The sequence below is a fragment of the Kogia breviceps genome, chromosome 15 (assembly GCF_026419965.1).
Source record: "Kogia breviceps isolate mKogBre1 chromosome 15, mKogBre1 haplotype 1, whole genome shotgun sequence".
Classification (NCBI taxonomy): domain Eukaryota; kingdom Metazoa; phylum Chordata; class Mammalia; order Artiodactyla; family Physeteridae; genus Kogia; species Kogia breviceps.
In genome coordinates this window covers 19,247,652-19,319,740 of record NC_081324.1, presented here as the reverse complement: position 1 = coordinate 19,319,740, position 72,089 = coordinate 19,247,652, and the positions used below count along the sequence as shown (strand labels likewise).

The window sequence follows — 72,089 nt, the reverse complement described above, 5'->3', positions numbered from 1 at the left end:
TGGTGGAGCTGCCAGAAAGCAGCAGGTGAGCCCCGTCAGGGTGTATTTATGGAGCTGAGAGACTATAAATTGATGTCCGGCATGGAAACTTGTCAGGTTCTAGAAGGGTTTTGGTGGGAGAAAACATAATAAGGGAAATATAAAAAATGCTTCACCTGTCCAACTCTGACCTCCCTGTTTTGCGATATACTGTGTAGCCTGTCCAAACCAAGAACCTGGGATAAAGGTAAAATAGCAAAAATGTCAGGTCATTTGGAAAACAGGCCCAGTGAGAAACCTTGGGCCAATATTTTCAAAATCTAATGAATTTGATAATTTTGTAAAAGAAAACAGATCTGAGCTAGAAATCTGGGACTGTTATAAATATTCTGGAATTATATGAATGAAGATCAATATCAGGGGAGTGGATTGCATTCCTTCAATTGTTTTTCATCAAGGTGCCACATAACTTTCATTTGAGTGTTTTTAGAAATTGAGCATTTCCTGCAATTGGAATGCTTTGTTTTGTCGTGCATTGCTTCAATTAAGCCATGATTTTTTTCTGTTTCTTCCACATATTACTCTTAATTTTGCTTTTCAAGACAATCTCACATGCACATTTTGGTCTTCCTAATACTGAAACCAACAAAAATAATGCTACTTCCATCTTCAGGCTGTTTTCTAGTTTCTAAATTATTTTTTTGGACAAAGTTTTATGTTCATTATTGTCTCACTTATTTTTGAATGCTGTCTAGCTTTCCCTGTGTTGTTTAAATGTCTATCTTGTACAAATGATCCAGAGCCCTACTTAACAGCAAAACTCTAGAGTACGCACTTTATTTTTCATAGTGATATATGATTGACATATATTAGTTTCAGGTGTACAACGTAATGATTCGATATTTGTATAATTTGATATTTGTATATGTGTAGTTAACATCCATCCACTGTATTTTTTCGTATTGCCACCCATAGCTAATTTTTTTCCAGCTTTGTTGAGGTATAATTGACAAAATTGTAAGGTATTTAAAGTGTACGTCATGATGACTTGATACACACACACTGTGAAAAGATTCCTCCGTGTTGATAATACATTCATCACCTCATATTTATCTCTCTTTTTTGGTGAGTTGTTTTCGTTTTTTTATATTTTATTTTAATTTTTTTTTGCGGTACGCGGGCCTCTCACTGTTGTGGCCTCTCCCGTTGCGGAGCACAGGCTCCGGACGCGCAGGCCCAGCGGCCACGGCCCACGGGCCCAGCCGCTCCGCGGCACGCGGGACCCTCCCAGACCGGGGAACGAACCCGCGTCCCCTGCATCGGCAGGCGGACCCCCAACCACTGCGCCACCAGGGAAGCCCTGTTTTCGTTTTTTAAGAAATGTGGCATCAGATGTCCAAGATGCATAGAGTAGATCATAAAGGATCTACATACTGGTTTTTGATAATTTATTATTCCATTCAGCATTCATTTAGTTGGCTCTGTGTGGCGGTGGAAGGAGGAGAGAGGAGTGTAAGGGGGGGGAGCGATGATGACACAGTGTGGCTGTCATGAGGAACTGGGTGGAAATATATAAATGGATACAGTTACACTATCCCAGGTAAGTATTGTTTCAGAGAAATGAAGATGGAGCAACTGCTATTAAGGCACAGGCGATGGAGCAGCCAAGTGGCCGGAAGAATCAGGAATGAGTTCGCCCAGGAGGGAATGCTTGAGCTGATCTCCAGAATGAACAAATTTGCCATCAAAGAAATGGGATGGAAGGGTGTTTGCTCTAGGCAGAGAGTAAGACGTGCGAAGACTTGAGTCATTAAAGAGGTCTGGTACAAAATTACTGACTTGGAAGGGTATGTTGTGTGTTGCAGTGGAAGAAACCAGTGCTTTGATATGGGCAGATTTGTTTTATGATTCCACCATTTATTAGCTCTTTGTTGTAAACAAGCTCCTTGATCTTGCCTGAGGCTTTATTTAAATTTTCCCTTCCATTTGTAGTAGGTACTTGGCAGTTTTGTTTCAAGAATTAAATGGAAATGCCTCACACAGGTGATTTCAGTAAACACTAGCTGCTAATAATGGTAATACACCTAGGTGGGGGGAGGCGCTAGGAATAAGACAGAAGGCTGAAATTACCCTTGTGGTTCCCCATTCTACACTGTACATTGTAGCAAGAATTATCCTTGAAAAACATGTCTGTTGACAGCATTTCCTCCCATCTGGTCAGACTTTGCGCAAACACCCCATGATTCTCTCCCTCCCTTCAGGTGTCTGCTCCAACGCCACTTTACCAAGCAGGCCTACCCTGACCCTCCCCCCCCAGGCCCCATGCTGGTGTGCTTTTCCCATTTACTCCTACCTTATTTTTCTTCGCTGAATGTTGAGGGCAGAAGCTTTGCATTATTCACTGTTTACCGCTCAACAACTAGAATAGTGCCTAAGGGTAATTAAAGTGCTACATAAATAGTTCTTCTCTGAATGAATGAGGCTGAGAAAGTGGTTTGGGGGGGCCCTCTGAGGATGGCCCCCAAGAATTTTGGCTTTTATTCTGTAGGCAGAAGGAATGGGGCCAGTGTTTTTGATGCAGCTTCAAGTGAATGTTAATTTTTGCTACTGTTGCTGTTAGTCCCTACATTGATTTGTGGCTGCAGTAAAATTGAGCTTTTTTCCAAATACAATTTTCCTTCTTTCCAGTAGTTAGTCTTTAAAACCTGATACCATGACATAAATGCATTATGTTAGTGATTTCTGCAGGCAATAAAGCTAGGAAGTAGGCCTTATTTAGTTTTTGTTCACAAATACAGTTTTACTGAGGTTCCTATGATATTGTAAAATAAGTCCCTAGAATATGGGTTTTATTTTTTTATAATAATATTTAGACAGCTATTTATTTGTCTTAGTTTGCAGTACTAGATGTTATTTGATTTACTGGATGATATATGTTAACTTTTGGACATGAGTATAAGAAAACAGCAGAAACAAGCATAAAGAAGTCTCTTGGAGTGGGATTCAGAAGCCCTGATGACAGGAGCTCTGGAAGGACCTCAAATCATTTCGGTCTTCTTTTTTTATTATTTTATTTTTTTGGACCTGGGGGAAATATGAAAAATTTTATTCAGAAAGAGATTTACTTATTTCATTATTCCCAGTTAAAGCAGAATCAGTATTCTATTAAAAACGAACAAAGTTTAGTAAACGTTTCCCAACTTTGTGCTGTAGTTCTCATTCTTTGTGTTTTTCTGAGTCAGATTTCCTAGGAGGGTTTAAAATTTAAGTGTCAGATTTTCCCCCCTTGTTAGTTGGGGTGCCTTGGGCGAGTTACAGCTGTTAAGATTCAATTTATAAAGCAGAGCTAATTGGGCTGCCTCACACACTTGTAAGGATTAAGTGAGATAATGCCTGTGAAGTGTTTGCTTAGCACAGTGCCTCACTATAGAAAGTGTCCAGTGTTAGATGTTATTGATAAATGCAATTATGTCAGTACTTGTTTTCAGAGTTTCAGCTTGTTATAATGGTTGCCATTTAGCTGCCTGTGTGTGGATATTTTGTAGAAATAGATGCCGGTCAGTGTTAGTAAGGACTGTTTAAAATGTTTCCCACTAGAGGGCACTATTTTGGCAGCAACAAGATAAATTGTGTGATTGGCCTGCTACCCATTAATCTGGCTTTGAGCTCAGCCCCCTGACATTCATTCACCAGTTAAAACTCTTGAAAACTGTGCTGGAATATGTTGAGAAATGCTTTTATCTCCCTCTCCTTTCCCACACCAAGGTATAACTATTTTGTTTTGAGGAGAAAGAAACCTCTCTCTCCATTCTGTAGACCAGGTACATTCTTTAGACTGTAAGCGTTATGATTAGGATCCCAAGTCTCTTCTTCCTCTTCAGGATGCTTCAGCCCAGGGTTCCTGTTAGACCACTGATGTCCTTTGTGCTCTGTCTCTCCTAGTTACCATCCCCACTCTCACATAGGAAGAGTGTTTGAGCCTAGGCAATGCTTTTGCCATTGTAAAGAGGTGGCCCTTGAAAGAATACTTCGCTTTGGGTCTTCAGCAAGGTATAGGCTTGACATCATGAGTTGGGAGTGGAGGTTTAAGGGAAGTACACTTGTTACTTATCCTTTAGACCTCTTCACCGTACATATGATTAAAGCAAGTTTAGCTGGCAGACTAAGCCAGTGGCCATAGCCTCCCCAACACTCTCACTTCAAGTCGGAGAAAAGAGATGATGTGAGGTGGGGAACGAGTAAAAACAGAAAGGGACAACGAGGTGAAATACGAACTTTGATAGCATCACTATTTTGAACTAACAGACCCTGCTTCGGTTAGTTTTTTCATGGATTAGTAGAAGTTTCAGATTCCCAGCTGGTGACCATGCCTACAAAGTAACTTTACAGGGGATGTTATGACATCTGTATCCTGGTTTGCATGTGACTTGTTTTCTGTGTACAGTAGAATGTCAGATTTGAGGGGCTCAGTTTCAATGTCAGGTCTCTACTTAGCCATGGTCAGAAAGAGGAGCCCCCACATATGAAAGGCTGAGTAAGGTATAGACGTAAGGGATGCGGAGTAGAGGAGAGGTACTGCCAGGTTGATTGGAAGGCTAGGAATCCTCTATTGTCTAGTAGGGATAGAAGGGGGACTCCCCTTTGAGTCATCTTTGTAGAGTTCTGAATTGTAAAACTAGGAGCTGATGTCTCTATCCCAGTTCTAGGATCTAGAAATGTCTAGATTTTATAGCACAGAGTTTTTATAGCATTTTCTGTGACCCACAGTCTCAGGTTCAAGTGGAAAAGTCCAAACTCTTAGCATTACCTGTGTAGCAGGGGCCTTTCTGGCTGTTGGAAGGCCTCACTTGGCAAGAATGACACAAATGAGGGCTTTGGTTCAGTACTTTGAATAGTATCTTGTCCAAGAATTACATATTCTGTGCTTCCGTGGTGGCACAGTGGTTAAGAATGAATCCCTTACCAATGCAGGGGACACAGGTTCGAGCCCTGGTCTGGGAAGATCCCACATGCCATGGAGCAACGAAGCCTGTGCGCCACAGCTACTGAGGCTGTGCTCTAGAGCCTGCAAGCCATAACTACTGAAGCCCATGCGCCTAGAGCCCGTGCTCCGCAACAAGAGAAGCCACTGCAATGAGAAGCCCGTGCACTGCAACAAAGAATAGCCCCCCTCACCGCAACTAGAGAAAGCCTTCATGCAGAAATGAAGACCCAACACAGCCAAAAATAAATAAGTAAATAAAATTCTAAAAAACCCACATTTTCTGACCTCGAATAAAAAGAGGGCAAGTTAGGAATGCTTTTAATGTTGGCAGAGTTGAGATAAGGGGTGAAATTAGAGATGACTAATTTCACTACTGACTTTAAAAGTGAGCAACCAGGGCAGGACAGGAATAAAGATGCAGACATAGAGAATGGACTTGAGGACACGGGGAGGGGGAAGAGTAAGCTAGGGCGAAGTGAGAGAGTGGCACGGACATACATACACTAGCAAATGTAAAATAGATAGCTAGTGGGAAGCAGCTGCATAGCACAGGGAGATCAGCTTGGTTCTTTGTGACCACCAGAGGGGTGGGATGGGGGGGTGGGGGGGAGATGCAAGATGGAGGAGATATGGGGATATATGTATATGTATAACTGATTCACTTTGTTATACAGCAGAAACTAACACACCATTGTAAAACAATTATAATCCAATAAAGATGTTTAAAAAAAAAAGTGAGCAACCACTGGTTGTATAGGAACTAGTTTATAAACAGTCTAGTAGAAGTAGTCATCCTTTTAATAAAGTAGGATCCACCCTACCTGGAAGAGAAGCTAATAAATGATGATTAACTGATTCTTTTTTTATATAATTTAAAAAATATTTTATTTTTGACTGCATTGTGTCTTCGTTGCTGTACGCAGGTTTTCTCTAGTTGCGGCGAGCGGGGGCTATTTGTTGCGATGTGTGAGCTCATTGCAGTGGCTTCTTGTTGCGGAGCACGAGCTCTAGGTGCGCGAGCTTCAGTAGTTGTGGTGCACAGCCTCAGTAGTTGTGGCTCGCGGGCTCTAGAGCGCAGGCTCAGTAGTTGTGGCGCACGGGCTTAGTTGCTCCACGGCATGTGGGATCTTCCCAGACCGGGGCTCGAACCCGTGTCCCCTGCATTGGCAAGCGGATTCTTAACCACTGTGCCACCAGAGAAGTCCCAGATTAATGTATTTTAAGATGGCAACTGTCAAGAGAAGAATCTAATAGAATTCTCTACATGCTTTCCAAGTGATGAATATGCTCAACTAAAATAATATGCTTGTGGACTGGTATCAGTATTTGTCAGTAACTATCTGTGTGAAAAGACATGTTCAGAGATGAAATATATAACATCTCACATAGTGTTAACAAATGAACATTTGTAATTGGTTTTGCTGATAAGGAGAAATAACTGAATCTCAATGAAGCAAAATGTTGTCTCCCCAAAAAGAATTCAGTTTTTCTCATTAGACTTGTATTATGAAAAATTGTAGTCATTATTATATTTTGAGTTTTATCAAACATTTGTGGAAATTTATTTTCTCTCTTGGTATATAAGTACCAATGTAATATCTTTGGTTTTGCTTCTTAGATCTCAAGGACTAAAATACTTAACTATCTGGCTGTTTTCAAGAAGATTTTGTTGATTCCAGCTCTAGAGGAATATTTTTGGAATATAGGATTGAGGAATAATTCTCTTAAGTATACAGAAGAACTATATATTGAATATCTATAGCCCTGTGGGGATTCAATTGCAATGTAAGACCTGAAGCTTTCCACATATTTTAAATTCTTATTGATAGATCCTTTGTCCCAGAGACTTCTTAACATAGGAACACCACCAATAATAAATGCTTAATTTGTAAATATATGCAATTTTAAAACCTAACTTTTCCAAGTATTATAATGATTGCAAATTGACTAATTAAATTCCTTGAAGTAATTTAAAGAATTGAATTGCAGTAATTACTGTAATTCAAAATAGTATATCTGATTTTTTTGGCCACTTTAAATAACAGATAGAAAATACATAAATACAATGATTTAAAAAATATTTCTAGCATTATGGTTAAACCTAAACATTAACATCATGACTTTAATTCATTATTTCTGTGTTAGAGCCTATTATTTTCCAAGGATTATTGTTATACTTTTTTTTTAACATTTAAAAAATATTATTTATTTATTTTTGGCTGCATTGGGTCTTTGTTGCTGTGCGTGGATTTCTCTTCTCATTGCGGTGGCTTCTCTTGTGGCAGAGCATGGGCTCTAGGTGCCCGGGCTTCGGTAGTTGTGGTGCACGGGCTTAGCTGCTCCGCAGCATGTGGGATCTTCCCGGACCAGGGCTCGAACCCATGTCCCCCGCATTGGCAGGCGGATTGTTAACCACGGCGCCACCAGGGAAGCCCTGTTATACTTCTTTTGCTAGCTTGATTAATTGTTGAACCTTCTTCCTTCCAGTTATATGTGACTATGTCTCAGTCCTTCCTGATTTGGGTTCAGTATCTGCTTTCCCTGGATTACTCTCATCATACTCATTGTTCTCTTCCCTAGTTTACTGCAGTATCTATGTAGAAATAATATACCTGTAATTTATAAACATATATCATTTAAATTAGTTTTAATTAATTCAGTTTTCTTTATTATAAGCTGCTACTGAAGTATGTGATGAAGTTTTTTTAACACGAGTCTTGCATGAGAGAAATGTGGCAAAAATCTTTGAATATACATTTTATTTAAAAATCTTTTGGAGCCACAAGCAAGATTTGGGTGGAGTCATATGTAGTGTTGCTTATGAGTAAAGATATGAGTATGTATAGTGTGGAATTCTCAAGGTGGGTATATCAGGATTAGCTGGGTGGTATTTCTTCCTCAACTCCATCACTGGGTTGTGATGAGGGATAATGTGTTGCAAGTGTCAGTGTCTGGAGACAAAAAAGTTGACAGCCTCTGTTATATTGTATGTTTTCCTCCTTACATGCTGACCAAGATATCTTCATAGTTACATATATTTCAGAAAACAAAGGTTGTGTGTGACAAGAAATGTTGGGTGTTTCTTTGTTTCCAAGGGCTAAGTGGGGACTCTGGAGTCAGACCTGTCTGTGTTCGAGGCTCTACCACATGCTAGCTCTATGACCCTGGTTTAGTTAACTTCTCTACACTTTGCCTTTCTCATTTGTAAAGTGGGGCTAGTGATAGTACCTACATCAGAGGATTGTCATGAGCATTTAATGGGACAGTAAAATAGATCATAAAGGAAGCCTCGATAAGTGTTAACTATTACATTATTACAATTGTTATTAGTCACTAGGTATAATGTTTCTATGTTTCTTTTGCATTGGAGCAATAGTGTTGCTCATCCTTAACTAACTTAAGATCATTGTTATCTCTCATGATTTATCTGTTGTCTGCTTCTTGGAGAAGTTAACTGGGCCCTTCTAAACAGATATATCACTGATAATAAACCATTACAGCCAATATTTGTTGACTGAATGCACATGAGCCGTAACAGAAGTTTTCTGGAGTTGGACTCGGCTGATTTTGTTGTTCATATCACCACTCAATAGCCTTCTATTCTAAAATGCTGTAGGATTGGCACTAAAAATTACATATGAAGCACTTATATTGGGGAATAAACAAAAGCTGGAATGTTGAAATATCTTGAATTATTATGTCAATGAAATCTTGAAAAAAATGGAAGTGTTGGGAATCCAGCAGTGTTATTTCCCCAAATAATTATATCTCTAATTCAAGTGGGTGGAGCTAGACAGTCCTAAGGGTTATTTCATCTAGCCTTAATTTTATACACATGAGGAAAACTGACTTAACAAGGTTAAGGAACTTGTCCAAGATCAGACTGTCATGTAGAGCTGCGTGAATAGAATATTTTCATTTTCTTCACAAGTTCAGAGCTCCTTCCCAGCTCTTTCCCTTCCCTGACACTTATTTTAGGAGCCCATACCCACATAACACCTGTTAGTGTTAGAGTTCTTCCTGAGAACATTCTGCAGTGGGTAATGGTGGACTATGGGAACAGTAGGAACATGTATTAAGTCTTTTCCCACAAATGTCTGAAAATTAAATGTATGAGAACATGTATTAAGTCTTTTCCCACAAATGTCTGAAAATTAAATGTATGACATTGATTTTGAGGTGACAAAATATTTAAAATAAATTAAGTTTTATCTGTGGGACCAGTAAGGGGATTTCCTCATCTTATTACCATTGCCATTACTATAAAACATAGTTTTTTTCTTGTTTAATTTTCCTTGTGTATTTGTTACTGGTGTGAATCATTACATTGTTGTCTTTGAGGCAAGGGTCTATATCTTCTCTGATGCTGGTAACTGTCTCCAGTGTCTGGTCATCTGAAAGCTGGCAATAGATAAGAAACATTTGCATAATAAGAGTGTTGATCAGTCTTGTTACTGGTAGATGTTTCAAAGGAAATAATCAAATAATTGCCAACTTTATCTTATCAGCTTTTTCCACCTGAATCATAGAAGGCAGATAACTTGGAGATGGGGGCCCGCTGGGGAAATGTTCTTATTGAAACAAAGAAGCACTGCCTTTTCTTCTCTGCCAACATGGCATAAAGGAAGAATCCAGTTGGCTCAGGTTTTCTAACAGAAACAGTATGCATATATTCTGTTTTCAGCTCAACCTTTCAACCAGTAATTTTAGCAGCCACCAAGGGATCTTGCTTGTAGCAATTATTATTATGATAATCTAATGGTGATTTTGTTTCTTTCATTAAAAAATATATTTTTGGTGGATATCTGATGAATATCTTACATAGATATTAAGGACTCCTGCCTTCCCACCAGCACTGCCTATTTTGGAGACTAAAGTGACCATGGTTTAAATGATGTTAAATGGTGAAAGGGGGGGTTAGAAGAAGATGAAGGGGTTAAAAGATAAGAAGTATATTGCTAGTAGTACTTAGGTATGGTCGAGATAGGAAGTTCACTATAATGGCAATAAGAAAACCTGGCTTTTAGTTACAATTCTGTTAATATAAGCAGGTCTTTTATTCTGATTTTCTAATTTGCAAAATAAGGACAATTCTATAAATGATTCAAGGTAACGGGTGAGGATGTAGTAATTTGACTTACTAGGAGGGATAATAGGTGGTTTATGAATTCAGATGTCCTTCTACCATATTAAAATTAGGGTGTTATTAAAGTAGTGAGTCTACTTGTGCTTATTTAAAAGGAAGAGCCTACATTCATTGCGCATTTACTATGTATGGGCGCTGTGCTAAGTGCTTTACTTATATTAACTAGTTCAGTCCTCTCGCGCCTTTATGAGGGCAACGTTGTAAAGATAAAGAACTTGAGGCACAGGGAGGTTAAATACCTTGCCCCAGGTGACACAGCTAATAAGTGGCAGAATTAGGATTCAAACCTTGGTGGTCTGGCGCTAGAATTTTCACTCTTAATCACACGCTATAAACTTCTGCCCTGGCTATAGCCCCTGGCAGGACTGATATTCATCTAGTATATACTGATGTGATCACACCACCTATATTCCCATTGAGTCTTAGAGACCACTCATCGTAAAGCACATCCCATTTTTAGAGATGTTAACATGTAGGATTCATTCTAACAAATGCACAAGGGAAATTTAATAGGAAAAATATGTTTTATGGTACTCTGATAGCATGATGAGAAAATCACCTTGCTGGCTCCACAGATAAATTATTTTGGATATTTTATTACCTAAAAAATCAATGCCATACATTTAAATTTCCAGGTCTTTGTGAGAAAACGCTAAATTGATATGAGTCACTGATGCATCTTAGATTTGATGAGATATGGTAGGAAAGCCACAAAGTCACTCCCCATCACTTGAGCATAGATTAACCTTCAGCCTTGTCAGAGCTTGAGCTGCCTGACCCAGATAGAATCTATATTTTTACCACATGGTCTGCTACTAAACTACTTACAGACAAGTCAGAAATATGAAATAGAATGTAACTGACTAAGTGTGTCTACCAAGTGAAACAGTGTTGGGACTTGAAGACTTAGCTCAAAATTATGGTTTCAGAGAGGCCTTACCTTTTCTTCCTTATCTCAAACACAATTATTCTTTCCGTCCTTGCAAGATCTTGTACATACTTCTAACAGAACACAGCACATTTTGGGGGGAAATTATTTGCTTGCTTTCTTTTTCCATTTCTCCTACTAGATTATAAGGTAATAAAAGGCTCCGTAATGTGCAGAGTGTTATACAGCCTGGAATAGAGTAGGCATTCAACCATGTTTATGGAAGGAATAAAGGTAGAAAGATAGAAAGGAAAGGAGGATGGGTGACTGTTTTGTGGATTACAGTAGTAGTTTTTAGCTTACTCAGGCCACAGCTCATCACCAGGAAAGCTGATGCAAAATGAATTTTAAATGAAGATTTAACTTTCAGGTAACAAAATTATCCAATAAGTAAACCACATAGAAAAATCAGTCACATTATCTAGAGGCAGGACTGATTTGGATGATAAAATGTTGTGCTAGACCGAGCACCCACCATCAAACTCTGCAGAGAACCAATGCCATGGAAGAATCTTTTGATAAAGGGTGCTTTGCTTCTACACTAAAACTAGTTGTGTGATTTCGGGCAGGTATCGCACCTCTTCGTGCCTCAGCTTCCTAATTTACAAAATGGGAATAATCATCATAGTACCTGACAGGATTGCTGTAAGAATTAAATCCCATGATGTATGGAAAGCACTTAGTACTGTGCCTGGTACTTTGTTGAAGGGAGAAAATAAATGTTAGTTAGCTATCGTTGTCATTATCTGTGTATGTGCCATCAGTGAGCAAAGAGTTGGGGACCAAAAGAAGTGTTTTGTTGGGCTTCCCTGGTGGCGCAGTGGTTGAGAATCCGCCTGCCGATGCAGGAGACACGGGTTCGTGCCCTGGTCCGGGAGGATCCCACATGCCGCGGAGCGGCTGGGCCCGTGAGCCATGGCCGCTGAGCCTGTGCGTCCGGAGCCTGTGCTCCGCAACGGGAGAGGCCACAGCAGTGAGAGGCCCGCATACCGCAAAAAAAAAAAAAAAGAAGTGTTTTGTTTTGGTCTCTAATTTGGCAATGCTTTCTACGGTTTGTTTCTTTTTTTTTCAACTGAGATTATTGTTTAAGAAACAACATCCTTGTTTCATTTCCTTAACTTTCAGCTCTCTATAAGCATTTCCTTCCTTAAGAATTATCATTCTTCTCCTCTCAGGGATCTCTCCATTTGCTAAAGCCACATCCCTCCCCTGTTTTTCTTTTTCAGTGAATTGCTTGCCCATCTATGCCAATGGACAACTTAGCATTTGAAATGCATGAAGATGCAAAGCAGAACGTTGTGTCTGTGGGGAAGATGAATACCATATCCAGAATGGTAAGAATGTAAGTGGGGACTTAAATCTTGAGATTAGCTCCCCCCATAACCTTTATGCAGAGCTCAGGAAACAGTCCCTCTTTAGACCAGCTCTCTGCAAGTGACCTTCTTCAGAAAGGTAGCATCTCCTGCTCTGAATATCTCCTGACTTGCCATCTCTCATAAACTCTTAACTCCTTTAGCTATTTAATGGCCCAGCTTTCTATGAATTGTTGTTCATGGCATTAATGAGTTGTTTATTGTTCAATATATTACCCTTATACAATGTTAAATTGAATATGTTGGTAAATGATTATGCTATACAAAATATACCATTTAAGAATTGATAATTTTTAAAATTTTTATACAGTTTTTAAAGATTACTCTCCATTTAGTTATTACAAAATATTGGCTATATTCCCTGTATTGTACAGTACGTCCTTGTAGTCTATCTTACACCCAATAGTTTGTACCTCCCACTCCCCAACCCTAACCTTGCCCCCCCACCCCACTGGTAACCACTAGTTTGTTGTCTATATCTGTGAGTCTGCTTCTTTTTTGTTATGTTGACTAACTAGTTTGTTGTATTTTTTTAGATTCTACATGTAAGTGATATCATACAATATTTGTCTTTGTCAGACTTATTTCACTTAGCAATAATGCCCTCCAAGTCCAACCATGTTGCTACAAATGGCAAAATTTTATTCCTTTTTATGGTTGAGAAGTATTCCATTGTATATATACCACCTCTTCTTTATCCATTCATCTGTTGATGGACACTTCCATATCTTGGAAATTGTAAATAATGCTGCTGTGAACACTGGGGTGCATGTACTTCTTTGAATAAGTGTGTGTGTGTGTGTGTGTGTGTGTTTTATTATGTACCTAGGAGTAGAATTGCCAGGTCATATGGTAGTTATACCTCTAGTTTTTTTGAGAAACCTCCATAGTTCCACAGTGGCTGCACCAGTTTACATTCCCACCAACATTCCCTTTTCTCCACATCCTCACCAACATTTGTTATTTGTGTTCTTTTGAATATTTAAGAATGTTAAAGTAAGAATGTCTGTTAGAATTATTAGTGATCAAAGATTTGCTTGCTCAGAGAGAAAGACCAGTAACTCAGAAGGCAGTGGAAAAGGAGTCCTGGACATCATTGCTTATAAACGTTGTTTTAGCGGTCAGAGGACTGAGGGCAAATTGGTCCAAAGGTTAGGGTGTGTATTTTCTTGGCAGCTTTCAGTAATGTGGATTGTAACTCAGAAATAATACTGCTGTTTATAGCATATATTTGTGATATGAAACCAGGAAATAGTAACATAGAAATACATGGAACTATTGTGACTTGGAGATGGGTGGTGACTTGGAATCTCATATAGGTAATACACAGGAGGAAGGGAATTTAATGAAGCTATTAAATGAAGGAGGGAGGTGGGGAGAGAGACAGAGACCTGTCAGGCCCATTGATTACTGATATGTTGCTTATTCCCATGCATGTAGCTGTACATGTAAATGCATTTGTACATTCTGGAACCAAAAAGTCCTTAGAAAATACTACTGGGCTTCCTTGGTGGTGCAGTGCTTGGGAGTCCGCCTGACGATGCAGGGGATGTGGGTTCGTGCCCCGGTCCGGGGAGATCCCACGTGCCATGGAGTGGCTGGGCCCGTGAGCCATGGCCGCTGAGCCTGCGCGTCCGGAGCCTGTGCTCCGCAACGGGAGAGGCCACAACAGTGAGAGGCCCGCGTACCGCAAAAAAAAAAAAAAAAAAATACTACTTATAACCTCTTTGATTTTCAGGTGAAGAAACTGGTAAATAGGGGCTAACTGACTGACTTGGAATGCATTTCATATACAAACTTAACTGGGTACTTAATTTTCTAGTATTATTCTGTGCCCCAGCTCCTTATATTTTTATTTTTATCCTTGTTTATTTGGATGTCATCTGGGTATACGGGGTGTGTGTGAGTGTGGGGCTGTGCCCCACAGCCAGCCGTCCTTGCACGTGCCCAGCTGCTAGACTGAAGAGAGAGCCTGAGTCAGCGGCAGACATCAGTGATTCACCGGACACGGAATCTTACACGTCAGAGGCCGAGGTCCTGGAGTGACACCCACCGTGTACGGGCAGGCAGTCAGGACACGACAGCAATCTTCCCTGCATAAGGGAGGAAGAGGCTATCAGTTGTAGGGGGCGTGACATCAGAAGGGCTCCTTGGTTGCCAGGGGGACTGTGGAACACATCTCCGCACAGCTCTTTGGGTTAACAACCAACGCAAGTGCCGTGGTTTCCTGTTGATGGCTGAACGTACTGGAGCTGGTCTGGTCCCAGGGCTAGAACAATGGTTAGCGGGGGCAGCTGCAGGGGGGTGGCGATCATGCAGGTGGTTACTGATTAAACTTTCCGCTTAGGAGGGGAGGCAGTCATGCGCATAAGCATGAGGCAGGGCTGGGGAGGGGGGCAGGGGGTGTACAGAGAGCAAGAGAGCAGCCGTCTTATGGGGCCTGACCATATTGTGAGTGTACGTATGTGTGTATTTATTTACACATATACTATTTTACTCAGTATGTTTATCCCACAAATGCATTTTTTAAAATAAAGAGAAAATAGACCAAATTGAGAAAGGAGGCAATGTTTCTCATGCATCAAGAGTAGAGAATAATGGCTTCATAATTTCTCCTAGGAAAAGAAGAGGCAGTGGTCACTGACGACGAGCTTTTTCCTGGTGTGTCTCTTGGCCTGCACCATTACCACAGCATCTGGGGTCCTGATTCTCTCCTTGGTTTATGTTAACAACTCTCAGCCCCATTCAGAACCTGGAACCCAGCCTCTGCAAACAGCAATTCCCATGGTGCAAAAGGCTGTTTGTTGATCCAAAATCCAAGTTTCTTAATCATTCACCTAAATCCAAGGTATGGATCACACATATTAGGAAAAAGAATCATCTATTATAAATGGTGATTCCAAAACAAAGTTTCCATTGCTTGTTTTCTAAGCTTTGTTCTCTCTTCATTGGAAGGAAGCAGCTGTGGGCTGTTTGGAGGAAGGGAAGTGAGGGATAGAGAAGGGGGAAAGTTGGGTGGATATTGGCTCCAGGCTGAATTTTTCTTTAGTAGATAGTTCTATGTTTGGCTGGAGGGGAGAAGTGCAGGACAGCCCTGTTCTCTTGCCAAGATAGGTGTTCTTTTTTATGTCAAACAGAGACTGATAGCACTGCATGTACCACGTTGCCTCCTGGAGTCTTGCAGACCTATTCTTTCTCTTCCTTTTGGGGGCTCCAGTACTCACCACACCACCTTGCCTTTTCCCTTGTGCTTCCCGCTTACTCCATAGGCCATGGTGGCCTCACGTTCCTCAGGAGATGGCCTCCATGCTGATGATTTGCTTATGGCTTTTCAGGTGTTTGAGTTCCCACGTGGTGCAATCCAGTGGGCCTGGTGCAGGAACAATGCCCGAGACGATCTCAGCATTGAAGAAGAGGCCTTTGGCAGCGGCTTGAACAGTCAGAGATCACAGATGACGCTGGGGACCCTGAGAATGAGAAACAATGGCCTGGGAACCCGGCTATCTTGTACAGGTATCACCAGTTTGCCCGCGTTCTGCCCTTAAGCATTTGTGCTGTGTGTCCTCAGGCTATTATTTAGGTTGTTGCAAAACCTACCTAAATAAGTGGTAGACAACATCCGGGCTTTGGCTATGTACTCAATTAGATTAGTTATCAGTGCCTTGAAGCATTCACCTGTTTGTTTTAATTATTCTTGGCATCACTTTGAACTTCTTTCTTCAGTATGAAATCATTTTTCATACATTGTTAAGCTAAGATCACTGTTCCATCTTTTTTTATATATATAAATGTATTTATTTATTTTTGGCTGTGTTGGGTCTTTGTTGCTGTGCGCGGGCTCTCTCTAGTTGCGGCAAGCGGGGGCTACTCTTCATTGTGGTGCACAGGCTTCTCATAAACGGTGGCTTCTCTTGTTGTGGAGCACGGGCTCTAGGCGCACGGGCTTCAGTAGTTGTGGCTCTTGGGCTCTTAGAGGGCAGGCTCAGTAGTTGTGGTGCACGGGCTTAGTTGCTCTGTGGCCTGTGAGATCTTCCTGGACCGGGGCACGAACCCGTATCCCCTGCTTTGGCAGGCGGATTCTTAACCACTGTGCCACCAGGGAAGTCCCCACTGTTCTATCCTTTGAGCCAAAGCTAAAACTGGTAGCTGTGATCTAATGATCAAAGAAACTACAGCTTCCCTCAAAGGAATAAAGCAGTGACTGTCATAACAAACTAGTTTGCTGATATTCAGCCTGGAGTCTCTGAGATCAGCCAGTTGGATGCCCTTTTGTGGTTTAGACCTTTCAGAATTCTTTGGAGGTGAAATTAGTGTACTTACTTGAATTTCAAATAAGTCATTATTCTGAAATGTATTTATGGCTTCTGTATTCCAGACACTGGGGAAGCTGTAGTGACTAAGCTCTCGTAGAACTTTCAGAGTTTGGTCTTACCCTGATGATCTTATTAATAGATCAGCCAGTTTTTTGTGTGTGACATATTTCTGTTGTTGTTAATAAAACTCCTTTTTTATACTTGGACAGTTCACTTGATTTTAGAATTTACAGCAAGAAGAGAGATTAGAGCTTTATCTATATGAGATTAAACTCTTCTTAGAAGAATACCTAGACACACAGTAAAGCACTATGTTATTACTATTACTGTTATTATTATCAAAGTTGTATGCAGACTTTTTCTTATCTGGAAAATACATACGCCTCTGTATGCATACACACACAAACACACACAAGCACACACATGCATGTGTGTACACATATGCCTGCAGTCTTTTCAGACTATCAAACTAGCATGAACTTAGAGCTCTAAATGCTCAGTGGGGGTGGTATTGCCCAAAAGTGGGCAAAAACTGGTTGTTAGCAGGGTAAAAATATTACTCTTTTTATGTATAAAGCATAGATGTACATGTAGTACATGAGCAGTATGTGTATACAGTATACAGATCTACAGTACCTCTGTAGTGTTAACTTCTCATAGGGTGGTGATTAGAAAAAAAAGTCTAATGTGGAAGGGAGGTCATGAAAAAAGGTTGAGGAACATTGCTGTAAAGTAGTGTTGGATGAGCTTTTCCGTTTATGTTTCAGGGGACAGCATGGATTGGGGCGGTTGGTGGTGGTGCTGTCATTACCACGTACAGAGTTACAGCTGGCCAAGTGATCTTCTTCCCTAAAAACACAGTCCACTGGATAGAGAACGTGGGGAGTGAAGACTGCTTTTCTTGCTCTTCTTTTCCACACGTCATGAACTTCAAACCCTGGAAGCTGTTGATGTAATTTTTTCTGTAGGGAGGACATTGTTTCCAGGTCACTTGAGGTCTGTACCACTGCTGAGAACAAATCCCCTGAGGGTACAAAGAGGGCATGAATATTCAGGTTTCTAAGGTAGCAGTCAACAAAGTGACATTTGGGTAATGGGCTCAAGAGCACTGAAGTTGAATTGCTCTTTATTTTCTCTTATGAAGGACTGCTACAGGAAGCTACTGTACAGTGAATTGGTAGAAAGGTTATGATATAGTTAATAAAAATTACCATAATTTTCATCTCTGAAAAGCCATATGCTCATCCAGGGATAACTTTTCTACAGATAATGTAATTGTGTTTTCCTAATCTAATGCAGAGGTTCCCACAGTTTTTCTGAGGAATGGCTGCTTTTCACTGGAGGGATTGCTGATTATACTGGGTATAGAGGGTCAGTCGTGGATGCTGCCAGTGCAAACGGGTGATCAGAATTAATGATGGCCCGTGAGTGGTACCTGGAAGGGGTTTTGTGGTACATTTAGGAATCTAAATAGTAAGATTTTGAGATTTATCTTGTAGCAGATCCTGCTCTAATGTTATAGGGAGAAGTAGAAGAAATGAGTCATTAGTGAGAGTGTTTGTAAGCATGGGAACCAGTGTATATTTTTGCAGGAGTTTATATTGGCCATAAAATACCAATGCCCATGCATTGAATACTTGGAAGATTTTCATAAAGATCACAAGGCTTAGGCTAATCGAGGTCAGCTCTTTTGACTGGGCCACTGAAAACCACACGGGTGCCAATGCTGCCCTATCCTCAGCTACCGCCCCTTCTGTTGCTAAAATTTATAGAATGTTTCACAGATATCTTATGTGGTCTCTTATGTGTTTCAGCCTGAAGGTGGGATTAGTTTCATTAGAACATCCCATAAGCAAAAAGAGGATGAGGGGGTCAGTCTTCCTCCCAACTTTGGCAGAACTGGTTGTCAGTGCTGATTACTCACCGTCTCCAGATAGCCTTGTGTGGAGATAATTTTATGACCTGAAAGGTATAGTATGTTATTTTGTGAAGCCTTTTTAGTTAAGTAGTATTTGTATATATGATAATATAGGTGTATTGGATTGAGATGTAATGTGTTTCTTACAGTGGATCCCAGTCAAGAGAAGTTTGAAAAGACACCTTTCTCAACAGAGTAGGAAATGTGAGAAAAGGCCTGGAAACAAAAGAGAATGTGGAAAAAAAATTCAGAGTGTGAGGGGGGTGTCCTGGGGCTGGGGCATGCTGTAGGAGAAGAGGCTTATGAGAGAGGAGAGGCCAATCATGTAGCAATTAAGGGGCTTTAAATAGGAGAGTGACACAATGAGGTTTTTAATTAATTAATTTATTTTATTGAGGTATAATTGACATACAACACTATGTTAGTTTCAGGTATACAACACAGTGATTCAATATTTGTACATATTGTGAAATGATCACCACAATAAGTCTAGTTAACATCCATCACTAGACATAGTTACAGATTTTTTTCCTTGTCACGGGAACTTACAAGATCTTAGCAACTTTAAAGTATGCAATACGATATTACTAACTATAGCCACCTTGCTCCACATTACATCCCCATGATGTGTTTATTTTGTAACTGGAAGTTTATGTCTCTTGACTTCCTTTAACCATTTCACCCACCCCCACCCACTCCGCTGGCAGCTACCACCCTGTTCTCTGTATCTCTGAGCTTGGGCACTTAGGTTGTTTCCGTATCTTGGCTATTGTAAATAACGCTGCGATGAACATGGGGTGCATATATCTTTTTGAGTTGGTGTTAGTTTTGTTTTTTGAAGTGATGACCAATCCAGCTGGATTGTGGAGAATAATTGGAAGTGGCCAGGTGAGAGGTGGGGTGATGAGTCAGGGGGCTCCTGCAGTCCCTCAAGTAGGGGATGATGGTGGCCTGCACTATGTGAGAGGGAAAGAATTGTTGAGAAAAAGAGAATTTAGAGACGCAGGACTGACAGGGCTTCATTGACTGATTGAGGGGACAGGTAGGGATTGGTATTTAGGATGGCTCTCACGTTTTCCAGCCAGGTCCCCTGACTTGACTGTCTGTCTTTTTTTTGTTTTTAGTTTTTTTTGTTTTTTTTGCAGTACGTGGGCCTCTTACTGTTGTGGCCTCTCCCGTTGTGGAGCACAGGCTCTGGACTCGCAGGCTCAGTGGCCATGGCTCACGGGCCCAGCCACTCCGCGGCATGTGGGATCTTCCCGGACCAGGGCACAAACCCATATCCCCTGCATCGGCAGGCGGACTCTCAACCACTGTGCCACCAGGGAAGCCCTGAATGTCTGTCCTTAAAGAGGTCACTCTATGTTAGAAATTTCAGGAGAGTTTGGGAAGTTAGGATAGTATCTGACAGTATCACATCAATATCTTGGGAGAACATAGGATGTGGTATTGGCAATTCCTACCACATAAAGTTTCTGTGACTATAGAAGGGCTATGTACCTTATGGAACTGCATTTGACTCTCCTTTTGTAGTACCATTTTCAAGTAGTTTTATCTTATTTTGTTTTTTAAACTTCACCTGATTCAGGTTCAAAAGAATATCAATTTCCAGGAGGAATAATACAATTGGCACAATTTTGGAAAAATAGAAGTGAACTAAGCAACAATGAAAAAATGTTTAGTGAATTCCTGAATCAGGTAATTGAGAAAAATGTTTTGAAATTATTAAAACATTATTTATTTAATTATTATTATTTAATTATTATTAAAATGGATGAAATATGAGATTTAGATTGGATTCATCATTTTTCTGGACAAAGGAAAAGGAAAGAGCTAGTCAAACACTGGTTGATTTGATTAATGCAAACTATTGATTGAGGCCTCATTGTGAATTTGGGAGCTTAACTTCTTGGCGTGAGTGGTTACATTAACAGAGAGACTGGATGCTCGTGAGATTTCTCTTTTCATTTTCATTTGTTTTAAATGCTCAACTGGCTGTATTGCTTAATGACTAAGAGCACAGCTGTGGCATCAAATTCCCTGATTCAAATCCCAGTTCTGCCACTGGGTGACCCTAGTATACTCAACCAACCTAGATTTTAATTTCATCTCATAAGGTTGGTGGCAACCTTATAAGATTATTATAAGGGACAAGTGACATAATAAATGTAAAGGACATAAAAAATTGAATGTTCTCAGTGAGGGCTTCATAAATATTAGTTATTATTATGATTATATGAATTGTTAAGTTGCTGAGTTGAATGTTGGCTAAATAACTGGATTTCATTTTTCTTTTTCTTTCTCAAGCACCAAAATGCCCTCACTTTGAGTACACTCAGGATTTATAACAATGGATTAAGACAGCCACATTTTCATTTTAATGCAAATGAAATGGGATATGTAATAAGTGGATGTGCAAAGGTAATTTCTCTGTGAACAGGTTTTGTTTGAACTTTCCTTTTCAGTGCAGAAAGACGCAAACAGGAGGTATTTCTTTGTTTTGGTTCAGTTGTTGGTGACATAATAGGACTCCGTGCCAATGGCTTTCTGGGCCATTTCCACAGAGGATACCATGCAGGTCCTGCTAGGTAACTTCCAAGTTTGCTCTTAGCATGAGAAGGGGCTAAGAACATTTCAGAACTGATAAAGAGGTTTATCACTAATGGTGAGGGGCTTGAATACCTGCTTACATGTTCAGAGTTTTGCATTCTCAGGTAATGCAAGCATTTAATGTGCTCCACTTTGGGGTCCGTGAAATTGGCTGTTTGCCTCTCAGTGTAAGATGAGTGTGTGAGGGGGGGAGGTGTGGCGTGCCAGCAGGGTGGCCATATATCCCCATTTATCCAGGATCCTTCTGACGCATACTTGTCATCTTAATGAAGTTATTAATATCACCCCCTTTGATTCTTCAGAAAAACCACACAAAGTAGCATGTTACTACAGGGCTCCTGGGGAGATCTACAGGTAAAATGGGCTTCTCTAGCTTGTACCTGAATCAGTCTTGACAGAATCAGACCAGACTGAAATTCACCTTTTATGTCACCCATAGCAAAAGTTTTATGTTTTTAGAAGTGAAAGCTTTAATAAATGGGAAAAGGGCATTGTAATCTTCCACAAATTTAATTTCAAGGATCAGATTTTATTTTTGGTGTGCTTTGTGCTCATCTGTGTGCTTTTGTGTGCACATTGAGTCTCTAACTCTTTTTTAAAAGACCATTAGGATGCTGCTCTCCCAGAAGGCTGAATTTTCACAAGCAAGTAGAAAGGAGGGCCGTAGAGGTGGTAAAACACTGCAATTTAAATCCTCCGCCTAATTAGGGAATGTAATTGATAACCCTTAATTAGAATATGGTGATTAATGCTCTTTTTGCATGATGTTTTACACTATTGAATTCACTAATGCATTTTGAGGGACATTTACTTTAAATAGAGCATCTTTTTTTTGTTTTTTGTTTTGCAGTACGCAGGCCTCTCACTGTTGCGGCCTCTCCCGTTGCGGAGCACAGGCCCCGGACGCACAGGCTCAGCGGCCGTGGCTCACGGGCCCAGCCGCTCCGCGGCATGTGGGATCTTCCCGGACCAGGGCACGAACCCGTGTCCAATGCATCAGCAGGCGGACTCCCAACCACTGCGCCACCAGGGAATCCCTAAATAGAGCATCTTTTAATTTTTGTGGGACTTTGTCTCAGAAACAGGAGAGTTAATGTGAAGGATTGCCTCTTTTCTGCTATTTACCCTCTCTGAGAAGTCCCTTTATAACCATATGCTTTTATCCATCTGTTCTTCACTATGAATACTTATCCTTAATGAATATTTGATTTTATTTGCTTAACTTCAGCATAGTTTTTTCCCCTCCTTAGGTGGGCATTATCAATGCTCAGTGTACCATAGAGTTTAACGTTCACATTGGAGATGTAATATTTTTCCCCACTGGAACCCTGCATTACATTAAGAGTACATGCGATAAGGAATTGCTTCTCGTTCTTGCCTTCAGCACTGGAGACCAGGTGAGAATAAGCCAGTTTAAGAGAGATTGCTGAGTGCCAGTGGGTAAGCAATGTAACTGCACCATAGGCGGCCCTCAGTATATATATACTGAATGAATGAACTGGCTGAACAAATATGTGAAGAGAAGAATCAAATAATCTTTTCATTCCGTTATAAAGGGATCTAATATATCACATTCCCTCTTAATTCCCCCTATTCTCAACCAGCTGAGAAAAAAGACCAAAGAGCAGTATATAGAGATCCAGGAAATCATTTCTATTACTAATCAAGCAGGTATTAGAGAATATGATTAATATCTGTGGGCAAGTGGGTTTCCTAATGTCTATCTCCAGAATTGGGCTGGCCTTCCGACGTTGAGGTGGGCCCTCGTACTACCTTACAGAGTAGAGAAGCAGAGCATGATTTTTGAAGCTTTGCCAGTTCCCAGACAGAGAGGGAGAAGCTGAAGTGAGCATGGCTGGTTTATTCTTCTGGAATTTACTTGGCAGAGAGAGGAAAAGAAGAGTCTCTTGTATATGAAAAGAAAGTTTAGGAGACGTGAAGTAACATTGAGTATGATTGAGCAGTGCTACCAAGAAGGAGTAGCATTCCTTCCCATCATTCTTTGTTTTAAGCAAATCTGATATATCATGACCTGTAGTATAAAACATACATTAAGAGGGATTGTTTATTGTATTACATAGTTGTTTGCTTTTAAAAATTCACCCTAGTGTTCCTTAATTAGATGAATAATGTGTTTGAAAAACAAGAATAAATAGTGGAATTTAGATTTTTGAACAGTCCTTAGGACTAGGTTCCCTGCTGAGACTGGGTGAGAATTATAAGAGTCTGGGTGTTCCTGGGGCAAATCCAGGAACAGACAGACATTTCTCTTGGCCATGGTTCTTCCTACATGGAGATCCAACAAGATCTCCAGGGGAGAGCACAGCATGAATTCAGCAGTATCAGCTACAGAACCTATGCTGTCCTGCTCAGTGGTGCTTATTTCCCATGATGACACTTTCCTTCTTTGAGGGACACTGGAAAATTCCAGCATCTGCTCCTCTGGGTCTCTAAACCTTCCTGGGGGTGCCTGGGATGAGGTTTGTGAAGAGCTCTGTGAGAAGGAGATGCAATGGAAAGCTAGCTGTAGACTCTTGGGGGGAAGAGGATTCCAGTGTCCCCTGCTTTTGGTGTGGGGCTCACTGCTACTGCCACCCCCTTGGTCATCATTCTCTACAGCTGTTATAAGAGCAAATCGTGAAGCAAAATGAAATCAAATCAAATATAAATAGGAAAAGAAGGGAAAAACTCATTAAAACAGCAAGTTAGAGTTAAAAAAATTAAGATCAAGAAAAAGGAATTTTAAAGATTAATGTGATTTGAAAGGCTAATACCAACAAATTAAAACTTAAAAATATGAAAGGACAAAAATAACAATTGAAAATTATTAAATACAAGTCAAGAATTAAAGAGTATAAATCTTTTGAAAAGAGAATAGAAGTAGAGGGTTGTTGTTGTGTTTTTTTTTTTAATGAAAAGAAGCAATTTAAGGGAATGATCCACAATAGGGAAGGAAAAAATGAATCAGAATTTTGGGTAGGAGGAATTTGTTTTACATCTACCCCCACCACCAGGAATGTCTGATACGACATTGAGGGAGCATAACCCGGACTAACCCATTAGAAGGGGTATGAGGGGTGTTTCTAATGGGGACTTATTTTGCTTAGGGGTATGAAGGGAAAGAGGAAGGAGGAAGAATAAGAGAGAGGCGGAGAGACAGAAACACATGCCTAGAGAGAAACACAGAATGAGACATAGGGACACAGAGAGAGACATACATGCCCAGAGACATACAGAGAGAGAGAGACAGAGAGACTGAGATCTACAAAGAGAATGACACAAACACAGAGAAAAAGAGAGAAACAACACAGATACACAAATAGAAGGAGACATATAGACATAGACACAGAGAGGGACAGAGACCCATAAAGAGACAGAGACACAGAAGGAGAGACACACAGATACACACATACCCAGACACAGACAGACCTATACACAGAGGGGCAGGGAAAGGCAGACATACCTAGAGACACACACACAAAGAGCTAGGAGAGAGATTCAGACACAGATAAGCTCAGAGACACATACAGGCACAGAGAGAGACAGAAACACAGTGAGAGACACAGAGAGACCCACATACAAGCAGAAATTGAGAGGCTGGCTGAGAAAGAGAGGTAGTGTCAAGGGGGAGCGGTGCAGAAAGGACAGTAAGATCGTGATAGAGAGAGGGCACAAGGACGGACAGACACAGTCAGAGCCAGCCAACTGGACAGCCAGGCCAGGTAGGCAGAGATTAACAAGTGTCTCTGGCTGTGCAGGAGGAGGACTACTTACCTGGCAGCCAGGTTAGCCTCCATCATGTGCCTCTGGGCATGGAGCTCTGAGAGGCCCTTTTGCCACTAGTCGCTGCTTACAAGTAGACAAAAGGTCTTGCGCCCTCTTTAAAGAGAACTACCTCCCAGTGGGATGGAGGTCCCTTCTGAAGAAAGCTTCAGATGCCTCAGCATCTCTAGCTATCAGTCAGACTTTCCTTATTCCCAGAGTTGAAATGGTGAGCTCCCCATGGCAAGAGAAGACAAGTGTACAAGGGGACCATTCGCAGGATTTCATAGCTCCCAATGTTACACAGCTATGTACCTACAGTCTTGAAAATGCCTTGATGGCTGTAAGATCTTTGTAGGAACCTGAGTAATTTGGTGCTGATACATCTTCTTTATGTTTCCACTGTCAGTTACAAACCCTTGACATGGACGATTATCTCCAGGCCATAGCAGACCACATCCTGGCCCAGCTTTTCCTCAAGCAAAGTGAGTTTAAGAAGATCTCCAAATTTGAGGAGGACCAGGCAATCAAACTGCCTTAGATTTGCTGATGAGTTCATATCTATTCTTTGCTCTTCATATGTTATTCTTGCTGTTTTTAAAGAAGGTCCACTTGGCTAATGAGCTTGGAGCTCTTTACAGAGTGATATTGGGAAAGCAGGTGTGAAGCAGCCCTGTGGGCTCATTTAGCTGATAAGATCATAGTCAATTCATGCTAAGGGAACATTTCAGTGTATTCTGTGCAGATTATCTAGGGAGGGGATCTGATAAATTAATATATTTTTGTATGGATTTTAGTCACGTGTATATATTTTTTTATTTTCCTTTTGTTACTTCAAATTTATTACTCCAGAGGAAAATCCATTTTTTTGCACATCACTGAAACTTAGTGCTGTGCTTGTATTTTGGTTATTCATCACTGTGGAAGGAAGTAGGGAGATCAACTCATGTATGTTGTACATACGGAGGCACTGGAACCCGGGTACATCTAACCTTGTCTGGAGAGTTTAGTATAGAACCTTAGGTTAGCCATTCTCTACCCTTTTGTTGACATGAAGATACTTTTTATAAAGCCCAAAATTTCAAGGACTCACTCATACGAGTAGTTGAATATTTATTGTATATTAGCTGAGAAAATACTTAATGACAAGCTAATTATGAATTCAATACTGTCTTTGAATGTACTTGGATTTTATTAATCACATCATGAACTATTTACATTTGAGGAATAGTCATCCCTATGGTTGAGAAGCATGTGTTTTATTTAGTCTATTGGCTGGGTGTGTATATGAATTTGAGGACTACTTGTCATCACTTGAAAACTGGTAGAGGCTGGTGGTCTCTAAGTTGGGGGTCATTGTCTTAAGTAGAAGAGAATTTGTTCAGATCTAATCTGTGCTTGATTTTTGTTTACAATTTATTTTAATAGGTATTTGGTACCCCTGCATTTTGCTTGGGTATCACCATCAGTTCTGGGCTACCCTATATAAAACCCAGTCAGTACAGACACTTTTTAATGCCTTGAACCACCACCCTCTTTCAGTTATATTTCCCTGACACATAATGGAATTTTTAGATATCTTAGGATGCTTGTTCTTAACCTAAAAATAAATCTGTATGTATTTCTCTCTCTCTCTCTCTGTCTCTCTGTCTCTGTGTTTCTCTCTCTTCTAGATAATAGCTCTGTTGACTATATAGAAGACAATGAAAATTAGGAATGACTTGCTTTTGGTGTGGGGAAGTAGCCATCTACATAATGTACATAATCAGGTCATAAAAGGCCTGTCATCGGGGCTTCCCTCGTGGCGCAGTGGTTGAGAGTCCGCCTGCCGATGCAGGGGACACGGGTTTGTGACCCGGTCCGAGGAGATCCCACATGCCGCGGAGCGGCTGGGCCCGTGAGCCCTGGCCGCTGAGCCTGCGCGTCCGGAGCCTGTGCTCCGCAACGGGAGAGGCCGCAGCAGTGAGAGGCCTCCATACGGCAAAAAAAAAAAAAAAAAGGCCTGTCATCCCTTGAAACCACCTTACTGTGTATTTACCTTAATGCCATTTTCCAGGAGAGCCAGCTGAGATCAGAGCTGGGTACCAAAAGGAATTTTGTGGTGGTGGTATAGTTTTGAAGAGACCTTGTAGGGAATGCATCACCATCCAGGAGGAGGAACATGATGCAGGGAATAGCACAGGACAATACGTATATGAAGGTGGGGGTCCAAATAAAGGGGAAGTGGTCATAGAAGGAGATGGCAATGCGTGTAGATGTATTTTTTTTGCAAATTTTGTTTTACTTTGGAAATTTTTTAATATACTCTGAACTAGTTCATAATCCCTTTTCTTGTATCAGGAAGTGTTATATTAGATTACTGTGTGGTCATGTAATAAAGGTTTTGTGTATCTTTGCATATTATATTCTCATTTAATTTTAAATGAAACATGTTTTTATGGTTTTATGAATTTGAAGCATTATTGGATTCTCTGTATGCATCCTTGAAATATGATATATCATCATCTAAAGAAAATATGTTACAGTGTTGGAACTTTCTGGGTTCCCTGATAATAATATACTGGAAGCCTGATTTAGGTTTCCAACCTACTATTTAAAAAAGAAAAAATGTTAAAGATAAATAATCTAATGAAGACATGTCAATTGGAATATTGTTGGTATGTTATTTTATGGGGTTTTATTTATTTATTTATTTTTTTGGCTGTACCGCTCGGCTTGTGGAATCTTATTACTTCCCTGACCAGGAATTGAACCCAGGGTCACGGCAGTGAAAGCAGTGAGTCCTAACCACCGGACCACCAGGGAATTTCCCAGGTCAGGGAGTAGGTAGATATGTTCTTAATTTTCACTTGGTTGCTCTAATTTCAGTCTTTTTCCCTCCTTGGAAAGCTGATTTCTAGTTTTCATACCATTTTATTCTTTAGGGTAATTTCGTCCATTAATACTCAAGTGCTTTTAGGCTTTTTGGTATTTCTACTTTATTTATTACCAAATCAATAGATTGAAGAGTGAATTGCTCAATCAGAGTGATTATTTGGCATCATTCAGTCAAAACCCAGACATTTAACTGAAAACCTTTAAAACTGAACCTACCTTAACCACTTTATATGCAGTCTATAATGCAGCCACATTTGATTCATTTGAAATGGTATGAATTGTACATAAAAAGTTCTTAAATGTCAAAAAAAATCTTTAGAACTTTTTAACAGCAGCTTTGAATAACTGAATGGAATGAATGAATTTGACTAGAGGAACTACAAGGTTAGGTAAACACCACTGAATGTTCCTCATTGCTGCTAAATATTGCAACGTAGTATAAAAAGTTCCTTTGTTCATATTCTCATCCTTTCCTATGAAGAGTAATCAGGCTGCTTTTTATTGTCCAACCAATTTAGGAAAAGGAAAATAGTTACTTTTACTATGTAACTCGATTCCTAATGACCGTAATTTATCAACAACAGTTGAAAGTAATTTTCAACTGTATAGTATTATTACTTTTTTTTTAAACATCGTTATTGGAGTATAATTGCTTTACAGTGTTATGTTAGTTTCTGCTGTATAACAAAGTGAATCAGCTGTATGCATACGTATATCCCCATATCCCCTCCCTGTCACGTCTCCCTCCCACCCTCCCTATCCCACCCCTCTAGGTGGTCACAAAGCACAGAGCTGATCTCCCTGTGCTATTCGGCTGCTTCCCACTGGCTATTTTACATTTGGTAGGGTATATATGCCCATGCTACTACTCTCTCACTTCGTCCCAGCTTACCCTTCCCCCTCCCCGTGTCCTCAAGTGCATTCTCTACGTCTGTGTCTTTTTTCCTGTCCTGTCCTTAGGTTCATCAGAAACTTTTTTTTTCTCTTAGATTCCATATGTATGTGTTAGCATATGGTATTTGTTTTTCTCTTTCTGACTTACTTCACTCTGTATGACAGACTCTAGGTCCATCCACCTCACTACAAATAACTCAGTTTCATTTCTTTTTATGTCTGAGTAATATTCCATTGTATATATGTGCCACATCTTCTTTATCCATTCATCTGTCGATGGACACTTAGGTTGCTTCCATGTCCTGGCTATTGTAAATAGTGCTGCAGTGAACATTGTGGTACATGACTCTTTTTGAATTATGGTTTTCTCAGGGTATATGCCCAGTAGTGGGATTGCTGGGTCGTATGGTAGTTCTATTTTTAGTTTTTTAAGGAGCTTCCATACTGTTCTCCATAGCTCGATTCCTAATGACTGTAATTTATCAATGGTTGAAAGTGATTTTCAACTGTATAGTATTATTACTTTAAAAAAAAAAAACGAAGAAAAGAAAGAAAGAAAGAAAAAAAAAGGACACGGTGATTTTGCGTTATAATTAGAAGTTACAAGTGGTGTTTCTTCATGCCCTGCACTCACCATAGCTTCATGAAACTCATATGTTCACTTTGGAACACTGTTCCTTTGAACAGAATAGTAAGATACTGGAGAGTCCAGAAAAGAATAGCAATGCTAAAGCGATTAAAAACTGTGTTTTATTCACTGAACTTAAATTGGAAAAAACAAGGGATGACGTAGAATGATGAGGTTGTACAGCTGGTAGAGGCCACGTATCATGTGGTCTCAATGCTTTAAGTTGCAGAAATACAAAGTGAGACCTGAGAAGGGAAAGCTACGCAGATTGAAAGTGAGGTATTTGAGACCAAAGTCCAGATCTTCTGAGGTGCTTCCCACCTCCCGTGTAGAGTTATGTGATTACTGTCTTCAAGTATATAAACGAGTCCTCCACCTGAAGCAGAACTCTACACAAGAAAATGTACCATCTTCAAATGGGAGAGGCGGCTTCTATTCACCTACACATCAGCAGCCCCAGTGCCGGTACTGCTTCTCCTTTTCTGGCCCTCCCACGTGCCAGATGCCCAGCCCCAGCTGCTTCTGTAAAGAGGTGATCAGAGCCTCCTGACATCACAGGTCGCTGTTCCTATCTAGCCAAGTATTCTCTGCTTGCGTTTTCATTTTAAATTTTTATTAACAATTTTTTACACTGACAAGATGTACCTAACATAAAATTCACCACTTTAAGTGTACAATTCAGTGGTATTAAGGATATTCACATTGTTACGCAGCCATCACCACTGTCCATTTCCAGAACTTTTTCGTCATTCCAAACAGAAACACAATACCTATTAAACAATAACTCCCCAGTCCCCTCTCCCCCCAGCTCTTGGTAACCTTTATTTTATTTTCTGCCTATGAATTTGTCTCTTCTAGGTACCTCATATAAGTGGAATCGTGCACTATTGCTCCATGCTTATTTTTATGACTTTTTACTCATTTTCAAAAATTATGCCTTTACTGTGTGCTTATTATTGTGCTAGGATACAGAAGAGACATAAAAAAGATGTGGCCTCAAAAAATTTATAATTTAAGTGTTTCTATACATTGTGGGTTCGTATTTCCAGAGAAGGCAACACTCAGTCCCTTTGGTGGTTCCCGTTCCACTGTCCTAACAGTTCTTGGTCCTCAGATTTTTCATAACTCTCATAAAATCACTTTTCCCCTACTTTTTTTGAGGGCAGGCCCTCATTCTAAACCCTGAAGTTTAAACATCCAGGCAAGAGTGAGTTCTGGGTTTTTTTGTGTTTTTTGTGTTTTTTTTTTAAACATTAACAAGAAACCCCAGTGGCCTTAGCAGGTGTTGTTTACATCTCTTCTCTTGGTTCAGGAATGCCCAACTTCATTCTACTGGCAGTAAATCTATTATTTCAGTACAGCCTGTTAAATTCAGATTCTTCCTTGGTTCAGAGTGTGGAGTAGCTCTTGCTGAAAGGGAGCAAGCTTTGATGTGCAGGCTAAATGGATATTGTACCAGATGGGCCCATTGTAGTGAGTGGGGGCCTGGACTCATGGAATGTCAGCCAAGGCATTAGCACACATCCCAAAAGCCCACTTTAGATGTAGGATCAATGAAGATATTTAAGAAATTTAAAATCATCACCTAGAAAAAAATTTGCAAAGGAAAGAGTAGCATCTTTTTTTTCTTTTTTTTTTTTTTGGTCTTTTCAGGAAATTGCACAATTAAGAGGCAGAGTTTTTAATTTGTTTTTGTTTGGTGTTAAGCATGCAGTATGCTGTAGCTGTTAGTGAGTGTCAAGAATAAATTAAATAAAAAATAGAACAATTACTAGTAAAGTTGGTCTCAAGTGATTCATGCAGAACCTTTAAATGTCTCCTGTACCTTGATAACTTTTCCTCCAGAATCAGCACTGCTCAGACGATTATTGTCCTGGGAGACAATTTTGTCTCTCTTGTTAAGAGTTATAGATAGTAGAACCAAGAAGAAGAAACTTCTGTCAACCAGGATGGATTGTCCTTCCATATGTACTTTCTCTAATGTTGTAAAGTAAACCATTGGAGATGGGTTTACAAGTTTATAGCTCTGAGCTCCTACCTGGCCTAGGTATGGGAAGGCGTTCTTAAATACACAGCTACAGAACAGAGAGAAGCAGGAACACATACAAGATAAGGGAAACCTATGATTAATTGTTGTTTTAAAATGTCATGACTTAGGGCTGGAGTAGAACTCTTGAATTTCCTTCCCATGAGATATCTTCAATTTTCTCTTAAAATATTTGCTTTGGGATGGGATTCTTTTCTAACCAGACACATTCTACTTTAGCCCGTGTTTTTAGCTACCACGCCTTAGGTTTCTAACTTTTAGCTCCTCACTTAAATATAGCATACATGGAGAAAAGTGTCCAATCACCAGTGTACAGCTTGGTGATTTCTGCAGACAGAACATGCGCATGCAACCAGCACTTTGATCAAGAAACACTGCAGGGCTTCCCTGGTGGCGCAGTGGTTGAGAGTCCGCCTGCCAATGCAGGGGACACGGGTTCATGCCCCGGTCTGGGAAGATCCCATATGCCGCAGAGCGGCTGGGCCCGTGAGCCATGGCCGCTGAGCCTGCTCCTCCAGAGCCTGTGCTCCACAATGGGAGAGGCCGCAACAGTGAGAGGCCCGCGTACCACGAAAAAAAAAAAAAACACTACATTGCCTGCAAGTCCTCTTGTGGGTCCAGCTTCCATCACCACCGCCAATATGATAAACTTACTTGTGCCTGTTTTTGAACTTCATGTAAGTGAAATCATACTCTGTGTTTTTTGGTACCTGATTTATTTTCCCCAACATTATATTTTTGAAACTCACTCATGTTGCTGCTCCTTCTTTTACCATTTATGCTTCTTAATTGTTTTTCTTTCTCTTCAGATAAACACTTGGCTTTTATGTGTCACCTCCTTGATTCGGTGTTGCCAGCCATGACGTGTATAAGTAGAGTGACTCTGAGTCAGGTCCTCTTGGTGGCCTTGATGGCTGGGGCTGTCCCTGCTCTTTCTCCTCTGCACGGTTATCTGGGAAGAACTGAGAGCTAAGAAGAGACAGGAGAAAATGACAAGGTCAGCACTCTCTGCATGAAGCTTCTTTTCCTTTAACACTCTTCCTCACTCCAACCCCTTCCACCCCAGTGCCTCAGGTGGGAGGAATGTCGACTCTGGCTATACCAGCCAGGTTCAATTCCATGGAGACACTTTCCCAAACAGGAGTCATTTTCCTCTAATTAGGGAAGGAAAAGTAGAGGTAAGTGATCTAGGAACATATTACCAGCTTTCATAAAGGGGTGATCTGTTTGGCTGGTAATTTGTTCATGATTTTTTTCCTTCCTCTCCTGGTGTGCTTGCCCATGAGAAATGAGCTAATACTTTATAAAATACAAAAATAAATTTAGCAACATCTTTTTTAAGAGAGGGAGAGATTTAAACTTCACAAGCATGTAGCGTAGATGAAACAACCCATTCAAGTTTGAGCAATTGATTTTATAAAGATTTTTCCCCCATATCTCTTTGCAGTATGAAATTTATAATAGTAGCTCTGTAATTTGGTAGGTCATCTTTTTACTAAGAACTTGTCAATTCATTCATTTTCATGCACTATGCAGAAGTAAAGCCAATAGCTGTCTGAATGTGTCAACTTCAAATGCTAGTGCATTATCAAGAAAATCAATACGATGTTTCAACACTCTTCCAACTTATTCTTCTCACCTCAAAGGCAGAGAATATTCACTGGAACGAAGTCAACTTAGATTCTTAGGTCACAGCCAAAGTGGTTATATTGATAAAACGAAGACAAGAGAATTGTGCATTTCTTTTCTGATGTTTCTTTACATATTTATGATCAGCATTTGCAGCACTGGGAAAAATGTAGGAGGAAGTGGGAGGAAGCAATGTAATGGTTGCTGTAGTTTCAGATGCTAAGGGAATTACAGACCCTCCTGTAACTCTGCAATGACTGCAGGAAGCAGCGTCAGGGTGGTGGAATATGGTACAGGGGGTGGTGAATCCTTTTGGCAGGTCCCTTCTTATAGTCCTTGACACTGGCTGCCTATTTGGGAAAGTCATCTAGAGACAACAGCTCATTTGGAGAGGCCCCCTCTGTACTCCTCTGCTTGGGGCATGAGAACCATTTCGATTTGCAAAATGAAATGTTGAGAATTCTGTATATGTAGGCACTTGAAATTCCCTAAACCCAAAAAATGTGAAGGTCAAATAGAATAAGAGACTCACCTTTTGAAGCCTCAGTACAAAATATGTGTGGAAAATTTGAATTTATTTTGTATTAAGTATTTTGGGACAGTCGCTGGTAAGGGCAGTGTGATCTGAATGATGAACCAGATGTAGGGCTGAGGCTCCAACCATCAGTCATGCATCCACAATAGGAATGTAAGAAATTAACATGAACTTGAATTAGTATTTGAAGCCTTTCCTCAAAGTACCTAAAGTACCTAAAGTACAGATTACTCTGTCACCTGCTATGGCATCTCCATAACTGTCTGGAATGACACATAGCTTGTTACTTTGTTTTGGAGAATTCCTACTTGTGGTAACCATACTTGCTTTGTCAGAGGCCCCCATGTGCTGCTGTATTCTCTGCCTTCCTGATCCTCACCATTGCTTGACTTTACCCTACCGCCATATACACAAAGGCTGTAAAGAGAAAAAGAGACCTTCAGAGCTGGGAAGGGACCATCTAGTCCAGTAATTCCAAGCTGTGCTCCTACAGTGCCCTAAGCAGCCTACACAGAGTTGGGACTTAGAGCTGAGGAGAGCCAGACTAGGGGTGCTCAATGCTCCTACTAGCCGTCACCCTGCCCTGCTTCAAACAAAATAGAAAAAGATTTGAAACTCAGTAACATAGTCCATTCGCTTTCCTTTCCAGGTAAGGAAATTGGAATCTGAAGAGCTGACTTCCTAGATACAAAGCACATCAGTGTGGCACTGACAAAACTGCTCTAGAAATGGAGGATTTCTGGGAACCGCAAGTCCAGCCCTCACATGTGAAGGAGGGAGTTAAAGGGCAACGTAAACCATCCGAGACTGAACCAGGAAGAAATAGAAAATATGAACAGACCAATCACAAGCACTAAAATTGAAACTGTGATTAAAAATCTTCCAACTTTCGGGCTTCCCTGGTGGCGCAGTGGTTGAGAGTCCGCCTGCCGATGCAGGGGATACGGGTTCGTGACCCAGTCCGGGAAGATCCCATGTGCCGCGGAGCGGCTGGGCCCGTGAGCCATGGCCGCTGAGCCTGTGCGTCGGGAGCCTGTGCTCCGCAACGGGAGAGGCCACAACAGTGAGAGGCCCGCGTACCGCAAAAAAAAAAAAAAAAAAAAAATCTTCCAACTTTCAAAAGCTGAGGACCAGATGGCTTCACAGGCGAATTCTATCAAACATTTAGAGAAGCGCTAACACCTATCCTTCTCAAACTCTTCCAATATATAGCAGAGGGAGGAACACTCCCAAACTCATTCTATGAGGCCACCATCACCCTGATACCAAAACCAGACAAAGATGCCACAAAGAAAGAAAACTATAGGCCAACATCACCAATGAACATAGATGCAAAAATCCTCAACAAAATACTAGCAAACAGAATCCAACAGCACATTAAAAGGATCATCCACCGTGATCAAGTGGGGTTCATCCCAGGAATGCAAGGATTCCTCAATATATGCAAATCAATCAGTGTGATACACCATATTAACAAATTGAAGGAGAAAAACCATATGATCATCTCAATAGATGCAGAGAAAGCTTTCTACAAAATTCAACACCCATTTATGATAAAAGTCCTCCAGAAAGTAGGCATAGAGGGAACTTACCTCAACATAATAAAGGCCATATATGACAAACCCACAGCAAACATCATTCTCAATGGTGAAAAACTGGAAGCATTTCCTCTAAGATCAGGAACAAGACAAGGATGTCCACTCTCACCACTATTATTCAACATAGTTTTGGAAGTCCTACCCATGGCAATCAGAGAAGAAAATGAAATAAAAGGACTCCAAATCAGAAAAGAATAATTAAAGCTCTCACTGTTTGCAGATGACATGATACTATACAGAGAGAATCCTAAAGATGCTACCAGAAAACTAATGAATGAATTTGGTAAAGTTGCAGGATACAAAAGTAATGCACAGAAATCTCTTGCATTCCTATACACTAATAATGAAAAATCTGAAAGTGAAATTAAGAAAACACTCCCATTTACCACTGCAACAAAAAGAATAAAGTATCTAGGAATAAACCTACCTAAGGAGAAAAAAGACCTGTATGCAGAAAATTATAAGACACTGATGAAAGAAATTAAAGATGATACCAACAGATGGAGAGATATACCATGTTCTTGGATTGGAAGAATCAACATTGTGAAAATGACTATACTACCGAAAGCAATCTACAGATTCAATGCAATCCCTATCAAACTATCACTGGCATTTTTCACAGAACTAGAACAAAAAATTTCACAATTTGTATGGAAACACAAAAGACCCCAGACAGCCAAAGCAATCTTGAGAAAGAAAAACAGAGCTGTAGGAATCAGGCTCCCTGACTTCAGACTATACTACAAAGCTACAGTAATCAAGACAGTATGGTACTGGCACAAAAACAGAAATATAGATCAATGGAACAGGATAGAAAGCCCAGAGATAAACCCACGACATATGGTCACCTTTTCTTTGATAAAGGAGGCAAGAATATACAGTGGAGAAAAGACAGCCTCTTCAATAAGTGGTGCTGGGAAAACTGGACAGCTACATGTAAAAGAATGAAATTAGAACACTCCCTAACACCATACACAAAAATAAACTCAAAATGGATTAAAGATCTAAATGTAACACCAGACACTATCAAACTCTCAGAAGAAAACATCGGCAGAACACTCTATGACATCAATCACAGCAAGATCCTTTTTGACCCACCTCCTAGAAAAAGGGAAATAAAAACAAAAATAAACAAATGGGTCCTAATGAAACTTAAAAGCTTTTCCACAGCAAAGGAAACCGTAAATAAGACCAAAAGACAACCCTCAGAATGGGAGAAAATATTTGCAAATGAAGCAACCGACAAAGGATTAATCTCCAAAATTTACAAGCCACTCATGTAGCCCAATATCAAAAAAATAAACAACCCAATCCAAAAATGGGCAGAAGACCTAAATAGACATTTCTCCAAAGAAGATATACAGATTGCCAACAAACACATGAAAGAATGCTCAACATCACTAATCATTAGAGAAATGCAAATCAAAACTATAATGAGGTATCATCTCACACCAGTCAGAATGGCCATCATCAAACAATCTACAAACAATAAATGCTGGGGAGGGTGTGGAGAAAAGGGAACCCTCTTGCACTGTTGGTGGGAATGGAAATTGATACAGCCACTATGGAGAACAGTATGGAGGTTCCTTGAAAAACTACAAATAGAACTACCAGATGACCCAGCAATCCCACTAGTGGGCATATACCCTGAGAAACCCATAATTCAAAAAGAGTCATGTACCACAATGTTCATTGCAGCTCTATTTACAATAGCCAGGACATGGAAGCAACCTAAGTGTCCATCGACAGATGAATGGATAAAGAAGATGTGGCACATATATACAATGGAATATTACTCAGCCATAAAAAGAAGTGAAATTGAGTTATTTGTAGTGAGGTGGATGGACTTAGAGTCTGTCATACAGAGTGAAGTAAGTCAGAAAGAGAAAAACAAATACTGTATGCTAACACATATATATGGAATCTAAAAGAAAAAAAAGGTCATGAAGAACCTAGGGGCGAGACGGGAATAAGGACACAGACCTACTAGAGAATGGACTTCACGATATAGGGAGGGGGAAGAGTAAGGTGTGATAAAGTGAGAGAGTGGCATGGACATATATATACTACCAAACGTAAAACAGATAGCTAGTGGGAAGCAGCCGCATAGCACAGGGAGATCAGCTCTGGTGCTTTGTGACCACCTAGAGGGGTGGGATAGGGAGGGTGGGAGGGAGGAAGATGCAAGAAGGAAGAGATATGGCGATATGTGTATACGTATAACTGATTCACTTTGTTATAAAGCAGAAACTAACACTATTGTAAAGCAATTATACTCCACTAAAGATGTTAAAAAAGAAAAAAAAGGGCAACCCAACTTTGTAAAGCTTTGGTTTCATTCAGAGATTTTAACTTTTCCAAGGATGTGCTTGCCACCTTCTTTAGATTCTTGGTTTCTGGTACACAGCTTTGGAGAATTGTATGTACTGTTTCAGGAAAAAAATTCAATAGCAACTTTCAGCTAGTGCTTTTCATGCCAATGTGAGGCTAAACACAGTGAACTATGGTGAAGACTGTGGCTTCTAAGGCTTATGTTAGTCCAAACCTCCCGTCCCACACTTTAGAGAAGGCCATGATGAAATGATAAACATGCCTAATCCATGTCCCATTGTTCCTGGATGGCAGCTTGACTTGCGATGGTGCTTGAGGCCCTTATTGTTATTGGACCCCCGCCTAAATCCATCTCACCTTTAGACCCTCCCTCTCCAACTCCAGACTATTATTAACTGTCTACTTGACATTTCCACTTGCTTGTCTAATAAACACCTCAAACTTAACATGACAAAAGGTGAATTTCTGGTCTTCTCCTCAGACCAGCTCCACCCAAGCATTTTTCACTTTGGATAATGGCAACTGTATCCTGGTTACTCAGGCCAAGACCCTCAGGGTCATCCTTGCCTCCTCTCTGTCTCACCCCCTCCATCCACTGGATCTGACCAGTTCTCACTCCCTCCACTGCTGTCAGCTCAGGCTGAGCCACTATCATCTCCTCTCCTGTTTTGCTTCAGGAGCTTCTTCTTTTTTTTTTTTTTGCGGTATGCGGGCCTCTCACTGCTGTGGCCTCTCCCATCGCGGAGCACAGGCTCTGGACGCGCAGGCTCAGTGGCCATGGCTCACGGGCCTAGCCGCTCCGCAGCATGTGGGATCTTCCCGGACCGGGGCACGAACGCGTGTCATCAGCAGGCGGATTCTCAACCACTGCGCCACCAGGGAAGCCCCAGGAGCTTCTTAACTTGGCTTTCTTTCTGCCTCTGACTCTCACTTTCAGTCTCTTCTAACAAAGAGGTCAGAGAGCTCCTTTTTATAAGTCAGATTATGTCATCTTTTCTTCAGAACAGTCCAATGACTCCCCATTTCACTCAGGAATTAAAAGATCTGCCTTCTTTATTCCCCACCCTCTTCCATATCCCATTGATCCAAACCATGCCCTTCCAAGCCACCCCAAGTCCCTCCATGCCCTTCTTCCATGGTCAGCCCCTCCATGCCTCACCCCCATAACTTCTCTGGCCTCATCACTATTACTACTCTCTTTTTTTTTTTTTTAAGATTATTTATTTATTTATTTTTAACATCTTTATTGGAGTATAACTTTTACAATGGTGTGTTAGTTTCTGCTGTATAACAAAGTGAATCAGTTATACATATACATATATCCCCATATCTCTTCCCTCGTGTCTCCCTCCCTCCCACCTCTCTAGGTGGTCACAAAGCACCGAGCTGATCTCCTTGTGCTATGCGACTGCTTCCCACTAGCTATCTGTTTTACGTTTGGTAGTGTATATATGTCCATGCCACTCTCTCACTTCGTCCCAGCTTACCCTTCCCCCTCCCCATATCCTCAAGTCCATTCTCTAGTAGGTCTATTACTATTCTTGATCCTCCCCATCACTCCTCTCCCGCCACACCAGCCTCTGAGCTGAGCCTCAAACTCACGTGTTGCGCTTCTGAATTAGGCAATTTGACCGGTGGTCCTCCTCTGCATAGATCACTCTAGCCAGATTTCTAACTTCCTTACAGCGTCAGGGCTTTGTTCCAGTGTCCCTTTCTCAATAATCATCCTAGCTAAATCATCAGGGAAATATAACTAAAAACCACAATGAGATATCACCTCATACCTGTCAGAATGGCTATCATCAAGAACACAAATAACAAATGTTGGTGAGGGTGTGGAGAAAAGGGAATCCTCTACACTGTTAGTGGGAATGTAAATTGGTGCAGTCACTGTGAAAAACGCTATGGAGGTTTCTCAAAAAATTAAAAATAGAAGTACCATATGACCCTGCAATTCCACTCTTGGGGATACATCCAAGAAAAACAAAAACACTAATTCAAAAAGATACATGCACCCCAATGTTCATAGCAGCATTATTTATAATTGCCAAAATATGGAGGCAACCTAGGAGTCCATCAACAGATGAGTGGATAAAGAAGATGTGGTGTATATATACAACAGAATACTACACAGCCATAAAAAAGAATGAAATTTTGCCATTTGCAGCAACATGGATGGACTTGGAGGGCATTATGCTAAGTGAAGTAAGTCAGACAGAGAAAGACAAATACTGTACGATATCACTTATATGTGGAATCTAAAAAATATGACTAATTAGTGAATATAACAAAAAAGAAGCAGACTCAACAGATACAGAGAATTAGTGGTTACCAGTGGGGGGAGGGAAGGGGGAGGGGCCACATGGGGGTAAGGGAAAAAGAGGTACAAACTCTTAAGTATAAAATAAGCTACAAGGATATATTGTACAACAGGAGGAATATAGCCAATATTTTATAACTATAAATGGAGTATAACCTTTAAAAATTGTGGTTCACTATATTGTACCCCTGTAATACATAATATTGTACGGCAACTATACTTCAATTAAAAAATAATTTAAAAAATTTTCTAAGAAAAAAATCATCTTAACTAAAACGGAAAAATACCTGCCACATACACGTCTCTCCCTACACATTCTTGCCTGTGGCTATGCGTAGCGAGCGGAATTTCCAGAGACCTGCGGGAGGAACATTTGGAACTCTCGCGAGAGGAGCTCTTGGAACTCTCGCGCGAGGAGCGTTTGGAACTCTCACGAGAGCCGAACTCCAAACGGTGCGCGGGAAGTTCCCGTTGGTCCTTGCTCCCTGTTCTCTGGCCTGCGGCACGAAAGCCGCACGATGCTTAGTGACTCTGAGAGGCCTGCGGGAGTCCGTCAGAGCCCTAGCAGCCTTCCTGAAGGTCCAGGAGGCCGAAAGTGCCTGAATGGGTGGGCGCTGTCAGCAGGCCTGGCCTAAAGCGCTTGTTCCCAACCATGAGAACTGGTTCTGCACACTGCGTGGTACCTGTCCCTCCGGGGCAGCGCTGGGGCGGCTCGGTGACCGAGTTGCAAGGTGGCGGCTGCAGGGAGGCGGCGTCCTGTCTCAGCCCAGGCTCCAAGAGCGTGGCCCGTGGTCCTCCCAGCTCCGGGGGCGCCGAAAATGGTGGAAAAGGCCCGAGGTGGAGTCCACAGACTGACACCGCAGGAACAGAGAGGTCTGGATGGGATCGCCGGATAAGGTGATGGCTGACAACAAGGAGCATTACAGCAAGTGATGCTGGGTTAGTAAATTGCCTCATTCGTTAAAAAAAAAAAAGATAAAAGATATTACCATTTTCGTTTATGTATCTTTGGTTACTGTTGAGGATGAACATCCTTATTGATAATTTGTGATTTTTACTTTTATGAATTGTTCTTTGTTTTTTTTAAATTGGCAAATTATGAAAACTCTTTATGCATTAACCATCTACTAGCATTTCACGTTGCACCCAGTTTATTTTTTAGGTGTTTTTCTGGTCATGTGAAAATTTTAAGTGTTTAGAGAGTTAATTCTATCCACCTTTTCTTTTATGGGATCTAGTTTTGTTTTGCTTAAAAAAAAATCTCTCCCTCCTCTTCATATGAATATTTATCCATATTTTCATTTAAGTTTTCTGTGATTTTATCATTTCCCAGAAATCCTTATATATTCTGGAGTTTATTCAGGTTTAATAGGTGTGATAGGTCGCAAAAATAGCTACAGTTCTCCATGCTTCCCAGTACCACCCCTCTTTGCAATGTCAAGTTGAGCTCTGCCCATGAGGAGGTGGAATCTGTTTCCCCATCTCTGAAGTCTGGCCTTGTGACTTGCTTTGACCAATAGAATGGAATGGGAGTGACAATGTGTAGATCCAAAGCTAGACCTTAAGAAACCCTTTGTGCTTCTGCTTGCTCTCTGGGAAACTTCCTGGGCCACACGTGAACAAGCCTGCTGGGTGATGAGATGCACGGGGCCTTGTTGCTCTTGATCACTCCAGTTGACAACAAGTCAGCTTACAGAGATGTGACTGAGGTCATCTTAGACCAGTTGGTCCCTAGCCAAGATAGCAGCTGAGCAGTAGCTGAGGGCAGCAGACACATGAATGAGAGCCAAGACCTGAAGAAGAGCTGCTCTGCTGAGTCCATCCCAAGTTGCTGACCCACAGAAAAATGAACTAAATAAATGGAAGTTGTTTTTAAGTCCCTAAGGTTTGGAGATTGCCTGGTTATATAGCAAAAGGTAACTGATGTATGAAGTAGGGAATCCTGTTTTATTTATCCAAGGGTTGGCATATGGTCTAATATCATCACTGAATAGTTCATCTTCTCCCCACTGATTTGAAATGTCACTTTTATTCCAAATATATTGTCTGGGTTCTGCCTCTGGGTTCTCCATTATGTTCTGTTGATTTGTTTCTCCTTTGTTTAATAGCCTTGCTCAATGATATGGTTCAATATCTGGAAGGATAGGTCTCACTTCATTACCCTTTTCTCCTACAATTCTTAGCTATTCTTGTATTTTTATTCTTCCAGATGAACTTGGTATTATTTTTTCATATCACAAAAATATATATGTTGGGCTTTAGTGTGGGTGTTATTAAACATAAAATTTGAAAAGTATTGACATTTTTAAAGTATTGAGCTATCTAGAAATACAATATTTTGAATAATTTGTTGTCATTTTATCTATTTCAGAATAATTTTATAGTTTTCCTTATGTAACTTTCTCATATTTCTCATATTTCTTATTAAATTGATGCTTGGGTATTTTATATTAAAAGTAGGATTTTTTCCATTATATTTTATAGCTGATTACTTTAAATTCTTAGGAAAACTGTCGACCTTGATATCTTAATTTTGTAACTGACCCCCTTACCGAACTCTCTATTTCTAGAAAAATGTTTAAAATTGGGTTTTTTAGCTATGCAAATCATAGCATTGCAAATAATGACTTTTTCTCCTTTCCTGTGTTTTTTCCCTTTATTTTGTCGTTGCATCTTATTGCTTTGGTTAGCACTTTCAGAATAATGTTAAAGAATAGTGGTGATGAGGTCATCCTTTTCTGAATCTTGCCTGTATTGTTTCCTTTAAACAAGATAATAACTCTTTGAGAGCAGGCTCCAAAGAGCCTGCTTATTCTTTCTCCCTTGATTCATAGCACAGCGCCTTGCTTATTTTTGGCAATAAGCAAATATTTAGTAATTTAAGGGGCAAACACTTACTGCAGATCTTCTTTGTGTTGGAAGTGGTAGAAGGAACTGGGTGTACAAAGATTAAGATAAGGTTCCCCAGCTTTAGGGACTTTTAAGTCCATTCATATTGTACAGACTTTGTAGTTGGAGAGAACCTGGGGCAAACCTTGGCTTTGTGTCCTACCTGTTGTGGGACTTTGAAAAATTTACGTCACCTTCCTAAATTTCAGTTTTATCCCCTTGAAAATCTGGAAATTAATCGTAACCCTCTTAAAAGTTTCTTGGGAAGATTGGACAATACATGTATAAGAGCGTTTAGAAGAATTTCTGAGTAAATGAACAGAAACAGGAAATACAGGAAGAAGAGCTGTGGTAGATGGGGCAGAACACAGGCTCAGATTTGGACATGCTGAGTTGCAAATGTCTGTGGAACTCTAAATGGAGTTGTATGTTGGGCAGTTGATTATATAGATCTGGAATTTGGAGAGATTTAGATTTATGAATATGTTACTTAGGTCCTTAATGTTTCAAGGCCCAGAAAAATCACTCTGGTCACTATAAAGAGGATTTTTTGTGGGGTGAGTGGGTGGCAGGAGAGGGGAAATACATATGAAGCTAAACTGAAAATGGAAAGCCACCAGAATGGAGACAGCTCAAGGATGAGAGTTATCAGGAGAGGCAAGTGCCACAGAGTGGTCCAGTGAGCTGGGGATGGAAAAGTGCACTGATGTTAGCAATTAGAAGGTCTGTGGTGTCCTCTCAGGAGCAGCTCCACCACTGGAGGGTGGCAGAGGAGGGCTAACTGCAGTGCAAGTGGGAGGTGAGAAAGGAGAAAGCAGCTCTGCAGGGAGGATAGAGATGAGCGCCATGCCATCTGTTGGCTTGGTGGGTGGTTCATAGCTCAAAGCCACGCACTATCCATGGCTGGGGTTCAGATATATCTCTGGGAAACTCTTCTATGGGTGACCACATCTGAGCCTATTTCTGTTGAGGGCTGAGATACTCCCTTGGCAGGCAGTCAACAGAGTGTAACCCCAACGAGGGTCTCCCCACTTGGAGATGGAGTGCAAGGTGGCTTTGACACACCGAGGATTCCAGAGAATGCAGGGTACCTGTGGCTTCTCAGTGGTTCCAGAACATTAGCACGGTGGACAAGGTGTTTATCAGGCTGCAGTGCTTGGCAAATGGGACAGTACCTGGCAGAAGAAGCAGATTCCAGGCATGGCCGTGCTGTTCAGTGACGGCAGCAGTGGCTGGAGGATGCAGTGGTACCTGGAGGAGATGACATAGGTGCTTCCCAGAGCAGGCAGGTTCCAAAGGTGTGGTGGAATCTATGTCACCAGAGGAGATGGGGGCTTGGGGGGCTCCACCTGATACCTGACTAGGCTTTCCTGTGAGTACATATAAGACAGGGCTTGGGGATTCTCAGAAATACACAAGGGGGCCTTGAGGGGTTTAGGGTATTGTGTGGTAGTTAAGTATAAGAGCCAGCAAAATGATCCCTTGTGTCCCTGTGAGCTAGGCTGTACCTGAGGCAACATGGTTACCAGGTGAAGAAATTGTTCCTAAATAGGCCACAGGAGCCCTAGCAGGTCAACCATTTGCTACTGTCTCTGGGATCGTCTCTGCATGGAAAGTGTTTTAGCAGCACATGCACACACACGAGTTCTAGGGTGAAATAATCTGGGAAAGTGAGTTAAAGAACATTGAACACGTTTTCGTATATAGACTCTTTTATTAAACGTCTCTGGTGTCCCGATCCATTCAAGTTATATTCATTGAACACCTACTAGGTATCAGGTGATCTAGGTACAGTGAACACCACAGGCATGGTCCTGGTGGTCTAGAAGGGGAGACAATGCTAATATAGACTGTGAATCTCTAGGAGGAAGGGTAGAGTATTCAGCATTCCCCAAATTTATGCCATGAATCCTTTCTGGAGGAACACCTTTCGTGTTTGGGATACTGCAATATCAAAGGAAAAGAAGTAGAAGGAAAGCTGGCAGGGTGAGGTATGGCTGTTTGGTCTCTGACTAAAGGACATTAAACAAGTTGAAACAAAGACAAGGGGAGAAACAATGCACACCGTAGAAGGTGTTTAGAAATCAACAATAAAGACCAAATGGGGGTGAGGTGAGAGAGGGAGATTCTGAATTGCTCCCACCCTCCAGAGCCCTTCTCTCTCTCTCTCTCTCTCTCTCTCTCTCTCTCTCTCTCTCTCTCTTTCTGCTTGAATTGCCTCCAAATAATATGAAAACCTCTATCTCCCCTCTCACATATGTACTTTATTTATACATATATATATACATATATACTTTATTTATACATATATTTAAACATTTTAATCATAAGCTTAAGTAGTTATAAATGTGCAGTTACCAGATTATTGCATGTGTGCTTCAAATATATTTTTGAAGCTGTAGATTTGAGTTATCTAGTCATAAAATATGCCCACCGTGTAATTAATCCACAAAACGATTCCTCATTTTCAACCCAAACAGCCAAATCTTTCTGAAAAAAAGTGGTGTTCTTCATCTTTTTCAGTTCCATTCAGATACATTCCTTTGACAGCCATTCCTCTTCTGAATTCTTGTCCTAAAGTGGAGGGAGCAATATTGCACACAGCATTGCACACAGCAATAGAAGACGAAGGCTTAGAGACTGCCATCAGTGTGTCACTGAGACGAAATGAGCTTTACGTCCTTCAGTATTTCCTACCTTACTTGCTCTGCTTTGCCCTCAAGGGAGATGCTTTCTCAAACTGTCCATGGGTTTAGTGACCTGGAGGTTTTCCCGACCTGGGGCAATGCTCCAAAGTCAGGCTGGGTGAAGGCTGAGTCTTTCCTTTGTGAGGAGGGAGACTTCTTGTGAAAGGGGAGGTGCCTCCCATCAGAGCTTGTGTGGGGCAGTCACTTTTAGGAAAAGACATGGAAACTGAGGATGTCGTGTCCATGCCCATGTGTCCCGCAAAAGCCTTTCTATGTCCTAACACACTTGTACCCAGTTAAAACACTAGTGGTGAACTAGCCAGAGAGTAATGGAAAGAAGTCACTTCTGATTAAGCTCATGGTCAGTGCAGAGGCTCGGGAGCTTTATTCTTTCTCGGGAGGCACTCCTAAATTCAAAGCCCAGTTTAGCCCTCACTTGGGGGGATGAATTTGCTGGGTGAGGAGCCCAGGGCTGGAAGTCACAGACATTTGGGTTGGGAGGGAGGGGGCCCATCAGCAGCACCTGGGATTCTATCCTGTTACAAAAGAAAGAAATTCTTACTGTATCCGAGCTGCATTCTTCTGCTTTACCCTCCTCTCTGTTATCAGGTGCCCCTACCTTCCCCAGCCCCCAGGTTTCAGCGTAGCAGGCTGATCTGTACCTGCACCAGTCTTGCCCTTGCTGAGCCCACCAGTCTCAAGGAGAGACATCCCACCCACCCTGTCCCCCACTCCAGGGCAGCAGTTGCCCCAGGCGATCTCATATCCACATTTCTTAAAACCTCCCAGATCCTCTTAGCCTTTCAGCCATTAGAGAGTGGATCGTTGTCTGAATATTCCCCCAGCCTCCTTCAATTCCCTCTTATAGTCAACTTGTAATGTTGACTTTTTCCCCCTAAGTTGTCAAGATGTTTTATCTCTACTGCAAGAGTGGAAATTCCTAGGGGCAAGACTTTTTTCTCCTTACTCATTTTTGTTTCCTCTGAAGTACCAAGAATGGGGTGTCACACACAGTAGGTGCTTAACAAATATTAGTTGAATCAGTGAAATTGGAGGTGACATAATATACATATAAGTATATGAGCTATGCCTTGATAAGACTCAGGTCACAAATATAGAATGAATTTTATATAAAGAAAAATATGAATACCAAATTTACAGCTGAGGTTTTTAGTGGTTATAATGGCCATGGCTATGCTTTATTGACAAGAAAATCCATGGAATCTGAGTGCGTGGCTCCTTATTTTGATGACCACATTATGTGATTAGGATGTCAAGCCTGAAACTAGAGACTGAAGCCAACCCTGCCTCTGGGCAGCAGATGGCGCTCGCACACCATTAGAGAAGTTTTTTGCAAACTGCCTCAGTCTGAAGTTTCTGTTTTACCAGAGGGGAGGGCTGTGGCTTTCTGCAAAAAATTGCAACAAATTGATTTCCTGCACACACGAAAACCTGATTGTAAAGCACCCAGCTCAGGCTGTATTGACGGCCAAATCCTGTTTCTGTCAATTCAGCGACACTGTCTCTTCTTGCTTGGTCTTTGTGCCTTTTAAACAGCTTTCTTACTGAGAACGAAAAGACCAGACGAAAAGCAGAGAAAGAGAGCAAGAGAGAGAGAGTATTGTCTGGACACGGGAATCACTGCTGACCTATAGAGAAACCCAGGGTGCAAGTACTTTGAAAAAAATCACTTGCCCTGAGGAAGCCTGGGTTTCATCATATAGGGAACGATGAAGGACCCTGCCTCAGTGCTTTCAGATCTTTGGGGAGGTGAACTTTTACTGTGTTTTGTCAGCTCTTATCTCCGTACTCTGCACGAACTCTGGCGCCTTGATCTCTCTCCTCCTGCTTTCTCTCCTCCACTATTCCTGGAATTTTCTCGATCAGTCTACAGGGAGGAAGTGGTTAAGGCAAAAGACAACACAACACAGCACAACAGCCTGTGTCACTCACCATCTGAACCAGTGTCTTCCCTGAGCCTCAGTTTACGTATCTGTAAAATGAGGATAATACGTACTTGGAAAAGTTGTTTTTCTAAGAATTGAACAAAATAATGGATATATGGTGAAACATTTGCTTTCTTATACCTCTGAATAAACAACAAATACAGAGTAACACTAACCAAGAATTTGAGTCTAAAGTCTTCACTAATTCATTTTTAGTCTCATTACTTCTAAGCCATCTCATTAGTAGTTTCTCTTCACTTGGGCTGGTTCTTTATGACGTGACTGGTTTTACATTCATTCTTTTATGAAACAAATATTTATTGAGTACCTACTATGCTCCATGCACTTTACTAGGTACTGCTGAGTATACGACAACAAGAACAAAATCCCTGACCTCATGGAATGCATGTTTAGTGGCAGAAATAAATAATAAACAGGTAAATAAATAATATGTAATTACAAATATTTACTGTGAAGGAAAAAAAACTAGTGTTTTGGTTTAAAAAAAATAACAGTGAGGGGAGGGATATCTTAGGATGGTCAGGAGAGGCCTTTTTGGGGAGGTGAACTTAAAATACAGAGGAAATAGAGATGAAAGTGAATACTTCCCTGTGGAATAGGCCAGGAAAATATCCATGGACACCTGAAAGATTCTATTTTTATTATCCTTAAATAATAAATACAACTATGTTTATAATCATGTAATAAAACTATCCATTCTGTAGAATTTTGCAGTTTATATAAACATATTTCTTTGGGAAATTTCATCAAGTGTATCTTTTACCCTAGTGCTTTACTTTCAGCCTGGTCCATAGTAGGTACCCAATAAATGCTTGTTGAATGAATAAATGGTTACAAAAATCTCTCAGTGTAGGCAAGGCAGGGGTTACTGCACCATTCAGGGATGTTAAATGACTTGTCCCTGGCCTCATGGTTCAGAAGGGAATGGAACTAGAGCTAGAATCTTGACTTTTTTTTTGACCTTTGGCAATTTTTTCAATATTTTAGTCTTTAAAATGAAAGTCTCATCTTACATTTATGGAAGTTCTCTTCAATATGTTAGAGTGTTTAGGTGAGATACAGTCCATATGTCTGATGGAGAACCAGTGCAATCTTGTGGGGAATAAGTTGTTTCTAGATAACAGTGATGTTTATCCAAGTGAAGTTGTCCACACCACCTATACTCCACCCATAAAATCCTGGACAGGTTTAAGCTGCCAATTGCTGATTCTTGAGTGTGTTTCACAAGCCCACGATGAGCTCCAAAATACTAATGTTTCTATGAATTGTTATGACAGGATGATTCCAAAGCTTCAGGAAGGGTGTGGTGGCAGCATTGTGCATATTGTAGAAAGTCTGTATTTCGGGAATGCGAGTGGATCTCTTCACATTCCCATTTATATTTGCCCCTCCTCTGTAGGCGGTGAAGTTCAGAGAGATCTTATGGGTATCTCATGTGTGGTGGATTAGTAGATAACTAAAGAAGTGCTTGAATAGGGACTTCCCTGGTGGCGCAGTGGTTAAGAATCCGCCTGCCAATGCAGGGGACACGGGTTCGAGCCCTGGCCCGGGAAGATCCCACATGCCACGGAGCAGCTAAGCCCGTGCGCCACAACTACTGAAGCCCGCGCGCCTAGAGCCCGTGCTCCTCAACAAGAGAGGCCACCACAATGAGAAGCCCGTGCCCCGCAACAAAGGGTAGCCCTTGCTCGCCGCAACTAGAGAAAGCCTGCACGCAGCAACGAAGACCCAACACAGCCAAAAAAAAAAAAAAAAAAAAAAAGCCTGAATAGAACGTCTTGACGGTAAGGTCTCCCCCATGGGGATCTGGAATGCCACCCAATGGCTTTGTTTCCTCATTTTAGGTAGAATCTTTACCTGCAGTCTTTCTTTGAATACAGATCTATGAATCACTGCTAGGTTCTGGGAGAGATGCAAAGAAGAATACAATTGTTTTTCCACCCAGTAAATAAATTTTTTTCTCCCTCCCTCCTTCCTTCCACAAGTATTTCCTGAGCACACACTGTATGCCAGATACTGCTAGGCTCTGGATGAATCAAACAGCTAACATTGTGAATGGTCACTGTGGTCAGACACTGACTGTTTAAAGCTTTTTATGAGTTAACTCATAGACTCACAACCTCCCTTGATAAATCAGAAAGGGGGGTCCAGAGAGGTTAGGTGATTTAACCTGAAGTTACACTGCTAGAGAATAGCAGTGACAGGATTCAGACTTAGGCGTTCTGGCTCCAGAACCCGGGCCTTCACAGGGTCCCTGCCCTAAGCTCCTAGCCTAGTTGGGGGGACAGAAATGTAAAGAGATTTGTACCTAGAGTCCAACAGGGCTGTGCTGGGAGGGGAAACAGAGAGGACTCCTGGAGCTGGCTGCCTGGAGGAGCTGGGAGCCATCACCAGGCATGAGACAGTACCTCTGGAGCCAAAGCTCAGTCACAAACAACCAAAACACAGAAAAGCACCTCTTGTCTTCCTCAGAGACTTGCTTTGCTGTTAAGGTGTATCACTCCACTGAGGTTACTTCGGTAATGCAATTTTTAATTCTTTAAAAAGTAATATAAATAAAGTGCTGATTGAAGCAATGAGCACCATTTGGGTTTGTAAGAGTTGGCAGGTATCCCATGTGTAAAGAGTCACTTTCTGCTCTTGCTTTTGTCTCTCAGCCTCTTTCGTTCCCTGGGTGGGTCGGTTGGGGGTTTGAGCCGGGGTGGAAATCCTGAGACACTGGTAGCTCTCCCAGGACTGCATGGACGTGACTAAAACCACCAGAAATGGAAAGGGAAATTGAAGGGGAAAGGGGATGGATAGATTCAGCCACTCCATTGTGAGACTTTCATCTGTTCGTTCTCTGCGCGCTCGCTGTCCCTCAGAATCTTGCATCTTCTGTCTCCTTTCCCTGAAGTACGATGTCATCTCTTATTCCTGCCTGTCTGTGGTCCCGAAAGACGCGGCTCATAGCCTGCCTCTTCAAAAGCCTCCCTAACCTCCAGTGCCATCTCCCTCATGCCACACTCCTGTGGTGCTTAAGGTACACACCACTCGTCTCACTAGTGAACAGACATTGCTTTGGAATAGCTGGTATTTTCATATGATGACATCATATTTCATATCTCTTCAAATTCAACTCAGTACCCTTTTTCTTGAACAGAAGATTCTAGTTAACTATACATCTAGGGTAGGTCTTCCTTTTAAAGCCAAGGAAATCTTGATGTGTACCTGTAAATTTCTCTCCTTTTAGGCTTGTCAGCAGGTCAATTTTCCTAATCCTGTTTTGCTTAAAAATCAGTTCCTCTTGTGGTGGACTCCTAACACTTTTGCATAAACTTTATTTATGTAGAAGTTACAAAAATTTATAGGTGTCAGCATGGTTGTTGCCCTTTTTTGAGAATATTGCATTGTTTTACGTACACTTAAAATGTTTTTCTCATAAAATACGCATAGCATACAATTTACCATCTTAACCATTTGTCTATCCTTTTAAAATCTCCAAGGTTTTGAGCTAAATCATCTGAATACATTTATTTCTTTTTATATTTCTGATATTTCATAAATGTATAGAGCTCCATGTATCAATCATTAAATATATCTTACTGGAACATTCTTGTTTCCTTTTTGCTGTTTTATGATAAAAGTGAAAACACATATAAGGAATATATTTACATAATAAATTCATTACACTTTAATTTTTCTGTTCCTAATTAATTTTGGATCCTGCAAGTTGAATTGATAAGTTCCCAGTTATGGACAACTGCATCAGGCTCATCACACTCTTGCTTTTTACCTCCACACTTTTCTAGGTTTCAAATATTGTCAATACTTATAGCTGGCATTGAATTATTTTTGACATTGCATTGAATATTGTGATTTTAAATGTAAACAACCCTAATAATATGAATACTACTACTAATAGTAGCTAACACTTGGCAAGTACTTACTATTGTTGCCAAGGATTTTTTAAAGTGATTTACACAGATTGACTTAGGCACTCAAAACATTAATTCCAGTCAATTCCTATGCTGAGTAACACTTTATACCGTCTCATGAAGTTAGACCAACAATAGATGCAGGTGTCTCTTGTCCTCTCCTGAGTTTGCTCTTGGCATATAAGGCACAAATATTAAAGTTCACCACGAAGGGAGTAGCAAATTATACTAGGTTGGAAATTCCTAGAATTATTTATTTTTGATATCCCAAATTATTATTTGGCGTACAAGTGTTTGAGAAATAAATGAATGAATATTAGTTCATTAGAGCCCAGTAAAGTATAGAATCATGATGGGCTTTGAAATGGCGGGGGAAACAGCTGTGCGGGGAGCCGAGTTTTCAGCTAGAACTTACCTGCTGTTAGGGAGGTAAGTCAAGGAAAACATCTATTCCTGTGAAGGAAAAATTTAAAGCACATGGTGTTGGCTTCATGGATGATTGCAAATGTCAAAATTCCATTAATTTGATTTTTAAAGTTTAAGGTATTCTGCCATTTGGTTACTCAGTGTATGAATAGAATGACATTTATTCTACTTGGCTCTCTGTAAGCTGCACATGCACATTTGTTTGAAGGGTATCATTTATCCCCTTAATGAGCATTTTAGGAGCACACCACGTTGGGCTAAATAGGATGTGTGAACTAAAGGAAAAGGACTCTGATATTTAGACTCTAATGGAAGACAGACCTGCTGAACATGGAAGTCTTAAGTTATAATGAAAACCAGTGTGGGATTAAGTGGCAGTGAGTGATACAGACAAGATGATACATCTACTTATATTTCAGAGAAGGGAGAGGATGATCAGCTAAGGCCTGATGAGGAAGGTAGGATTCTGTTTGGACTTGAACTGCAGGGAGGGGAAGAAGAGTTTCCTTTAGAAGTGGAGGTGTGTTGTGACCCAAAGCAGGAATTAATAATGTCTGTTTTTGAGGTAATGTAATGATTTTTTCCTGGCTGGAGTTTTTTTTTTTTTTTTTAAGGTTATTTATTGAGCATTTACTACATGCCAGGCATTGTATCAAGTATTAAGGTGCATCGTTTAACTTAATCCATCTTATTGCCCTATGAAATAGCTATTGCTAAATACACAGAGGACACTCAGGTAAGGGAGGTCAAGTCACTTGCCCAAAGTCATACAGCTTGTCAGCAACAGATCTCAAGTCTCTCCCTCACAAAAGTTTGTGCACTAACCCATCTGCTCCCATCCCGATTTGTTCAAAAGGAAATATAACCCAAGTGTCAATCTCTCTCGAAGACTTCTCTTCCTTTAGTATATTTAGGGATAGGTGGTTTTATCTCATGTTTCTCCTGAGTTATTTCTCCGTAGCACACGTTCCTGCTCACTTCCTTCAGCTTGGCCCTCAGGTTCTGCTTATTTCATGGGTGGTCACTGTTTGGACACTACAACCATTGTCCTCATGATATGACGCTGCTGCCATCGTGCTGGCTTCAGCTGAAAGGTGGTGTGGAGAAGGACACAGTATCTTTTCCTGCTCTGTTAACTTAATTCTTTACTATATCACCAACACGAAACATTACTGAAGGAATAAACTGGAGGTTATCTTAGTTTGGATGTAGGTTTAATCATAGAAACAGAGACCCACCATTAGTAATGGCTTAACTATGGTGGGAGTTCCTCTACCGTATGAAAGTCTGAGCTGTTAGGGTTGCTCTCCTTCATGACAGGGACAGGGGCCCAGACTTCTGCCTTGCTGTGCCATCGTAAGGCAGCCGCATGTAAGGTCCAGTGTGGTGCATCATCATGTCTATATCCTAACAGTCTTTTTAAGGAATGGCCTGGAAGTTGCACACATCACTTTCACAACCATCCTGTAACATGGCCAAAACTTAGTCACATGGTCCTGCCTAGCTGCAAGGGAGGCTGGTGAATGCTGTCTGGATTCTGGGTGGCCAGGTAGCCAGCTGAAACTCAAAGGTTCTATTACTATGAAAAGAGGAGAATGAATATTGAGGAATAGTTAGCAATCTCTGCCACAGAGGGAATGATTACAAAAGAAAACTCTGAAAAGACCAAACTATTAAAATCTTTGGATTTGGGAGGGATGCAGTCCTCTAACAGACATTGTCTAGGTACGATCTCTGCTCTCAGGTGTGAGTTCTTTCAGAGAGAGAGAGAGAGAGAAAGAAAGAGAGAGGGAGGTCCTAAGTACATCTTCATTCTTTTAAAGGGCTTTGGGTACTCATTCTTCCACAGAAGTAATTCTCACCCTTGGATTTCTCCTCCAGCACTATCCTTAGACACGACAGCCTGCAGCCATACCTTTGCCAAATTCTGGGGTTTTTTATCTAGTTACCCATAAGGGACATGAGCGGAAAACCCCAGATGTTATAGAAGAGTATTACAAATGCAGCCAAAGTGGCTTTTTGCTTCACATCATTGGTGTTTTTTTTTTTTTTTTTTTCCCAGAAACAAAGTAGAAATGAATGTCTACCTCGCTTTAGCTTCTACCAGCAGGTTCTGAGTCTCCACACAGTGGTTCTCAAACGTGGCCATCGACTGGGACCACTGAGGGAATGTGTAGAAATGTCAGTGCCTGAGTGTCTCTCCCAGGGCTTCTAAGTTAGTTGGTCCTGATCATGGCCTGGGCCTCAGGATTTAATAGGGGATTTTAGTGCACAACTGCTGTTGGAAATGTGTTCCCTGTCTTTTCATAGGGATATTTCCTGAAGGATTCAATTCTGAGTTAGTGACTTACTTTAAAATGGTTCTGGGACTTCCCTGGTGGTGCAGGGGATGGGACTCCATGCTCCCAATGCAGTGGGCTGGGATTTGGTCCCTGGTTGGGGAACTGGAGCCCACGTGCCTGCCACAACCGAGAGTGTGCATGCCCCAACTAAGGAGCCCGAGCTGCAACCAAGACACCGTGCAACGTACATATATATATATATATATAAAATGGTTCTAAAAGCACTTATGCTTGACTGGTAGAGAGAACAGTTAGTGAGCAGCATTGAGAATTGGGTAGAATTAGAAACAAAGTTGAGATTCCAAATCCTCTGGATCCAAAGTGAAGTGACACATAGGTGCACGATGGGTGGGAGACAAGGTGACTGAACCAGGCAAGATCAGAGTGAGAACACATCGTAGTGAGGCAGATGCAGGGGCAGATGTAGGATGGAAAGGGTGAAGGAGTAGGCTCTGCGACTCCAGTCTTCTGAGGTAAAATTCTAACCGGGAGGATTTCGACTGCCTGTGGGCTTTGGAAAAGTACACAGGAAAGCAGGAATCCCAGGTGCGAGAGTAGAATTAGAATTCCCCTCTGCCAAGCATCCCTCTTTCAGAGCTACTTGGCTGGTCCTGTGTGCCCTGAGTGGCTGAGGAAATGAAGGTTGAACACACCCTCCCTCTCCCATCCCCTCTTCTCTACAGGCTTCTCTGCCAGGGGACTGCGGACCTACTCAGAGCAGGGGGATTTCGATTTGACTTGGAATTGTAAAATTTCCAAAATCACTATTTACAGCTCTGCCCTGTTGGTTCAGTTCACTCTGCAATCCAGGGGTTTTAAGGGGAGCTTTCAAAAATGGGACAGGTAGAAGAAGTTGAGGAATAGGAGAGAAAATTCAAATTGGTCACTTCTGACCTATTAAAATTTGGAGACATGGAGCCAGGTGGTGATGGCTGGCTTAGCAGTATTAGTCTTGCTTCACTTTAGTCCTCAAAGTTATTTTTGCTTTTTGTAGATGTATTTTTCAGGGGTTGAACCTGTGTCCCCTGCATTGGCAGGTGGATTCTTTTTTTTTTTTTTAATAAATTTATTTATTTAATTATTTTATTTTATTTTACTTTTGGCTGAGTTGGTTCTTTGTTGCTGCACGTGGGCTTTTCTCTGGTTGCGGCGAGCTGGGGCTACTCTTTGTTGTGGTGTGTGGGCTTCTCATTGTGGTGGCTTCTCTTGTGGAGCATGGGCTCTAGGCACATGGGCTTCAGTAGTTGTGGCACCTGAGCTCAGTAGTTGTGGCTTGTGGGCTCTAGAGCGCAGGCTCAGTAGTTGTGGCGCACGGGCTTAGTTGCTCCGCGGCATGTGGGAATCTTCCCGGATCAGGTCTCGAACCCATGTCCCCTGCATTGGCAGGCAGATTCTTTACCACTGCACCATCAGGGAAGCCTGCTCTTTGTAGACATTTATTTGGTGTTTTTCTGCATCTCCTTGCTCATCGATCATGGGTAGGATCTGATACATGTCCAGATAGAATAATATTAAATGACTATGTTTTGGCTCATATTACATTTTACATGTATTACATATTAAATTTCTGCCTTGTAATAGTCTGCTTTAGTAGAATATCAGATGTTTCATTTCAGTGCAATGCAACCATCGAGTTTGGCTTTTCTCCATTTTTGTCTGTTGGACACTGGTGGCAACAGTGTGTAAAATTTATACTTGCCTTGGACCCCTGTAGTTAAGGGTTCAAATCATTCCTTTTGAAAAATTACTTAAGATCTCTGAGCCTCAGTTTCTCTTTTGTAAAGTGGGGATAATAATAGTCTCTGTTTTATAAGGTTGCCTTTTATACTGCTGTTTTAAAAATTATTAATATTATTTGGTTTTTACAAAAACCTGTTTTAGGACTTCCCTGGTGGCGCAGTGATTAAGAACCTGCCTGCCAATGCAGGGGACATGGGTTCGAGACCTGGTCTGGGAAGATCCCATATGCTGTGGAGCAACTAAGCCCGTGCACCACAATGACTGAAGCCCATGTGCCTAGAGCCCGTGCTCTGCAACAAGAGAAGCCACCACAATGAGAAGCCCGCACACCGCATTGAAGAGTAGCCTCCACTTGCCACAACTAGAGAAAGCCTGCACACAGCAACAAAGACCCAACGCAGCCAAAAGTAAATAAATACGTAAATAAATAAATAAACTTATAAAACAAAAACAAAAAAACTTGTTTTACAATGCTGGAACAGTTTGGGCAATGACTAATAAAATAATATTGAACTAAAACTCAAAGTATAAAATAAATAAAATACCAATACTGACGTAAAACATGATTGATTAATTAATAAATGGAGGGAGACTAAGCAAATCTGCAGAAGAATTGCAAATAATTCCGAAGTCCAATCCATTTTTCAATCCCAGGTCAAAACCAAAGTGTCTGATGGTAAACAAAACAAATGTTAATTTGAAAAAAAAACCTGGGATATCCTCAAGAAATCTTAACACCTAATAATGACAAGTTAAACATGGAGAAGTCAGGGATGTTGGAGGGAAACATTCTCTCTTCAAAATCTATAAACACAACGCCAATAACTTTCTACTTTGAAAAACTTTAAGTTTTTTCACGTTTGTTTTCAGTGATTTTTTAAGCTTGCAATCCTGTAATACAGTGTTTTGGCTGATCCTTTAGAGTCTTTATTTTTTCCTTTCACTTAGAAAAATGAGGCTGGAGTAGTTGTGTTTTTCTTGTGTCAAGGAGAGTAGACTTTGACGGTCATTCCTCCCCTTTCTCTCCGTCCTCTACACTCCCTATCCAACACCACGCCCCCCCCAACCAGAGTATTATTTTATGGTTATTCACCAACTCTTCCTTCAGCTAAAGAAAATATTTTTTGAAAAGTGAAAGATACGTGTTATTCTCCAAAGTTTATTTCTGTTTCCCTTTTGGACAGCCCTAGAAAAGATGGGTATATTTGAAGGTGTGAAAGGGATCAGGAGAGGATCTGGGAGAAGGCGGCAGTCGATGTGTCAGGGGTTTGCCCTCTTGTTAAGCAGGGTCTCAGTCAACATTGCCTCTGACCTGCGTCCCTCCCAAAAGAGATCATGTTTGTCTGACAGCTTTGCGTTGTGTCTGCAGGGCGTGCTGGAAGTTTGTATTTGTATAATGCTTCTTAATGAGTGCTTTCAACAATGCTCACTGTCATAGGTTTGAGGAACCAGTCTTGTTAAATCTTGTTTCATGTGAAATAGTTTAGCATCAATGCCTTAATTATGTCAAAGACCTAGGAGCAAAAAAGTGTGATGGGATAATTTACTGAAATATTGGATGATTGTTTTCTCCTGTTATTTCCCCTCTTCTCTATTTGAGGAATATAGCCTGGTCTAGTTTTTTTTTTTGTTGTTGTTGTTGTTTTTTGTTTTTTGGCTCAGAGATTTTTGTTGGATAGAAAAGAGAAGCAATGTTTCTTCCTTCCTTCTTTCCTCCTTCCTTTCTTCCTTAGCTAATGGCCAGAACAGGGAATATAACCTTTATTTTGTAATAACGATAAATGGAATATAATCTATAAAAATATTGAATCACTATGCTGTACACCTGAAACTAATATAATATTGTAAATCAACTGTATTTCAATTTAGAAAGAGCTAATGGTAATGTCTTATGAGGAAAAGGGAAATAGATAAGGCCTTTAAGGGCTTGGAGAAATCGAGGCAGAAGATTCTCCCCAAACTCATAAGTTTATAAGAGGTTTGAGCTCTCATGGGAGAATAAATGCATTGCTTAGGGACAATAGCTGAGGAGTTGGGAAGACCCCAGAAAAATGGCACCTAGGGGAGAAGAGACATTAAGCCTGAGGGTTGCCAGTCCAAGTAAAGGTCCCTAGTGCCCACGTATGGCAAGGAGGCCAAGTCTCCTGCCCTTGTAGGACCACGCCAGGCTTGGAGGATGTTCACCCAAAGCTCTTCCTGCCTTCTCTGCATTCCACATGACCCCATCAATCTGCTGCAGCCTGGGAATGGAAGGGGTGCTCTTCATGACTGGGATGAAATTCAGGCTTGGTGCCATGTTAAGTTGATTAAAAGGCACTAAAACAGCAATATTTCTTGAACACCTGAGCTTGTGGACTGAGATTCGTATCTGCTACACTAGAATTAATTCATGGCTAATTGATTTGAGGGGAAAACACTGATCTTCCACACCAAAGGCACATGTTTGAGTAAGCCCCGACAAAAGCAGGAATTGTATTAATTTCATGTATTAAGGGAGAAGAGAAGGAAAAAGCGTAAGTAAATAAATAGGGTTTGTTTTTCTATAAAAACTCAGGGTTCCAAAACCCTAGTCAGAGTTTCTTTTACAGAATATACACATTTTTAAATTCTAGGGGTTTGCAGTCATTTTGGGCAAGTTTTAGGTGTGAATGGGGAGGGAGTCATTGACTTACTTCCCGATTGGTTGTCTTTTACCTTCCATATCCAGCTAGTGCACTTTCTCATCTCTGGCAAGAGCAGTGGACTGGGAGTCAGGACCCTGAATTCCAAACCTTGGTCTTGGGCGAGCCATTTTACTCCTAAATATGTGAAGCCGCGGGTCTTAGCATGCATGGGAGTCCCCACGTGTTGGGGCTGAGGACGGGGTGTCAGCTGTGAGGAAGTGCGTAGAGTGAAGAGCACTGGAATTGCTCTGAGGACCAAAACTCAAAGTTCGGCTTTTAACACTTACTAGCTTCTATGACTTTGGGCAAGTTATTTAATTGTTCTCAACCCCAGTTTCCTAAACTGGAAAATGATCCTTATTTTGTGTGTGTGTGAGGATGAAATGAAATGCTGTATGCTGGAGTACTTTGTAAATTATGAAGTACTATGCAAATTTAAGGCCTTATTAGCAGTCAATCAACATAGATTTTTGAGAGCCTGAGGTATGTTGCTTGGCTCTAGAGGAGAGATGAGAGGAGCCTAAGATGACTTCAGGTCTCAGTGAACTTTTCATTCAGTTGAGGACAGGAAACAATCTGAGGACACTTAGCAAAGGAAAACTTTTCAAAAAGTTTTATTGGGGCAGGACGAGAAAATAGCTGGGGCATATTATTAAAAAATTATGACATTAAAGTAAATAAAAGCTAAATTATTTGCCAAGCCTTCTAAAGTTTGCCAAAATAAACCCAGATGATCTTTCATTTTTAAAATTTTTATTTTTTTCCTGGAACTTTATATATCATAGCAGCAAACAATTCCCATCCTAGTCAGAAAATGCAGAAAGCTTCTCTGGGTGAGAATCTCCATGCCTGTTAAATCCCAGATCAGTAAAGATTCTTACGTTTTTGATTTCTTGCAAGTGGCTTGCCTGCCAGCAGTGTGTATATCTGGAAGAAATGAGAGTAAGTTCAGGTGTCCCCCTGCTTTACATAAATTAGCCTGTTTAATCCTCACAACGGTCTTATGAGTTAGGCACCACCATTACCACCAGTACCCCTGCTTTGTAGAGAGGAAACTGAGGCACAGAGGAATTACAAGCAGTTGAGCCTGAAAATGAACCTGGGCAGCCTGATTCCGGGGCCAGTATTCTGTGTGTTAGCCAGTATTCCATGTTGCTGCCGAAACACAGCATCGTTTCTGATCTTAACTTTTGCTAACAATGAAATTTATATTCTGTAGAGTGTAGAATACCCAAAATTCTCAAAGGCAGTTTTTTTTTGAAACGTTGTTTTCTTTCATTTAAAGGGAGATTATCTATGACAATCTGTTTGTTCATTGTTGGCGCCATCAGTGAAGACAATAATATTCCAGGAAGATTAGTACTTTCCTTTGTGCTGAGGATTCTCTAGAGTGATGATACTGAGATCGTGAGTCCTAAACTCACATATAAGGGACAGTTAGAAGAGAAAAATTTAAACAAAGAAAAACATGGAAACAACAGAATGAGATCGTGAAAAGACAGAGTAGAAAAACAACATATGTCAGATTTATTTTAACAAAACTCACTTGAATTCAATGCATACTGTTAACAGTTTTGACAGAGATATTTGAATTCCCAGAGAATATTTTCTTTCTATTAGTACATCCTTTAATTTTAAGTTATGTATTTGCATATCCAGATACTTGTCCTTAGGGCAAAAGTAGTTACCTATGTCCTTAAAAAATAAATTATTTGTATGGTAAACATGTTGAATAAAAAATATTAGGTCTCCAGGCAGAGGATTCTATTCATGTATGATTCCTATTTATTATCAAACACATATGTAATTCTAAATCTTTTTGAAAAAATATGGAGAGCTTTAGTAAAGCTATTATATGAGCAACAATAAAAAATTTTACAATTGTGATGGAAAATTGGTTTGGGTGTTTTACCTCTGCATTAAGCCCTACATACCTTCAAACATTTAGGGCACTTCTGAGGAATGAGGAAGAAATTGGGGAACGCCTAATGGTAATTATATTAAATTGTCAACACCTATTTGATTATAATACTGAAAAAATAAACACGATACTAGGTGACAAGTTTAAATGGAGAAACTGGAGCGAACGTAAGGAGAAATGAGACAGATGTTCAGAAAATTTGAGAAATCGGGCAGTAAAAATTTCCAGTGTGTAATTTCTTCCTAAATACACACATTAAAAAAACAGTTTTATCCCCTTCCCTTCCTCCTTCTTTCCTTCCCTCCCTTTTTTCTTCTCTCTCTTCCTTCCAATCTTTCTCACATATTTATTGGGTGTTTACCGTATTCCAGTCACTGTTCCCACTCAGAGTGCAGCAAGACGGATGTGATCAAGACAGATGAGGTTCCTGCCCTCCTGGGGCTTACATTCTAGTCCGTATCTCTCCCATGCTGTTTCCATCTTCTTCACCATCACTGCCGTCCCTCATTAAGAAACGTGAACTATTGTAGCTAGACCTCTAACTGGTTACGTGGTTTCAACTTTCTCTCCTTACTCAGTTTAGCGTACTGCAACCAAAGAAATCTTGGTAGTATGTTGCTTAGTTGAATTCGCCACGGAGTGAGGACCAGAATACTACGATATGGTTCCATGAGACTTTCAGGTAAAGGTTTAGCACAGGAAGTCCCCGTTAAATACTGGTCCATGCTGTGATTCTAGAGCCTCCATTGGCTTCTCCCCCTCCAGGAGGGAAAGGTGAGCCTCTCATCCATCATTTGCATGCCTCCAAGATTTTGTTTAGGGCTTGAATGTAACATAGTCGAGAGTTCTGTTTGGTTTACAGTTTGTGGGATATAGTGAGGGTCAGGTTAGGTTTATGATACACACATAATGATCATTCAGGGGTACCGATAGGGAGAGAGTGTTTGTCTAGAGCATCTTTCAGTATTTCAGATTCCACTCTGTCAGCCTATGCTCAGCCCCTATAACAATGTAGGATATTGTTATTTTTACTAAATTATACTGATAACTTCTACATGTCTAAAACAGAACTCATGGTTTTCCCTCCCTATTGCCCCCTCCCCCACCCCATTGGTAAATGGCACTGCCAGGCACCCGCTTGCTGAGTCAAGAGATCCTGGAATCATCCCTGATTCCTTTCTTTCTCTATTACCCCACACTGAGTTAACTGAATAAAGCCTGGGGGCTCTAATTTCAAAATTTATCCCCACCCCAACCCTATCTCCCCTACTCTCTGGTCCAGAGCATCATCTTCTCCGGCCTGGGTCCCCCCAAGAGCCTTCTACCTTGGCGTTTTGCCTCTCTTGTCCTCTACAGTCTATTCCCACGTGGCAGCCAGAGTGATTCTTCTGAAACATTAAATTACATTAAGAACCTAAGTCCTTTGCTCCTCCAGCGACTTCTCATCTCCTTTAGAATCAGGCAGAGGCCCTCCCTGACCTGGCTCCTGGCATGCCTTCGGTCTCGTTTTCTACCCCTGTCACCTCTTGCTCACATCTCTCCAGCTTCACTGGCCGCCTTACTGCTCCTCTGACTGACTGTCTCCTAAGCGGCTTAACCTCCGGAAGCTTCTTCTGTCTCCACTGTACAAAGGAGATATTTGTATAGTTGAGATTCTTTGTCTCGTGTTGCTTGGGAAGATTATAATGGATTAGGCTTGTAAAATGTTGTGCCTAGCATACAGCAATTCATGAATAACTTTTTACTATTGTTGCTCTTTTAATACTACTCTCAATTTTCCAGATGTCCTAGATGTCTCACTGGCAAATCAAATTCGGTATTTCCAACCCGAACTCATAAACGCTCCCCAGCAAACCAACTCTTTTTTTCTGGCACTTCTATTCAGGTTGAAGACATCCCCATTTTCCAGGATCCCTGTCCTCACACCTATGCCCTCACTCTTGCTCAGATATCACCTCTAATTAGTCACCAAGTTCTGTTGTTTCTAAAAATTTCCATCGATCTCCCTCTTTCCTTAATGCCAGCACACTAAACTCTCACAGTAACTTCCTAACTGATCACCCTGCTTCTGGTTTCTCCTTTCTAAAGGGTCCCGTTTTCCACTCTCAGACCCCTACAGTCTAGCTCGGCCCTGGTCTTGCCACTCCTGGACTCAGAAGTCTTTAAAATCTTCCCGTCTGGGCTTCCCTGGTGGCGCAGTGGTTGAGAATCCGCCTGCCGATGCAGGGGATACGGGTTCGTGCCCCGGTCCGGGAAGATCCCACGTGCCGCGGAGCAGCTGGGCCCGTGAGCCATGGCCGCTGAGCCTGCGCATCCGGAGCCTGTGCCCCGCAACGGGAGAGGCCACAACAGTGAGAGGCCCGCATACCACAAAAAAAAAAAAAAAAAAAAATCTTCCCGTCACCTACAGAAGAAAGGCTCTGTGACCTGGCCTGTTATTTAAGGCCTCTGTATTTGTCAGTATTTTCCAGAGAAACAGAACCAATAGGATATGTGTGTGTATATGATTATATGACTATATATATTATATATTATATATATATATGATTTATTCCATGGACTTGGCTTACATATTAATGGAAGCTGGCAAGTCTAAAACCTGCAGGGTGGGCCAGCAGGCTGCCATTGCTGCAATTCCGGTGGGAAGACGGGCAGTCTGGAGACCCAGGAGAGCAGATGTTCCAGTTTGAATCTGAACGCATTCTGCTGTGGAATGCTGTAGGAAGAGCCGTTGTTGCTGATGAAGTCTGAAGGCAGTGTGCTGGAGAATTCTCTCTTGCTCAGAGGACGCTGGTCTTTTTTGTCCTGTTCTGATGGTTGGAGGAGACCCACTCACATTGTGGAGGGCAGTCTACTCACAGTGCATTGATACGAGTGTTAATCTCATCCCAAGACAGCCAGAATAATGTTTGACCAAATATCTGGGCACCCTGTGGCCTGGTTAACTTGACGCATAAAGTTAAAAGCTAGTATCTTAACCAGCCCCTTTGTGTACTTGGCCAAGTGCTTGCTGTTTACTGATGACTATTATTTAGCTCATTTTGGAGTTTAAATCAGCAACCCGCTGTGCTTCTTGGTTTTGGGTGTTTTTTTTTTTTAGATTTATTTATTCACTTATTTATGGCTGTGTTGGGTCTTTGTTGCTGTGAGCAGGCTTTCTCTAGTTGCAGCGAGCAGGGGCTGCTCTTTGTTGAGGTGCGCAGGCTTCTCATTGCTGTGGTTTCTCTTGTTGCAGAGCATGGGCTCTAGGCGCACAGGCTTCAGTAGTTGTGGCTCGGGGGCCCTATAGCGCAGGCTCAGTAGTTGTGGGGCACAGGCTTAGTTACTCCTTGGCATGTGGGATCTTCCCGGACCAGGGCTCAAACCCATGTCCCCTGCATTGGCAGATGGATTCTTAACCACTGTGCCACCAGGGAAGCCCTGTGCTTCTTGGTTTTTAAAAAAATAAGTAAAAAATAGGGCTTCCCTGGTGGCGCAGTGGTTGGGAGTCCGCCTGCCGATGCAGGGGACGCGGGTGCATGCCCCGGTCTGGGAAGATCCCACATGCCGCGGAGTGGCTGGGCCTGCGCGTCCGGAACCTGTGCTCCGCAACAGGAGAGGCCACAACAGTGAGAGGCCTGAGTACCACAAATAAATAAATAAATAAATAAATAAATAAATAAATAAATAAATAAATAAATAAATAAGTTAAATTTAACTAAAACAATTTATTGTGCATAGAGGGATTTAGAACAACTGTTGGCCTTGTTCTTTTCATTTCAGTTCCCAGGCAGCAAAGGCTGCTGAGTATGAACTGCCCATAGTCACCAGGAAGCCCTCTGAAACCCCCAAACCCAAGAGCAATCCAGCAAAAAAACAAAAACAAAAGCGAAAATCTATCATTTATTGAACTGAACATGAACTGCCTACTAAGGTTACACCAAATAGGCCTGAATGATAGTTTTTAGTCTTCCCATTTTGCAGCTGACAAGACTTAAGGCTCAGGGAGACTGAGAGGGTTTAGGTAACTTTCCTGAAGACACACTGTAAACAGATAAACTGGGATTCATTCTAGGAAATTAAAAAAGCAAAACAAAATACACACCTAGATTTATTCCTACTAGTGAAAGATTTTAAGAAGTGGGGCCTGGAGGTCTGCATTTTTAATGAACTCACCAGGAGATTCTGATATGTGGACCACTCTTTGAGAAACACTGACCAATGGGAATGAGCTTGTGAACATGAAGAAATGAGCTCACGGACATGGCACTGCTGTGAGATAGTGTTCAGTTCTCTCAAACCAGCCATTTGATATTTCAGGAAAATTGAAAGTAATACAATAGAATTAAGTTATGGGACTCACAGAAGAGGAGCTCAGTGCAATGTGAGGAGCATACTTCTCAAGAGGACAGATATGGAATAGCTTACGATGGAGAGGCCCTGAGCCGAACACCAGTTGAGGAGTGGAATTGACTGGGTTACCTAGACATGTTAGGATTCCATGTTCCTGAAAAGAGAGAAACCAGTGTCAGCTCAGACTCCATCTGGAAGAGGTCTGGGAGGGACTGTTTCCTTGGTCCCCAAAATATAACATGTATGGGGAGGATTCATTGTGTTCCATTTAAAGAGAAAAATGGCCCACCTTGGTTCTGAATAAGCAGTGGGAGGTATTTGAGTGTGATTTCTGGAGAATGTAAACTGTCCCCCAAATCAGTTACAAATAATGACTCCAAATGAGCTTTGAGCAAATTCATGAAAAGCGAAGTGTTTTTTGTCTGTTGTAGTAAGCATCCTAATACAAGATGAAAACATGCAAGTTCAGAAACTGAGCCACACAGCAGGAAAACATTTACAGAACCCAGAAAAGGAGGAGTCCAGAGGCCCAAGAGCAAAGAAGTTGTCTTGGTTCTCACCAGAAACTAGACACTCTGAATCACATTCATAATATATGTAAATATAGCATAAGTTAACTGCTTCATAAATGTATATATTTAATATTCTAGGATAGTATATTTTCCATTTATTTCTATATAATCCATTTGTGGTCTTCAAAAACTCTTAAGTTTGAGTTCCTTCAAGTATTGTAATGGATGACCGATTATATCTAAACATAAACATGTTATAATACAAAAAATATAAAAGTGAAAATGCCTTATTAGTAATTGCTTCATTTCATTTAAAAAAGCACAAAGAAGTAAAGAATCACAGAAAGTAGGTTTTGCTTATCTTAAATACTGAAAACAAAACCAAAGGGGAGTATAAAATACAAAGGCAAATTTCAGAGTTTACCTACAGCAACGTTATAAGCTGCATCCTAAGTAATCATATTTCCCATTTTAAAAACAGTCTATATTTTCAAGTTCTAAAGTGAATGTTACCTACTTAAAGTTACAAAATAGGCATCAGCTTATTTAAAACAAAAGCAGGATGACAGATTCTACCCATGAGAATTTATAGCAATACTACCGAATTCTAACATTAGTTTTTGCATATCAGGGATTTTTTGGGCAACAAAGAGCGCCATGAAGCAGGAACATATTAAGTAATTCATCTCTGAACCGACTGTAGTCTTGCAAATGTCAAAGGCTTACCTCAGGTGTTTGATATTTCACAGAGCTGGCGAAAGGATTAGCTTTCTTCCTTTTCTTTCATTCTATTCCTGCACTAGGCCAGCTCCTCAGACATCAGACCTTGTCAGGCTGTATCATCTTTTGTCTCAATTTCCAGAAATGCTGTTCCTGCATTAATAAATAGTTAATGCTATATCTTCTTTTTTTTTAAAAAAAATTGAAGGCAGATTAAAAAATACTCATTTGAAGAATGACTCAATTAAAAAACTGTAGTCAAAGATATTTTATTTTATTCCATAAGCCTATTAGAAAGATTGAAGTAATGTTTGTTCTTCTTAAAAGGAAATAGATGTGTTCTGCCAAGGCCAGGGCCTAGCACAGAGTGGACACTCACTAAGTGGTAGTAATTTAAAAAAATCTCTTTCAAGAGTTACTGTCAGAAAAAGATTTGACTCTTCTGAGGAACTTGTTTGCTTTTTAATAGAATGATGTTGAGAATTATAGTCTCACTTGTTTACCTATTTTCTATAACTGATAGAAACTCAAAACTAAATTTAGTGCTTAACTTCCATAATCATCTTATTCTAGATACTTAACGCATCTATTTCGAGTCATTTTACAGTTGTAAAAACTTAGCTGTCTTATTTTATTTGGACTTTAACACTCTGATCACCTTCAAGTGGTTTTTAGAAGGAAATGAGAATAATAAAAACAAAACAGTAACAAGAAAGAATGCTGTAAGCCTCCAACTCCTAAGATTTTTCATAGACATTAGGATGCATCCAAACAAAATGATTTTATTTTTATGACATAAATTATGTCAACTTGTGTTATGTATTATTTATGTTTTTATTGTAGTGTCGAGTGTTTAAAATATTTCAAATATCACAGGAAAAATAGCCTGGATGACTGATTGATGCCACACTTAAAAAATAAAACAAAACAAAAACCAGTGTTTTATAAAATGTAGAACTTTTCTGTTTTCTAAAGAGAAGTCTGAGAGAAGCAAAATATTAATGTATGCTGTGTTTTAACACTTCGAAGCATCGTGCTGTATACATGGATATATGGACAGAATCCCACAGACTCATGCTCTGATCCAGTTGCTGCTGCTTCCTCCTGGGTGATCTTTGCAGAATTAATCAACCCTCTGTGTCTGTTTCCCTATCTGTAAAATTTAAAAAAAGCACAATTGCTACCATTCATAGTTGTAAGGATTTATGACAATTTATGCAGCTTGTGTGAGACGAAGCCTGGTACCCATTAAGTATTCCATAATTGGTAGCTGTTGAATTAATAACAAAACCTACAATATATGCTCTGCTTGCCTAGACGTGTTCTGAACATGAATCCTCAAAGGACCTTTGGTATGTTGCATTGAGCAGGAAGAGTAATACTGACAGCAAGACAAGCTGGCTCTTCCTTCTAGGATGATTCTAGCTTGACTGACTTTCTCTCTGAATGAAGAAGCTGGATGTAAAGGTGGGGACTTGAGTCTATTTTTAATAGCAAGAGTTATTAAATATTGTTTTTCGCTTATATCAAATATCAAAAGTAGCAACACTAAGAAAATAACATTGTGTTGTTGACATAGTTATACTTTTTTTTTTCATAAGGAAGAGAGAAAAATATCTTAATCACTTATAATAATCATGATGAACATGTTTTTCAGGCCATGGGGTTTTTTCCTGTAACACCCTGGAATAATTATTTACTTTTGTCCCAAATCTGTTTTTGATTGTGTACAATTTCTTTTGATTATCTTGGAGGTGTGCTAAGATTCCAAAAGGCTGAATTTTACCGGTAACGTAATACACCAGTTGAATCTGGAAACTGTGCCTATTGGAAAATAGATGCTGGCTCACATGGTGGACTGTAGCATGACTGCAGGTAGTCACGTACATGCCCTTTCATCCGTTAGGGCTCCTGCTGTCATAATTGTAATTTTTTTGCTCTGGAAGAAACTGATAATATGATTCTCAGTTTGTCAAAGCTGTGGAATTCCACTAATGTAACAATTTGGCTTTGGTATTCAACATTTTTGCAGCTTTTTGTATTGGTAAAACTGAACTAAGTGGAGAATCATGAATTAAATGTGTACCAGTTTTGACCCTTTAACTTTGTTTTCTCTAGAAAAACATAAAAACAAACAAGAGACTTTACCTGCCAATTGGTAAACTTTATAGTGTAGCTATGAAGTTTAGAAGCACACCATGTTTGACTCTATCAAGACACCCAGTAATTACTGCATTGGGGAGAAGTTCCTGCTTTTCTGCTGGGGGAAAGTTGCTGCTGCTGGGGGAAAGTTGGGGGAAAGTTCCCTGGAGTTCTTTAAGGGACTGGGGGGGATGATGTCTGCCAAAACCGTACTGGATTATGTGGCTGTGTGGAGCGGGATGCATGCTTCGCAGACGTGAAGCTCGTGGTTATTTCTTCCAGCGTAGGCAAAAGGCACAGTTTTATTTAAAATAAATAGCAAAGGAACAAATCATCTGAGGCAACGCATTACAGATGTGTATGTGTACGTGTATGCAGGGATTGATGGAAATCCTGCATTTAATGTACTACATTCATTGCTATTTTGCATACTGTAGTGAGATATGCATTGCTAATGAGGGGCAATGCTTTGAACTTTCATGTATGCGTTGAGCACCCCCTGTACTTACGCAATATCACCAAATAAGTGTATATTTGCCTGTGTTTTCAAAATAAATGGTCCAATAAATAGGTCGCTCTCTAATCCCTGAGTAACACAGTGACTAGGGTGACCAACCATCCGTGTTTGCTTGGGCCTGAGTTTCTCAAGATCAGGACTTCCAGTTTTAAAATCAGGAAGGTTCCAGGAAAAGTTGGACCAGGCGGTCACCTTAATGGTGACATACCAAGATGTGAAAAAGTTGGTCAGTATGTTCTATCTCCAATGCTAATATAGGAAGTGTGAAATCAACTGAATGTTAAATTCTAATGTTAATTTACATACACAAAAGGGCAGTAGCTACGCTCTCTACCATAAGACCTGTGGTTGCTCTAGTCTCAGCACTATTTTCATCATTATCCCCTGCCTGGTATTTATAGTACACATGATAACTACTGACCAAGATTTTGTGGACTGACTCAGCTAGCCACATCAAGTCCCAGCGTGGAGCCAGAGAGGTGCAATGTATCTAAATAAAAGCAGAACTAAGTAATACTGCAAGGATTTGCAAACCTTTTCCTCAAACTTAGAGGGACATTTTTAGGAAATATTAAACTAGAAGGGCTGGAAGGAAGGGAAGTATAATTCACTGTGAAGAATCTTTCCGGCTTGCTGTTTCTCATGCAGTTGTCTGTCTTAATGAGATTGAGAGAAACAAGGAAAAGAGCAAGGGCTCTGGAGTCAGGCAGGATTGGGAAGGAATCCTACCTCCAGGACACCTTGGCTGTGTAATCTTGATCAAATTACTTAACCTCTATAGTCTCATCTCTGAAATGAGAAATGCATAGTCTAAATCATTTTCCTTTGTCATATACTCTCAGAATTATATTTCTTTTCATTAGAGCACTGAGAGTGACGGTGATTATTTGCTGTGTCAATCTCCCTGTGAGTTCTACAAGAGGAGTGGCCATCTCTCTTTTTATTTTTATTTTATTTTATTTTATTTTTTAAAAATATTTATTTATTTATTTTTGGCTGTGTTGGGTCTTCGTTTCTGTGCGAGGGCTTTCTCTAGTTGCTGCGAGCGGGGGCCACTCTTCATCGCGGTGCGCGGGGCTCTCACTGTCGCGGCCTCTCCCCGCTGTGGGGCACAGGCTCCAGACGTGCAGGCTCAGTAGCTGTGCCTCACGGGCTTAGCTGCTCCGCAGCATTTGGGATCTTCCCAGACCAGGGCTCAAACCCGTATCCCCTGCATTGGCAGGCAGATTCCCAACCACTGCGCCACCAGGGAAGCCCGCTCTTTTTATTTTAACTGCATTGTCATAGTGGGCATTCAGTCATTTTTTGTTGAATGGAAGAATGAAGAATTTTTGTGAGGATTACATGAAATAACTTACATGTAGGGTTCCTGGAACCTTCTTTTCTTCCTGTCTGCCCAATCAAACCCACTGAATTGCTGAAGTTACAGTCTTGCTTTTGTATTTGTAGAAAAAGGTTTAGTTAATAGATATTTTGTAAATATGTAGAAAAACTGAAACTCCAAAGATCAGATGGTATATCTGCATGTCCATCCAATCTGCATATTTGGTCAAAATGCCAATTCCTATCCAGTTATTTGGGATAATGTCCGTGCAAATTTAGGTTATGGCTAAGGATCGTGACCACAGAGAACTGGAGGTTTATTTTGTTGTGATTAGTGGGCCCTATTTCTGTAGTGAGGATGCACCGATAACCAACGATTTAGATGGATTGCATACATTTTCAAATATCTGTTTATGCCAATTTTGAGCCCAGGTATTGCATTCCAGATAAGAATTGTGTCTGAACAGACAGTGAAAAGTGGGGACTAGCAGGAAGTTTATTTTCTTTTATCCGATTCAATATTTCAGCTGTATGTGATTTTCTATCCACATTATGTAGTTGATTGCTTCAATTTTTTACTTCTTTTTGCATGTCTAGACACATCGTTAGAACTGACAGAGAATTTAAGTGGCATGCCAGTCTCTGTAGCACAGGGCCTTATGAGAAGGATAATCCTTAGAACTACTCCTTTCCAAAACAATTCATGTAGAACAGGCCGTACCATTTATTTGTAGAAGGAACACTATTCAGCTTATCAGTAAGTTAATATGGGGTAGATAGAACAAATTCAGTTGTGTCATATTTTTATAGTGGGCTTATTCCACTATAAAATTCCAGTACCCTTTCAAGGAGTCCTTTAATTTTGTGTGTGTGTTTTGAAGAGTTATCTAGATATAACAATTCAAAAATTTTAATGGTTGTTCTATGATTTGATTCCTAAACATCTAGCTCTGAAAGCCAGTGGGACTTGTTTTCACAAGACTCACAAGACTATAGCAAAATAAGAAACAATTCTTTTTGTGTGTGTCTTTATCTGACATTTTTTTAACATCTTTATTGGAGTATAATTGCTTTACAATGGTGTGTTAGTTTCTGCTGTATAACAAAGTGAATCAGCTATGCGTATACATATATCCCCGTATCTCCTCCCTTTTGCGTCTCCCTCCCACCCTCCCTATCCCACCCCTCTAGGTGGTCACAAAGCACCGAGCTCATCTCCCTGTGCTGTGCGGCTGAGAAGCAATTCTTAAGGGGTGAGTGAACACTCACCAAGGCTATCACCCCAGTGTTCAGTGCAGAGGGAGAGGGCAAGATAGCCCTTCTGCCCGTCTTCGCCTCCAAGAGGTTTATCTGCATACTTTAAAAGCTGCTGCCTGAGGGCCAGCCTTCTAATTCAGCAGGTGCTAGAGGCTGGCTGTAATCCTCTCCAGAGTCCAGAGGAGCTGGAGGACACCTCTCTCACCTGCTCCTTCCAACCTGCTCCAAGTCACCAGTTTCTCCATGGAAGGAACTTGTATGCATGTCTGTGCCCCAGCTTTTATGGCTGCTGCAGAAAGGACTGACTGGATCACCTACCTCTGATAGCCAAAGGGGCTTCCATTCCCAGGTTGGAAGTGAATGAAAGGAGGCAGATGTAATTGCTAGGAAAGTAACTGGGATGATGTCTACGGTAAGACTAACTGCTAGGTGACAGTGAGCTGTATGAGTGTGTTGGACAGGCTTCACAGGTGAGAGGTAAATGATGAGTTTTACTTTATAAAATGTATTTTGCGTATATGATCAGTTCTTTAGTCACTCCCTGCAGTGGCTCTCTGAGATATTATTATACAGTATTTTGATTTTCCACATGAGCAAGCTGAGGTAAAACAGCTTATGTAGGCTCACACCAAGGGCCAGAGTCTGCTCAGAATGTTGCTATTTCCAGCTGTGCTGATCACTGGAAAAAACAATTGGGGGGAGGTTTGTTAGTTCATTTTGCTAAAAATGAAACTTCCTTGAGTAGGTTTGGCTAAAAGCAAGATGTGTGACAAAAAATGGTGCTTGTTCCAGGTCTTATTTTGTGCTTTGGTGGTGCTGTGCTGAGTAGGCTTGATTGAGCTGCTCAAATTCCCTAAGCGTT

General features: G+C 40.9%; 1 protein-coding gene and 1 pseudogene across 1 annotated transcript; one reads left to right on the top strand and one right to left on the bottom strand.

Annotated features, from left to right (window-relative positions):
• Positions 1-12,287: 12,287 nt before the first annotated feature.
• Positions 12,288-25,554, top strand: LOC131742017 (uncharacterized). Its single transcript, XM_067016121.1, is given in 13 exon segments — positions 12,288-12,371; positions 15,030-15,212; positions 15,214-15,258; positions 15,746-15,923; positions 17,471-17,617; positions 17,620-17,688; positions 17,691-17,719; positions 18,538-18,612; positions 18,614-18,692; positions 20,230-20,339; positions 20,949-21,062; positions 22,502-22,648; positions 25,423-25,554. Coding segments are annotated over 13 exon segments (1,392 nt in total).
• A 37,436-nt stretch (positions 25,555-62,990) lies between these two features.
• The window catches only part of LOC131742020 (large ribosomal subunit protein uL22 pseudogene), a 14,256-nt pseudogene continuing 5,157 nt past the window's right edge, over positions 62,991-72,089 (bottom strand).